Source organism: Atractosteus spatula, chromosome 25, assembly GCF_055471065.1.
Source record: "Atractosteus spatula isolate fAtrSpa1 chromosome 25, fAtrSpa1.hap1, whole genome shotgun sequence".
NCBI classification, from domain to species: Eukaryota; Metazoa; Chordata; class Actinopteri; order Semionotiformes; family Lepisosteidae; genus Atractosteus; species Atractosteus spatula.
This window is the reverse complement of record NC_142730.1, coordinates 3,658,871-3,730,959: the sequence shown is the minus strand read 5'-3', so window position 1 is coordinate 3,730,959 and position 72,089 is coordinate 3,658,871. Positions and strand designations below refer to the sequence as shown.

Genomic DNA, 72,089 nt, shown 5'->3' with positions numbered 1-72,089 from the left:
GGCATCATACCCTGTCAGTGGCCTATATCCTGCTGGCATTCCTCAGCTTGGTGACTAGATCCTCCACCGTCTCCACCTTGACTCCAGCTTGTCTCTGGGGCGGCTCTTCCACGCTCAGGATCTCCAGGCGGGATGTCAGATCCACACCCAGGTCAGCCGCTGTCACACACTCCATCTTCTTCTTCTTAGCTTTCTGAAGGGAGAGGGGAGAAGGATGTTTTGGGGCTTGTGAATTACACATGACACCTGCTCATCAGAAACAGGTAGAAAACGGCTGCTCAACTTGGCTGTGGAATGTCTGACCAAGGATGAACAAATGTATTCAAAATGTAGCTGTAATTCTCGGAGCAATACTGCCCGCCCTTGCTCGGGACCACTCAAAATCTTAAAGGGGAACTGCTGCCCCAATTTCTCAGACCAGTTCTTAAATCTTGGCAACAAAATAAATTCATTGATGTTATAGAAACATTTAAGTCGTGAACCTTGTGAAAGTCGCCATGTCGTCTCAAACTCGCATTCGATTTCCCACGAATTGTGACACAGTGCAGCCCTTTCCGCTCACTAGTCACTGTAATGACGAATGTAATGCGATGTAGGAGCGAATACGTACGTAGGTTGCACAGCAGACATTTCACTGCAGAAATGGTCCAATGTGATCTGCACGCAGAGTTAACAAGTAAGCAGTATTTATCGGCAAAACTGTCTTGAAATCAAAAGCATCGGATTAAAGAGGTGTATTTATAAACTTGCTTGTTTACAAAAAGGACCCTGGCGTCCTGGCCAAAATATCCCCCTGGCCATTACCAATCATGACCTTCTAATAATCCCCGTCTCTGAACTGGCTTCATCCCTCTGCTTTCCTCCCCACTGAGAGCTGGTGTGTGGTGTGATGTACTGGCACACTCTGGCTACCGTTGCATCATCCAGTTGGGGCTACATATTGGTGATAGTGGAGGGGATCCCCATTACCTGTAAAGCGTTTTGTGTGGAGTGTCCAGAAAAGTGCTATATAAGTGTAAGGAATTATTACTACCTTCATTATCTATGGTATGAATCAAATGATTTATGTGCTTAGCAACGCCCGTACTCTACACTGCAGATGCATACTGACCATGATATTTGGCAGGGTGGCATAGCGGGGCGTGTTGAGGCGCAGGTCAGCAGTCACAACAGCGGGCATCTTGATCTTAATGGTCTCCAAGCCCCCATCGATCTCGCGGACGACCTTCAGCATGTCCCCTTCCAACACCACTTCGGAGGCAAATGTTCCCTGGAGGAGCAACAAAAAGGTGTCTTTATTTTCTGAATTCAAACTGCTCATCTAAAATAGAAAGATCTAACAGTCAAGACAGCAGCAGATATAAGATGCCTGTCTGAGGACTTCATCCAAACAAAATTAAAAGATGAGAATTAGAACAAAGCACATTGCACCCAACTGTAAAGAGCATTATGGGATTCAGTTTGGCTTGTTCTAGGTCACCACCAGACATCAGCAGAACAAAAAAGTACATTCCCCCCCAAGGTAACAGGACTAACAAATGTGGATGATATTAAAATAAAACAGTGGGATTTTGTGCCATTCAGTGACATTCATTTGTAAACCTTAAGGAATCCATTGATAATTAATAATAAAGTAATGACTAGCCAGAGTGGTTTAATTAAGAAAAATGCCCTTATGTACTAAGGTTTTGGTACTTGGGGTCCCGGCTGAGGGGGTCAAGGTCTGTTTTGTTCAAATCAAAACTGTTTTCAAGTTGAAAAATAATGTTTCAGCCTAATACAAACTATCCTGGAAATGTCCTCAGTCACTGGTTCAGTTGCACTGCATGTACCAAACTTGATCTTAAACGTTAGACACCTACAAGTGAAAGGGGCATTCTCTCGTGTGCATTTTCAGAATTACTGAAACCTCTGGGATACCAGAACATCGTCAAGTTCAGAGAGGTTAATTCGGCCTTTTCAACACAATTACAATTACAAACAAGAAGAGGCCATTCTAGGCTATTTGGTAGTTAACTTATCCAAGGATGTTGTCCAGCTGTTTCTGGGTGCCACGAGGTTGATATCAATTAGAAATACCGTTGGTCTTTTCTTTTAAAGCTGAAAGCAAAATATGCCCCAAAAAGAACCCTGAAATAATTTAGCTAGTGGTTATCAACTCAGCTAGAGCTGAAACCAAAGATCACAGTAAAATCCCCCAGGAACAGTGGGGGCTGCTGATGTATAATATCATAACCGGAAGTCAATCTACCTGAGACCAGTCCAGCAGGGCAGCGGTCATCTGTCCAGTCTGATTGCAGTCATCGTCAATTGCCTGAAGAGGACAAAATCAGTGGTCAGCCAAGATTAAGAGCTCAAGGCTTCCCAAACACACAGCAGCAGTAAATGAAGGATCAGAAATGTGATGCTATTCTGCAATGAAAAGTATTTTCGACAGCGGAGCTCCTACAAACTTTACACTACACAGTTCCACTATTGCGTAAAGTGACCATGACTACATGAAATCTACAAAACAAAGAACTAACATAACATTAAAGGGAAAAAAGTCCTTTATCCACCTATGAATGGTTTGCACCAGATAACATTTCAGACTAATCTCTTTAATAAAAACACAGCCTTATTTAAGGCTGATGAAAGACACACAAGAAGCCCATTCTTGAGTTAAGTGGTTCACCAGGATTGAGCTTATCCTCTTATCTTTAATGTTAGACTCAAAATGAATGAGTACTCCAACGATAAGACACTAGTCCATTTCTAGGTATTCCTAGCAATAATGGAACCCATTTCACAGAAAATGGGCCCTTGCACACTGCTGTTATCCAGTCCAAAGTGGGGACTCTGGTCAGTAACCTGGAGCCTTACTCGCTGTGTGCTGAGAGACGCCACATAAGTGTACGTTGCAGTAATTATTTTGTATAACTGATCTTACCTGCTTGCCAAGTACTACTAGAGAAGCGTTTTCTTTCTTCGCTAGAGCTGCCAGAATCTTAGAGACCTGCAGAGGCCCCAGGTTGTCATAATCCTTCCCAGAAACCTCCACATGGATCCCTCTGTCAGCGCCCATTGCCAGCGCTGTGCGGATGGTTTCCTGGGGAGGACAAGGAACCTTCACAGAAGGAACCTCTGTCTTGTTCTCAGTTCCATGGCATATCCTGTGCGTACAGTCCACACCTGAGCTAGAGTGGCTCAGAAGACCATTTTACATTAACTCCCCTCCACCCTAATGGTACCTTCAGTTCTGAGTGAGCCTGGTTTAGTAGAGCAACAGAGACTTATGAAGAAGAGATCACTTCTATTTTACCTTTTATACTGCTCTGCCTGCAGGTTGGTAAACGTACACTATTTCCCCATCTTCAAGCACTCATCATGATGTTAATCAGGTTTTTACCTTGACATGCAGCTCTACACGCCAGCTGATACCAGATCAACGGACAAGCAGTGAACAAACCCGCAACCCTTATATAAGATACAAGATGCTGATTACTAACCCTATCTTAAACTTTGTAAAAATTAAACAATTCAACATGTGAAAATACAGATGCATTTACAAAGCCCAGTCCTGTGAGGCTGTTTTTGGCAGCTTCTAGTGGTGGCCCCATTGCTACTCCAGTTTGTTTGGTATGTAACCACCTAATCCTAGAAGAAAAATAATTATCACTATAATTTTATTTTGCGGATGCCTTAATCCCAGGATTTAAAATGATGAAATAAGAGTAATTTCCTCCATTTTTTCTCTCAAATACTCTGTGCAAAGTTCTCTCAGAAAGATGCTGAATTTCAAGCCACAGCTCACAAGAGAAACCAGGACATCAGATTCAAGAACATAGCTGGGTAGCTTGTTACAAACTCCCAAATACCTTTGTGTAAAGACATACCTCTCCTGTTCTCAGTTTTAAATGTTTTTCCTTATAAAGGAGGCTGAACACGACTCTCTCACACACAATCAAGATCTCAAAAGTCGCTCTCCTTAAAAAAAAAAAGTCTGGCAAACATCTGGTTGGTTACAACTTTGCTGGACTCACCCTGACCCCCGCATGGTCCCACAATAAGAAGACGGGACATGAATGAGGGGGTCAAAGGTCATGAAGCGGTGGCATACCTGAACCTGCTGGGGCCCACAGCTCACGGCAATGACCTCGTTCACCAGCTTCTTCTCCTTCAGCCTCACCGCCTCCTCCACAGCGATTTCACAGAACGGGTTCATGGAGTGCTTCACCCCATCCGTGACAACCCCCGTCCGGTCCGGCTTCACCCGGATCTGCAAAACCAAACCGCCGGTGAAAGGTCAGAGGTCAGAGTCAAGCAAAGAGCCTGGAACACCAGTCTTCTGGGATTAAAAAAAAAAACATTCTTTTTCTCAGTATCACTTCCGAGTCTGAGTATGGGCTATCAAATAAATAAGGAAACAAATCTCAAGTAAACATAAGGTAAGAAAAGTCTAGGACAGTAAACAGAAAAAAGAAGGAAAGATGGAAGAAAAAGACGAAAGAAAAAAAATATACTTATGCAAGTGGTAAATTTCACTTTGCACATTTTCTTTGCAGGCTTTGCTGATATTCGTACTTCATCAAATGCAACAGTCTTCAATTTGTTCATCACGGTTTTTAATTAAAATGTTATTCAAAAACAGGACAGGTTAAATTAAAAGAGTATACATTTAACATCTGCCAATTCCACACAAGAGCTAAGGAAGTTACGTTAAACAACAAGGGACAAGAGGTAGAGAAACAGGAATTAAGGAATAGTGTCACACAAAACAGGAGATGGATTTAATATGTAATTAAACATCACCAGGACATAGGGGCTGTAAGGGAATAACCAAATAAAATGAGAAGGAGCAGAAGCAGAAAAATCAGACGCCTAAAGATATAGTGTTTTAAAAGCATTAAGAGACTTCAGGAGAGGTTAGAATGAGGTACCTGATGTTAGAAATCTTACAGAAAAAATTGTAGAGAAGTGTTGCATATACTGTACTGTATATGCTGACAAAGGTTAATATTCATTACTTCTAGTTCAAGATACACTTGCTTTTTTTGAGTGGATAAATTTTTTTCTCTTGAAATGATCAATCTCAATGTTTTAGTAAATACAGGTTATTTCATTTTTATTCTTAAAATGCACACGCGTGTAAGTGGAGACATGAATGATAATTGTCTTAAGGCGGAACTTAAGCAACACAGCGCACTGTAGAATTTACTTATTAATCACGAGCTGAATTTTGGGTTGCTTGTACAGAGCAATACTAGGTTACATATACTGTAGGATGATAATTTCAGAATTGGCAATGCATTTGCTTTGCATAGTTAACGACTGTGCACTAAAATGACACTATTTTAGTGCACAGTCTAATTTAGACTAAGGTGTTCCTTACCTACTTTTTATCAGAAATGACAAAAAAAAGTAGTTAACACAGACTACTGAAGTTGCTTAAAATTGCAAACCTTCACCAGCATAACCATACAGTATATATATATAGTAGTTCAAGTGGGGAGCTGCGTCAGCATGCGTAGGCTGCAAAGGAACAAGTAATAGGTTTATTCCATGTTGAAAAGAGAGTTTCGGCTGTGAAGCCTTCTTTGGGTGTAAGGGATATGGTATATATTCTATACAGTATATATTCTGTTCTGTGTCTGAGTTACTTAACTCATTCCCCGAAAACTTCCATTAACCGTCTGCAACGTGCAATATAAAGTATAGCGTTAGAAAACTGAACTCAACTGATAACCGATTTTCATGTCACATTCGTGTGAGATCTGATTACAACTTGCAAGCAAGACCTGACCTTGTCCCTTTAACGAAAAGCCTGAAGGCTAACTGAAGACCAATCGAAAAATAAAAAATCTCTCCATAGTCTGAGAGAACTGAATATAATTGTACCTTGACTGCGTAGTCAATAACCCGCTTGACACCAACCAAAACCCGAGATGACATTTTGAACCTGACAAAAACAACTCCTGCACTCTTCTTCGGACAGGAGAAGGGAGACGGACGGATTTCACAGGGACACCGGGAAAGAAAAGTAGGGGAGTGGGGAGGGCTTAGGAACTCCCCCACGGTAAACCAATTATAAAGCAGACTTTCGATTTATAGCCAATGGGAAAGCGTGACCAATAAGGAGAAAGCGCAGGTCCTTTTACTGCGGTGCAGAAACTAAAAACAGATCATTTGAGTTCCTATGTGGCGATTGCAAGAAACTGGGGCAAAGGTTCACAGACTGTTACAACAGTGTGCTGTGCCAGGCTGGACGGTATCTAGCGGGATATTTTCTGCATGTTCTGTCGCAGCAATGTGAGGAAATAAAAATGGTCACAAAGGTGAATTCTGTTCAGTGTACTGTTGCTAAGGATCTGCGACTGTGGCTGGAAGGTTGCCGGTTCAAATCCCCTGGCTGGCAGAGAAATCCCACTCTGTCAGGCCCTTGAGCTGTATAAATGTCTGACCCTGTGCTCTGACCCCAAGCTTCTCTCCCTGTCTGTGTGTCTCATGGAGAGCAAGCTGGGGTATGTGAAAAGACAAATTCCTAATGCAAGAAATTGTATATAGCTAATTAAGTGATCTTATTTTTGTAATAAGACAATAAACTGATGAGTGAAATACTTACAACTTCTTAACAAGCGTATTAAATCCATCCTACTGCATTAGACAAACTGAATTCATGGAACTTTTTTTAATCGAACAATATCTGAAAATTGTATACATAAAACTATCATAAACAAGTACATTTAGTAATTACATTTAAACTAAGTCACCATTAATACTGTTTGCTACCTCAACTATTAAACTAATCACCGAGCTAATAGTTCTTTTATTTAAAAGTACTAACCAATAGGTAACTTCATATTTTTTTCCGTAGTGAACCAAGAACAAGAGAGCATAAATGCAAATTGCTTGACACTGCGTGTTGTAGTAATGAAAACAGAATTTCTGCAAAGGTTGATGGTCGTTGGAACATAATTGTTGTTGGAACATAAATGCTGATGTTGGTTCTCCGGCTTCTTTAAAATATATTTTATAGGATTTATGTCTGCACTTATAATTTCTTGTTAGGCAGATACTATTTAAAATTGGGACTCTAAATTCCAGATCATAATGTGATGTTCAGAAACATGAAAAATATACACCATGACTTGATTATTTATAAACATATTTAAAAAGAAACTATGTGACATCATCATTGAGGTGTGACATCACAAAGTACAGTTAGAAAGCATAGCAACAACAAAAACACTTTCTAAAATAAATGGAAAGTTCTTGCAGTTTTTAAAATCTAGACACACCTCTAAGAAAAAAAAAGATCCTTAAAGTTGTGCAGAAGCTTCAGAAGGTAAGAACATTCAATAACTATCATTAATGAATTATCATTAATGAATACTTGTGTAGAATCTGAGTAAAAGAGTGTCAATGTCATCACACTAGAGCAGAAAATGATGTAGTGCTGCTGCAATTAAGATTAATGAAGATTATCTTTTAAAAATAGTAGTTTAGTAACTACAATTCTACATATAACACTCCATTGAAATCCAGCACTTTATGGCTCTTGTCTTTTCTAAAGTGAGATAGCTGAATTCTTAATATAAGTAATTGATAATGGCTTCAAGAACAGCATAGTATAGACTGTGGTAAACTTGAAAGTTTCGGTTTTATGACCATTAATTCTTACATTTCCATTGTAAGGATGGAATGACCTCTGGATGATGTCAGGATATACTAACATTCGAAGAATTATGATTGCTGCTCCCAACATACACCTTACCACATTCTCTAGGAAGAATGATCTTAGGAACAACTTTGTGTGGCATTAGATAATATTTCAGATTCATATTCAGAAACAATATTTCAGATTCATTTGTGTTGGTCTTTTATAATCAATTAATCTATATTGAGGAAGTATTGAGGTGTTCATCTGTGCATTGTATAATGCACTAGTAAGGCCTCATTTAGAATATTTTCTACAAATTTGGTTACCATGGTATAAATAAGATATTGCTGTTATGGAATCAGTCCAGGGAAGAGCATCATACTAGGGATTAAACACTTGGCAGGATAAAGAAACAGAATTTTTTTAGTTTTGGGAAGAGTAAAGAGGGGACCCGAGTATTCAAAATCCTTTAAAGCATCGACTCAGAGCACTCTGTGAAAGATTCTTTAAACGACATGAGTAGTAACTACACAGAGGTGCATTTAAAGTGCAGGTGTGCCTCATCTATGAAAAAGGAGGCACTTATTTACTTAAGGGTTGTGGTAGTATGGAACACTTTACACAGCCATGTTGTTGAAGCTGATACCCTGTTCTCTGGCAGATGAGATCCTGGGCTCAATTAGCTACTAAGTAGTCTTCCATCCAGGTACTGACCAGGCTCACACCTGCTTAATGTCAAGATCTGTTAAGATTCTTGGGTCAGTAATGTATTAGCAAACACATCAGAAATCTGGGGAAAATATCACCTGTTGTTTGCAAAATTACTGATAATGTAGAAGGTGTGAATATGAAGAAGACCAAATCAGTTGCCCAAAATAAGCTGGGAAAATCTACAACGGAAGATGCGTCTTTCTTTGTTCTTGGCCCTCTGAGCTTTATTTACTCTTTGTAGTCTTGTAAATGAATAAAATATTTACCTTCCTTTCAGTCAATTTTGTAGCCACAAGATCATACAGTGTTTTTGTAATGTTGTAGGATGAAAATCTACCAGCTATGGGGGCCCTTAACAGCCTTTGAAAAGTCTCTGCTGGGAATCTGGGGGAACACGATCCCAGAGGAGTTCTTCAGGGAAAGGAATCGCAGCATTCGGCCTCCTGCGTACTTCGCCGAAGAGTTCCAGCCCCAGCATCCAGTCCCGGAAAAGAACTTTGACCCGACTGTCAGAAGACCCCAGTCAGCCCGGCCCAAACATCAAAAAGTCCCTCGGCACATTCATTCTCTCAACCTGGGTTGCTTTGTGAAATGGGCCTCCAGCTACCCTGACCTCCACTGCAATGATATCTGCGCTATGCTGGGTGAAGACAAGTGGTTTTACAGCTAACCATTCTAAAGCAGTTGGTCATAAATGTATGTTACTATACATAATGTCTCAGGGGATTTACATCATACCCAATTCAGAATAATCATTTCATTCTCTTTTTTATTGTCAAAAGAATAAGTTATGAAAATCAACTTGTGTCCATTTTGCATTTTACTGTTTACGTTATGCATTTAAATAGCTTTACTATGGTTTTCTATGTGCATTTAGTGTGCTTTTAAAACACAAAGAAACATTATAACTGTTTTTCACCCTGGTAACACAGGTAATGTGATGGTTAGTAGTCCTGCTTCACAACTGTTGGGTCTTGGATTAAATTCCAGATCACACCTTACATCGTACCGTATACATGCAGTACTCAACCAAAACAATATATATTATAACTATAACTCAATGACCAACAATTTCTCAAACAATTCAAATAAACGTTCCTGAAAAGGTAAAATTCTAAGCTTTGTGTGATAATGTAAAAATACCATAAATAAGAGAACTGTGGATTATCAAATGCTAATAAACATATTTTAATTCACCCCAAAATAGTAAGCACAAATGTTGATTTTTTTTGTATATTTGTAGAGATATATTATCCTGGCAGGTAAATACAAATACGAAAAAATTCCATTTTAACAGGTTAAAGTGTTTGCATTTTTTAAAACAAAGAATTCAACCGAAACTGAATTCACTCATCAACACAATCTCTAAATACTCGAAAAACGAATTTTAATTATTCTTGTTCAAGGCGGAAGTTATATTACATCTTACAGGAACTTCAGGCATTATTACCATGAACTTGAGTATCTTCACTTAATAATAGAATTGCTTTACTGTACTATAAGGAAATTAACAGCACAGGTGGTGACATTCTTGTGTCGTTTATTCTTTAGAATTAATGCACTGCTTTTGTGCAAATACAACATAATTTCCAAAACTATTTAACATCAGTATTCACAGTTTTAGTCCTCGACTTTCATAAATTATTTGCAAAGAGTATAAAGACAATAATGAATCTGACCGTACCTTGTTTTATATGGAATTTTACCTTCGTTCAAAACTACATTTCCCATAGTGCACTTACAAACGAACAATTGAACGGTTATGCAACATTAGTTCTCCTCGAAAAATTTTGAATGTTTTGGTGTAGACCAGCTCACATATTTTTACTATCGCCGCATGGGGTTAAAAAAAAACACCTGTAAACTTTCTGATACATTGTTTTTAAAAAATCTAGTCCCGGGTGTTACTAACCGAAGCACGGCGCTTCCGCGGTAAAGAAAAACAGCTTGTTTTCAGGTGAAAGATGAAACAAATACAATATTTCATAAACTGAATAACAGTTATCGCTCTTGGGGTGGAGTGTGTAGGTTTTAGCAGGCTTAATCCTCCATATATAAAGAGTTTCTACCGAGTCATGCACATATCGGTGTAAGCAGAGAATCTGTTTTTAACTTGTCCTTCCTGCTCCTTCTCCTTTCTCCTCTTCCGGCGAGACTCTCGACTGTCAGGTGGCTCTTGCGAAAACCCGGATTGGATCCTGCTGTCAGCTGAGTGACAACGTGATCGCTTGATGAAAGTCATTTTTTTTTAACAGAATCAATGCAGTCCAGTGGGAAAACGACCAAAAGAAAGCCCAATTATAAAACAGAAAGTTCATCACAGTTATTGTTTTCTGTGTAGTGCTCGCCAGGTTATTAAACGTTAAAAATGCATCAACAATTTTAGCAAAGAGATAAAGTATTAGATCACCCACATATGATGAGACTTGGGGAGAAAATGAAAACACCTCGCTTCTGAGTTATCGTGTGATTCAGATTTTATGCCAACTCGGGCCGAAACGTTGTGTTTTCTTTCTTCATTTTTCATCATGGAATAAACCTATTACTTGTTCCTTTGCAGCCTTCGCATGCTGACGCAGCTACCCACCTGAACTAACTTTTAGCAAACTAGATAGGTTACTAAAAGCTTCAGCAACCACGAACTATAAAGTTTAGCAACTAAATGTGTCTTCTTCTGCATTGTAACTTATCTGACGTTCAATGAATGACACTCTTGTTTTTATGATAGCGTTTTCACGTTCGATCACACCAGTTCTGCAGTGTGAAGCAGTGCTGTCTGTATTGTACAGGACAAATCCATGCTATTTTCTAAAGGGTTGGAGGCAGGGTTATATATTCTGTCAGTCTTGGACATGAACCCAGTTCACAAACAGACAAATGAAAAATCTTGGATGTGCCTCCAAATCCCATGACAGCTCAACTGGAAAATAAGGGTTGGATTCCTGTGACCATGATACGAAAAGAGAACCCTGAGCCAGTGAGAAACAAGCACACGGAAAACAAGAACTATATCAGGACAGAAAAGTAGATCGTACAGGCATGTCTCTAAAGAATTTAGTCACAGAGCAATAGGAGTCCTTTAGTACATTTCTTTTAAATAAAAATTTGGTGCTGATCAATGTGCGGGCGAAATATAGCTGCATTACAAATAAAATGTTTCAATAAACATCGAAAACACCAGTCCAGAAAAACACACTCTAGCTCGTGGCATGCACAGCACTTAGATTGTGTCAGTAGGAGTCAGATCTGCCCATTACCTCAAACCTAATTAGCCAGGTATAAAGTGCTGTCATGGGAAAAGTGCAGAACTAGAGGACACAGATTAGGGGGCATTTAGAGAGAACATAACTGTCAGGTGGCTCACTAGACATTATGTCGCTGAGAATAACAGGGCATTTAAGAGAACTCTCAAAGAATTCCTCAGTCAGTTTACTACCAGGTACGACACGTTCAAATGAATTGTCTCCACTCCGCACGTAAACTTTTAACTAATCAGACCTCCCAACATTTTGCCCAGAAGGCACCATTTGACGCTTCACCGCAAAGCGATTTTTAACAGTCCGACTTACCTTATAAATGGAGGTTTAGCTATTTTAAAAGAGAACAAACCGTCACCGGTCTGAAATGGACTTCACACACGCTCACGATCAGCTCATGACATCTAAACGTTGAGAAAGTGCCTGACGCGAAATAAAAGTATCTATTTCATTCACTAAACCCTCAGCACCCCGTGTGCAACACGTAGCGAAGCGTTCAAATTCAGATCAAGTGTGCAAACGATCTTCTGCATTAAGGTCGTAGGCTTGGAGAAATAGTTGGCTGTAATTAAGACATTCAAAGGCATTTCCAGTTAAAGAATATCGATGATACTTACACGACCGTACTGCCCGCTATCACCCAGCTCCGCTTTTGATACAGCAAAGACAGTGCCAACTAAAAAGCTGTGATAAAAGATATCGACAATGCAATTACAGACCACCCCACAGTAACGCAGTGCCCGGGATACATACAGGTAAGAAGTATCTGCAGATCTGCAGTTCCACCCCGCTTCTGTCTAAAGCCAGGGCATTAAAATTGAATCAGGTAGCGATCCTCTCATCAGAGACACCCGGCATCGCGCTGCACCGGGTCTCCAACACGGGCGATTTTTTTTTTTAAGATGCGGGGGGAAAAACCACGACATAAACTGTGCACCTCTTCGGTGGCTGTACGTGCAATACGCCGTTCCAGTCCATATTTTGTCAGCGGCGACGCTGTGCCTACCGCAGCGGATTGATACGCAAAACAAGGCGCCCGGGTTTACCGAGGAGGAGCGGAGCGGAGCGGAGTGGAAGGTGGGGGGGGGGACGCGGAGAGACAGAGAAAAAGGGCCGGCAGGGACTGGAGAGGGAGAAGACAGAGACCAGAGTCTGAGAAAGGCAGCGGCTCTGCAACTCGCACTAAGCGGGCAGCCTGTGATAGTAGCCAGCCAGCCAGCGCAGCGCACAGCCCACTCGGGCGCCAGTCACGGGAGGGAGGGACGGAAAGAGAGACACGCAGAGGCAGAGAGAGAGAGAGAGAAAGGGAGGGAGAGAGAGAGAGACACAGCGCTCTCCATTTTTCTCCAAGCCTGATCTCTCCTCACGTGTCCTGGAAAGGGGATCTCACATGACCCGTGTGTTTGTCCCCGTGATCAAAACTTCCATCTCCATCTCTCTGAAATTCACATTTTAAATACAAACCCCAGGTCCCCACATGGACATGCTAGAACAGACGCTGGATACCGCGGCCAGGTAAGGACGCTCTCCCAGCTAAAGCGCCTTAATGGCTTCCGCCAGCCTCCATTTTCGAGCCGCGGAGCCTCTGCTTTTTTTCCTCTTCTTTTGGTGGTTAAAAAATCAAACTGTGCAGCAATCGAGTCGGTTTTCTTACGTTTTAGTTCCATCTAAGATCTTAGTCTATGTGGGTAAAAAAAAAAAGACAGAAATGTGTAAAGAGAATTGGTTTTGTTTGTTTGAAATGTTTGTATTTTTTTTAGTTTTGGGGGGGTTTGCTGTGGCCTACGTTACGAAGTGTTTAGTACTCGGGCTTTTTTTAGAAACCGAAAAATAACGGCGCTACCGGGCTGTTCAAAAATGGACTTAACTTGCAAAGCAGCGAAAAGGAGTTGCCGGTTTTTTTTTTTCGGACTCTCTCTATATTAAAAAAAATTTTAAATCACGCAGGACATTTGAATTTTTGCACTGCTGTAAAGAAGGGTTGTGCTTCTTAACCCCAATTAAAAAGCGCGGAGACATTGCCTGCATCTGTCAACTTTCGCTTAAAAGGAGCTGACAGAGTTTTAGAAAATATCGGTGTACATTATTTTCCAAATGAGCATTTCTCTCTTGCAATACGCATTGATGTTCTTAAAGTGTGTATTTAGGACTAAGGCGCCCTTGACAGCACGGATACTGGCCATACCTAATCCGTTCAGTGCCTCTTTGGGCAGAATATTTTTAATTATATTTAAGCTGTAATTATATTCAAGTGTAATCATTTCCTGATACTCATTTTTAATCACGTATAAACTGTTGTGGCGGTGTTGGAGGACATCCCGTTAAGCTTTTCGCGGACCGGCTCCATGACGCGATGTGCAGGTTAGCTGGTTTCGTGGTGAAAGCGCCTTTTTTTTTTCGTGCGTTTGCAAACTCGTACGGATTTGGCCTTCTCTCTCTCTCTCTCTCCTGTTGTGTGGCATGGTTTTGTTCTGACATCCTATCAATAATTGACCAGCGAGGGATATAGCGGGACCCAACTAAGTCCTGGGCAGATTTAAAATCTTGAAAGCGATTTAATGTCGGTGCACAGAGAGTATGACAAGGTTGTCTTTGTCGAAGACGTTTGGGGGCTTTTGAATAAAAAGTTTGGAACTTCTACCCTTTTTTTTTGCGGTAGCTAACTTTAAAAAAAAATACATACCCTTAATTAAGGGTACCCTTGATTAGTTTTATACATCCATTGAGTTCATATGATGCATGTGTACCTTAAAGGTAAGTATCATTGTGCTCTGCTTTCTTTTTTATTACTGTAAAATAAGCTTTTCAAGGATGGCTTTCAGGATTACCATCATTTTCAATATTGCAAAACATAACCGATGTGCCCTGGCTTTATAAGGGCCTTATCTTCTTCAAAATAACGAACGCAAAAAAATAAAAGCAAATTGGGCATTTTAAGCTTTTTTTTATTTTAAAATGCACTTGAATGTTTTAAAGTCGGTATCTGGAAAAGAAGGCAAAAGTTAAATGCATTGGGTGTGTAAAATCCTCGATTGTTTATTCTTGAACAATCTGGAATAGTAGCAACATACCAGGAGGGCAGTGTTCCTGATTCTACTGTATGTCGTGGACAAGAGGAACAGCATCTCTTGGCAGTTATTTGTGGCACTCTCTATATAGGTGACTGGAGTACAGGGTAGAAAGTCACAAAAACGGTTTTGGGAGTGGGGGTGGCATGGTGGTGCAGTGGTTAGGTCAGGGGCCGAATGGAATGGAATTCTGGACTTGGGGTGCTGTCTGTGTGGAGTTTGTATGCTCTCCCCATAACTCTCCGGTTTTCTCCCACAGTCCAAAGACATACTGGTAGTTGATTTGGCGTCTGGGAAAACTCACTCAGGTGTGAGTGTGTGCCCTGCAGTGGACCAGCATCTTAAATTGCCTACCCTGGGAACATTAAAGCATTTTGACTTGAAACTGTCCAGGCTGTACCCTGCCTTGAGCCCGTTGCTTGCTGGGATAGACTCCAGTTCCCCCTGATGGCCCTGAGTTGCGTGAAGCCGTAAGGAAACCGATGGCTGGTTTCGGAAGGATTCAGTGAAGGGCAACTCTTCTGCCTGTCCATGTTTTTGGTATGTTCCCTGTGTAGAGTGGTTCAGATTTTGTTTTTAGAAAACCTTTAGCCTCTTTGTATATCATGGATATGGGCTTAACTGAGCTTACATGGATAGGAGTCTCTCTGGAAGGGTTTGATGTGTGGGGCAATTTGTTTTTCTTTTCGTCCAGTGTCTCTGTGTGGATCTGTTTAAATCTTGCAGTCAGCTCAGCTCTGGTGCTTTCTTTCCCAGATTCTGTGCAACAGTTCTTGTACAAACTTGACACTGCACTACATAAGATAAAGGGAAACATCAGAGTGCATTATCAATTATTTTCCCAGTGCTTCTTAGGGTTCCAGATCAATAGCCAATCTGTCCTAATGTAGGTGACCCTTTGACCCTGTTCATCAATCTGTCTTTGCATAAATATGTAGGTGTAACATGAAATACTGAAACCCTATGGCCAAAACAGTTTGAAATGCATTAATTACGTACACAAGAAATAAAGCAAGCAAAATGCAACGCATTAATAGTACTGAAAGTCAGATAGCATTTATTATGGGGAAAACCCACACTACACTTTTTCTGTAGTGGATTTATTAGGGATGTTCTAGTGCTAAATTTCTTTACTGTTTGTTACTGAACAGCAAAAATATCTTGGAAGCATCGCCTGAAGTTCTCCTTGTGTTTCAACATATCAAAATTAGCACCTTCCCAACAGTCGCTCAGTTTCCCAGTTTTCAGATTGTATGCTTGTGGCCTTGCTAAGCAATAATGAAAGCAGACTGTTAATTTTCTGCATGTGTAATAATCGAATACTTTTTTTCCAGTTGCTCGTACAAAGAGCTTGGACATTTATCACAAGAATCTTTCTCAAGGATTTCATCAAAAAGCTCATTTGAACTATTCAAACACAACCTTAATTAGAATCGCAACTATTTGTATAACTGTAAATGAGACCAGGCACATTTAACTCCTTTGGCTGATTGCACAGACAAGTTGTTTTCCCTTGTGTTCATTGTCATATATGATTCCGACTGTCTGAATGTTTATTTTCACAAACAAAGCTTGTATCACAGAGGAGCGTGCCTCTGTCTGCAATATTTTGTGCATGGTCTTAAGGGCTTCTTACGTCTAAGATGTGAAGTTTAGATGTTGTGCCTGAGGTGTTTTCAGAGTAAGATGTAATATTTGATTCTCTTGTGGTGCATAGCTAAAACTTCACAGCACTGAAACACCCTTTAACTTCTGTGCTCTGTTTGGATTATTTATACCACATTGAAGGCTCTACCATGCTTAGAAAAATGCTATTTGTAACCCAAACAGGACTGGATTTTAATAGCTAGAAATGGGTGTTTGTGTATCCTACATGGTGATGGGTGAATATTACATTTTGACACGCTTTTGAATAGTAACCAGTCAGTGGATGTTTCTGATAACAGCCAGTAGGGATTTTCCTGTGGTGGACATTACAATTTGTCATCTAGACAGCAGCAAGTATTGCTTTTGGAGATGTAAAGCATTTGGCTGAGATGAGTGTTCCTGTAGGGAAGAGGTCAGAGGTCAGAAAATGGTCCCAGGCAGTGCTGTCTCTGCAAGTGTGCAGAAAAGGTGTATGTAGTAATTTATTTTAGTAAGAATTGGTGATAAATTCTTTGTTGCATGTGGAAAATGGGAATCAGGCCTTGAAGCCAAGTAATGCATTTCTTATTTGTAAGGAAGTTAAAAACTCACTTTTACCTTTCTAGATAAAAATAAAATACTTCTTTCCGGATTGTCGAATGTCCAAAATCTTGTTGGAAACTATAAGGAGATGTAAACTACAGTGAGACTTAGTGAGTTCTTACAGTATGAGGAGGTACATGCTGTCTGTATCTGACTGCAGCAAATTAAATCGTTTTATGTAATGTATGCATTTCAGACAATGGGTCCAGTTTCATCTATTGATTTCCAAGTGTTCAAGACTGCCCAGAAATCTCTGATACAGTGTATGCTTGAGCAAACAAATTCTTCTTTTATTTTTTATGTGTTGTCTCTTGACTTTCATACAATGCTGAAGTGTGCATAATGTAGGCCTAGCTCACATATTCAAAAGCAAAAAAAGGACAGGAGATGGAAATTGAGGAAAGAAAGATGTCACTGAGGATTATATTGTTTGAAAACAGATCAGTGTTGGTATACACTTTACTTGGATTTTTTTTTGTGGGAGTTGAAGTGCATTTGATAAAACTGCCCGAGGCTCTTTAGTGTTCTTTTAAAGATGCTTATTTTAGCTGTAGGATCAGTCTCATGCACAATAAATTGCTTGCTTGGCCAGGTCTTATCATCAGACAGCTTTCATTGTAATGGCACAGCAGTTACCTTGTCACTGGACTTGTCTTTGAGGGCGCCTCACTCCTCCAGTTGATGTTAACTTGCCTGTATGGGTTCTGTGGGCCTCATTGTGTCGTTCTAAAATGAATGCCTTTTGGTATATTTTGGATAAGTTCATGCACCAAGCAGGTATGTGGAACAATTGCTAACTTCAGAAAATAAGGCCACAACTTACTTGAACTGTTCTGAAAAATGTGTGGGTGTAGTTTGTCCAGTTTCATGGTGAATATGCATCATAAACATGTCTGTTAATAGTAGGGTAGTATTTTTTCATTGCATTTCTGGCTAGTATTCAACTTGCCTGAATATCAGTATTGGCAGATTTAAGTGCAGGTTTTTAAAATACCTATCCTCTTAGATTACCTGAAAGTACCTGCAGTAACCATATTCTTGTGTTATTTCAGCAAAAATGCTTGTTATATCATTTTGTGTTTCCATGCTGGACAGGCATCTTGTTTTATAATAAATTAGCTCTTGGTGATCTTTAGCTTGTCCTTCTCTCTATTGTTTTTCTGTGCATCACCATTACTGAAAGGTCAGTGGGGCAAATACAATTGGACCCGGGCTTATTCAGTATTTTTATCAAGAAATTGAAAGTCAGGTAGATGGTTCGGAGAAAGGTATTAGTCGGTACCTGGCTTAGGAAATGACATTGCAGCCTTCATATGGATCGGTATTCTTGTTTTATGTTCCAGTGGATTTTAAAACTCACAGCTTGGGTTGCGAAGATATGTATCTATATCTTCTGTTTTGGCTACCGCTCTTCAAAATTGCATGGGAGTGTAAGTTATTGTATCTTCCACCAGGATGGCTTGAGGGATTCTTAACGTATAATGATTTTGTTTTTATGCATTGTACAGGCATAAAAAAAATTGCGTGCCAATCAGTCCCAATTATATCACTGGCACTAGTCTCCCCTAGGACTCCGGATTTTGTTGCTGTTGATACTGGATGTCACGCTTGGAAAAACTACTGCACTGGCAAGCTTAATATTCCATATATTGTGTCTGTGTCTGTGTCAGTGTAAGGAATGCTTGTATTGAGATATTGTTTATCTCATACTTTCTCATATCTCAAGTGATAAATGTTTGTATTCAGTTAATTGTACATTTCCACTAATTGTCCGAGTCACAGTGATCAAATTCAGAGAACGGATTGTCTCCTCTTCCCTTAAGCTGTGTTCTTGCCTGGGTTTACTAGAGGCTTTTTTGCATTTCTTGTTTATATAAAAAGATACTGTTTTGCCAGTTTATTCCATAACTTCATCCTTCCAGTCAACGGTAGTTCTAATAGTAGTAGAATGCTATTTGTGTGGGCAAAATAAATCCCAAGCGCACAAAAAGGAAGAGAAAAGGCTGTTTTTCCACAGTGAATTTATCCTGCAGCCAAAAGAAACATTTATAAGTGCAGCAAAATCTTGCAATTATCTGGAAAATCATGATCATTAAAATGCCAATTTACCTGCTATGAAAAAGAACTGACATTATAAATGTAATTATGCTGTATGTTTCACTGTTCAGGCACTAAGTGCTGGAACGTTTGTAGGTATTGGGTATGTTCCCTGCATAAACTTGCTTTGTATCTCTTTAGTGTACTGAACTAGTTTTGTAAAAAAGGTAAAAACCATCAAATAATAGAATGTTTTCTTTTTTCCAGTCACGAGAAAGGACAAGAAACAGAGGAAGTTGTTCAGCTGCAGGAAGGTAAGTGGGTTATGGTCTTGATATTGAAGTTTAAGGTTTAGAGGTGCTGTTGTGCCACTGTCACGCATAGCATATGTATAATATATGTATAAGCATATTGAGGTTAAAGTCCAAGTGCATGGTTCAGCAGGTTTGTACTATGCTCAGCATCAAAGGAAACTGCATCAAAGTAACAAAGGTTATTGACATGAAGGTGTTGATTTTTTTGTAGCCCATGCACTGAAATTGTGTTGAACAGCCTTGACATAAGTAAATTTTTTGTGCTAATTTGCAGTTATCAGGGTTGATAAACAGGGGTCTCCAAAAAGTAATAGTGTTTAGAAGTATAGAAGTAATAGTGTTTACTTCCAATGCATGCTTAGCATCTGATTGCAGACGGTTCTTTCATGGGACTTGGTCCAATTTCTCTTATGGAGCCTGGAAAAGTGTGTGCTTGTTCATTGGTCTCTAAGCCCTAGATGCCACGTGATCCCAGCTCATTCCACAAATGTTCAGTGGTGTTCAAATGTGCTGAGTCCACAGCACATTCTCCGTCTTGCATATACATGAGGATGATAGAATGAGTCTTGCGGGGAGATTTTTTTTCTGACGGCATCCTGCGGTGCACGAAGGAAAAAAGGGAAAAAAGTTCATTTGGGAAAGAGCAAAATAGCAACAGTCGATGGGAATTACTCACAATTGGCACCAGCACATTTCAAAGTCCTAAGTTGCAATAAACAACTTTTGTACACCCTCCGGCTGAAACGTTCGGTTCCTCCAGTCTATATTTTCCTTTGGATATCCTGATTGTTTTTTATTCCTGTTCATTACGTGTGGGACTTCAAGGACTCTCTCTCCCCTCAACATCAAAGAGGATAGTCCAGAACAGGAGTCGTCAGGGTGGTAGGGAACTGAGTGCACTCAGGGGGACTTTACTTTCATTTGGGTTGAAAACATTGAATTCATAATTGGTTGCTTCATTTTATTTTATTTTTTTGTTGTTCATTTCCTTATCGAGATCTTGACCCTAAATTTGAATTGTATTCTGTTTTTATTGTATTCTTTTTTTTGTTGAATGTGTCTGTTGGAATTGCTTGTATCTGTCTATGTAAATGGAACTTTGATTGTAAACTGTTGAAACACCTCAATGTGATTTAATGCCCTTTGAAGTGAACTGTGTTTTGATGTACACGGCCAAAGCTGCCTGTATGTAACTGGTGTTTATCCGACCTACACAGGTGAACCACAATGTAACCAGAATTTAATCATGGGCCTGCAGTTGAAACACAAAAAGATGAATCCACCTTCCTTTCCAGGAAAATACTTGTCTAACAGACCATTTAACGAAATTTGCAGTCACGATACCAACAAAGGATCAGAAGGCAAAAACCATTGCCAAAGCACTGTGGGGAAAACTTGATTGTCCCTTGTGGGTTCCGTAGCCGTTTGCTTAGCGACCAAGGGAAAGACTTTGAATCACATACCATCAAAGAATTGTGTTCTCTCATTTGAGCTGAGAACGTGAGAACACCACCGTATCATCCACATGGAAACCCTGTAAAGTGGTTCAACAGCACACTTTTAAGCATGCTTGTGACACTAGATGAGAAGGACAAGTATCTTTGGAAAGACTTTAAGCCTTAAGCCTTAGAGGGAAACTCAAGTTGGCTGATGGATGAGAACGCACCATACAAAGAGTTGCAGATGGCAACTCCAAGCAACTTCCATAGCCGGTTGCTTAGTGACCAAGGGAAAGACTTTGAATCACATACCATCAAAGAATTGTGTTCTCTCATTTGAGCTGAGAACGTGAGAACACCACCGTATCATCCACATGGAAACCCTGTAAAGTGGTTCAACAGCACACTTTTAAGCATGCTTGTGACACTAGATGAGAAGGACAAGTATCTTTGGAAAGACTTTAAGCCTTAGAGGGAAACTCAAGTTGGCTGATGGATGAGAACGCACCATACAAAGAGTTGCAGATGGCAACTCCAAGCAACTTCCATAGCCAGTTGCTTAGTGACCAAGGGAAAGACTTTGAATCACATACCATCAAAGAATTGTGTTCTCTCATTTGAGCTGAGAACGTGAGAACACCACCGTATCATCCACATGGAAACCCTGTAAAGTGGTTCAACAGCACACTTTTAAGCATGCTTGTGACACTAGATGAGAAGGACAAGTATCTTTGGAAAGACTTTAAGCCTTAAGCCTTAGAGGGAAACTCAAGTTGGCTGATGGATGAGAACGCACCATACAAAGAGTTGCAGATGGCAACTCCAAGCAACTTCCATAGCCGGTTGCTTAGTGACCAAGGGAAAGACTTTGAATCACATACCATCAAAGAATTGTGTTCTCTCATTAGAGCTGAGAACGTGAGAACACCACCGTATCATCCACATGGAAACCCTGTAAAGTGGTTCAACAGCACACTTTTAAGCATGCTTGTGACACTAGATGAGAAGGACAAGTATCTTTGGAAAGACTTTAAGCCTTAAGCCTTAGAGGGAAACTCAAGTTGGCTGATGGATGAGAACGCACCATACAAAGAGTTGCAGATGGCAACTCCAAACAACTTCCATAGCTGGTTGCTTAGTGACCAAGGGAAAGACTTTGAATCACATACCATCAAAGAATTGTGTTCTCTCATTAGAGCTGAGAACGTGAGAACACCACCGTATCATCCACATGGAAACCCTGTAAAGTGGTTCAACAGCACACTTTTAAGCATGCTTGTGACACTAGATGAGAGGGACAAGTATCTTTGGAAAGACTTTTAAGCCTTTAGTACAAGCATATAACTACACAAGAAATGACGCAACAGGTTACTCTTCTTACGAATCGATGTTACTCATTGACCTGGTCTTTGGAATTGGTCCTTGCGATGAATTGCACATATCACATTCTGATTATGTGATGAACCTTCACAGTCGCCTCCAGGAGAGCTATGCGTTGGCAGTGGATTGTTCGAAGAAGATGGCAGGAAAGAAAAAAATCAGATTTGATGGATAGGTCAGAGCAGCTGAACTGGTTGAAGGAGACCGAGTTCTCGTGAGAAATGTGAACCTTAGAGGAAAACACAAGTTGGCTGATAGATGAGAACGCACCATACAAAGAGTTGTAAGGCGGGTAGCAGATAGCCCTGTCTATGTGATAGAGCCTGAGAGATTGATGGACCTCAGTGTACTCTCTATCGAGATCTATTGCTTCCATGTGGATTCCTTCCTGAAGAGGAGGTTGAGCAACAACCTGAGACAAAGGAGAGTAAAGACACAAAGCAGCACAAGCCAACAAATGGAAGTGCAAACACTTAGTGATGAAGATGATGCGTACTACCTAGATAATTAGAGAAATAGAGCAAAATGGCAACAGTCGATAGAAATTAAGTGCTCAGAAAGTGCCCAGGAAATTAAGTCCTAAGTTTGGGGGAAAAAAAAACGTTTGTATAGCCTCCAACTGAAACGTTCGGTTCCTCCAGTCTATATTTTCCTTTGGATATCCTGATTGTTTTTTATTCCTGTTCATTCCGTGTGGGACTTCAAGGACTCTCTCTCCCCTCGACATCGAAGAGGATCGTCCAGGACAGAGTCGTCAGGGTGGTAGGGAACTGAGTGCACTCAGGGGGGCTTTACTTTCATTTGGGTTGAAAACATTGAATTCATAATTGGTTGCCTCATTTATTTTATTTGTTTTTGTTGATCATTTCCTTATCGAGATCTTGACCCTAAATTTGAATTGTTTTCCGTTTTTATTGTATTCTTTTTATTATTGAAATGTGTCTGTTGAAGTTGCTTGTATCTATGTGTATATGTATAGAACTTTGATTGTAAACTATTGAAACATCTCAATGTGATTTAATGCCCTTTGAATTCACCTGTGGACTTTAATTTGGGTTGAACACAATGAATTCATAATTGGTTACATCATTATTATTTTTTTGTTGCTTGTTTTCTTATCGAGATTTTGACCCCGTATTTGAGTTGTATTCTGTTTTTATTTTATTCTTTTTATTATTGAAATGTGTCTGTTGAAGTTGCTTGTATCTATGTGTATATGTATAGAACTTTGATTGTAAACTATTGAAACATCTCAATGTGATTTAATGCCCTTTAAATTCACCTGTGGAACCAGAGAACAAAAGTTGATATTGAGGTTTTTTTTCCTAAAATATAGTATATAATGCTTTTTGTAAAACTGGATATTTCCCTGATCAGGGCAGGCTATCTGGACCAGCTCAGAAAAATGAAGAGTGGAGAGCAAGATGTGACATTTTTAAATAAAACAGTTGCATGGTTTTGATGACATAAGAGCCAGACATCATGGTGCCTATCCTTTAAAAGCAAGTTGACAGGTTGTGTACAAAAAAAGCCTTATACACTCGATATCATGTGGTAAACATTTCAAATAAGTAGCATTTTGTAAGTGTTCTTTTCGTCATTTGCATCCTGATGGGAGTTTTAGTCTTAGATGTTTTCATTCTCAAGTTGTGATCTATGTTGGTCTTTAAGGCTGCTCTCTAAGTTCAAAGATTCCAGCTGCAGGTACTTCTGTTCCACTAAGGTCTGGAAAGTAGTGTTTCTCCACTGGCTTTGAAAGACATTAGTAAGGCAGCCTCCTCTGTATAGTGAACCTACTGTGCCCAGTGCAAGCCAAACTTTTACGTTATGAAAGGGGTATTTGGTAGTTACATAGACGGTTGTAGCAACATGTGTAATGCATAAATGCTATATTCTCTCTCTGGAGGTTGTAGTCCCTCAGGATGTGTCGTTTTTTTAAATTACCATCAATTCAAGACCTGGGAAATGCTCTTAAATTGATTCAGTTAAGATGTAATTTGTGGAACTGGGCAGCTGAGGACTGTGCGGGACAGAGAATGTGGAGATGTCTTTCTCGGAACAGAAATGAAACGTAGCATTGTATGTCGCCGCGTATTAGCTATAGTATATGTCACAGATGTTGAAGCACCAGTGCCTAATGTTTCTTTTCATGAGTTTCAAAATGTCAGCTAGCGCAAGAATGGATATCTTGGCTGGGTTTTAGCCCTTGAGGAAAAGTTGAGTATTTTACCCATGTTACGCCTCTTTTCTCAGGGGACGGCACTGGAGGGGAGGAGCAGGCAGCAGTGGCCATAGCCAGTGTCCAGCAGGCTACAGCGTTCGCAGATCACAACATCCAGTACCAGTTCCGAACAGAGAACAGCGGAGGACAGGTAAGGCTCTGTGGCTAAGGATCTGCGCCTGTGACTGGAAGGTTGCCGGTTCAAATCCCGCAGCCGGCAGAGGAATCCTACTCTGTTGGGCCTCCGAGTTAAGGCCCTTAACCCCAACTGCTCCAGGGGCGCCGTACAATGGCAAACTGCGCTCTCTCCGTCTGTGTGTCTCATGGAGAGCAAGCTGGGGTATGCGAAAAGATAATTCCTAATGCAAGAAATTGTAAAGAGTTAATAAAGTGATGTTGTTGTTATTATTAACCGTCTCTTCTGGTGGATGCTGTCTACCACTGTAATGAAGAGTAAACCCTTGAATGTCATGCAGGCATTCAGGAAACTTTAAATACCTTTACTAATATAGCAAATCACAGGATTTTATGAATTTTTATGTTTAATTGTATCACATGTTGAAACGTGAAATGTAGTGATTAATTAGTATGCTTTGAAATTTCTGTATATACAAAATGATTTTTAAGGTACAGACTCCCTCAATGGCTATAATGCTGCCACTTTTATGAATACATCTTGCCATCGACTACAAATGCGGTAACAATTAGTTTCAGAACAACACAATGGGGTTGCATATGCACATATGATTACAGAAAAACAAAAAAGCATAACAAAAGGGTGTCACAAACTGCATCCCAGCGGTTCTTACAAGAATCATCAGAGATCGTTAATAAAAACTTCACTTCCAATTCAAAGCACACAGAGCAAGCCTCGTTTTTGTGAAGTAGTTTTCGTTAAGTATCATCAAATACACTCAACTTACAACTTCCATCCTCTCATCTTATGTGGTCAGCGCTGGAAAATAAGACCGATTGGAAAAATAATTTTATTTCTGAAAAATTTGACAAGAACGCCCACGAGAGCTAGTTAGTGAGCCTATATAGTAATCTTAATTGTTTTATTTACTGTTTTATACTATATTCAAAATCTTGAATTACCTTAAGACGTTGGCAAGATTTTTTAGAAGGGTTTTTTACTTATTTACTTTTTGCGAATTTTGCATTACTCAAAATCACTAGCACCTGTTAAGCTGCGAGTTGACTGTAACATTTGTGTGTATTAGTTCCGAAGAGCTGTCCCTGTCCCCAACCCAGATCTGAATGATGTATAACCAAACGTGTGGTACAAATAATTCAATAATTTCCTTTTGGGTTTTTCCCAAATGTCATTGTTCCATGGTGCATGTTTCATGAGAGTTTTTTAAATAGACCATCTAAACCTTATTCACCCTCTATAATGTGAGAACCAGAAAAAGGTACTTGTACTGCCTTCATTTGTCAATTGAACTATCACAAACCTATCTGTTTTTATATTTTATTTATCATGTGCTTATGTGGTTTAGTTTGTATAGCATACTTCAAGAACAAGATTCAGCTTTAAAAAAATAGTGTATCATTCAGCTCTTTTTTGCAGACATAAGCCAGAGCACAGGATGTTCTTCAGTATAGGCCAGTGTCTTTTCCTAGAAGTTGTCTTCTTGGTAGTCCTGCTCTGAACGTCTTTTATTATGTTTGTTGAAGTTAGAGTGGAGCTGTTTTGCTTTTTAGTTGGTGTGGGGGAGGAACTTGAGTGCAACAGCTCATCCACATGTTTCTAGTAAACACATCTGGCTCTGGGTCATGTGATAAAGTCCTGGTTTGTGATTGGCTGCAATGGGGTGTCACATGCTAGTCAGGAGGGAGTCACATGGATGTCTTTTTTTAGGAACTGTTGGATGGAGGTTATTGCCAAGTTAAGCAATGCAGCTTAGAACTAACTGTTAAGGAAAAGTGCTTTTTGGATTTTTGCCTTCCCAAAGCTGTCATATTCTTTCAAGCCCTGTCAAGTCCTTCGAGCATATGGCTTGGACTGGTTTAGTATCATTTTAGTCATCTGCACAGATGGTAATTAGATTCTTCTGTTAAAATCAGGTGTTTCTTTGTAGTAGGATTGCATCATATTGAGTATATGATTGTAATTATTTAATAATACAGTTCTGATTCTGGTCTTTACCTCAGAATAGTACTGTACCTTTTCCTGTCAAACTAATATTATAGGCTGTTTGTTGCTGTAAACTACTTTCCTGCAGGTTGTAGAAATATGCTGTTTTGATTCTGTTCCTTTATCTTAAACAGGATTGCCTAGATTTGACATTATTATTTTGATGCACACAAAATGGTGTCATAAAACTGCACCCTTTTAATGTTACTGGGTTTCTGTAACGTAAAGGTTTGCGTTTTTACGCCTGTTAATTTACCAAAATGTAAGATTTTTAATATGAGTTGTTCACTTTTTAAAACTAATGTGAAGCTGTAAGAATGTAAGACTTGGAAATAAATGGAAATATGCAAAAAAGAATTAGATTTAACAACCTATTTTTATTACAGATGTCACAAAACATATTGAAAGCCTACAAAGGCTCATTTTTCATTATGACCGTTATTCAGTGCAGGTTTTGGTTTTTAACCATTTATTAGAAAGTAATATATATATTATAGTGTATTATATTGCTGTTGTATGTTAATGGTTCCAAACTGGTTTGCTACGTGATAAAAATAAAAGATGATTTCAAATTATGAAACAAAGACAAAATAATATACAGTATTATCTGCTGAGAGGGTGTGTAAGAGGTGATGTGTCCTGATGATGATTTGTGATCAGAGCTTATTTGTGTGTCTGCCTTGCTGTAGGTGACATACAGGGTTGTCCAGGTGACAGATGAACAGCTGGATGGACAGACAGATGCCACGGGGGCAGTCAGTGTGGTCTCCACTGCAGCTTTCACGGGAGGTCAGCAGGCAGTCGCACAAGTGAGTTGTCTTGGTTTTCATGTTACATAAGCACCCAAGACCATCGTTCTGTGATCTGCCAAGGGACTGTCATGCTTATAGAGTGTGCTAGTCTTCGTACAGAGCCATTGCAGTCTCCATCGGATTCTAAAAGTGTAGTTACTTTATCGTTCTTTTTCTCTTTATAATGGGAAATATGCAGTGGGGCATCCTTAGCAGTATTAAATAAGATTGATGTACCAAACAAGTAAATTACTGTGATGGTAATAAAATAAGAGTGAAGGAGGCCTCTCAATTAGGCCAGCATTGTTTTGTATGTGCACATTTTTCGTAGCAAGATAGTACAAGGACAAGAAGAGAGGCACCTCTACAAAAATAAAGAATTCAAGACCAATGAAGAGTCATAAATAAACTTCTCAAGGAGAAGGAAATGGGGTAGTTAAAAAGTCCTGTTAGTGTTATTAATGTTGTTTCTTTTGGTTTTAATGATGGCAGTGCATCGTATTTGAGTCCAAATAAAACACTGGGTTTGTAAAAAATTCTTGGTTGTTTATCTGATGCATGCGTTCCTGCGTTATGACTTGAAGAATTTTTTGAATGATGTTGAGTCACCAGCGAGCTTGGAAATGACACCTTGCCTCTCTCCACCCAGGCGGTGATCCAGAACCCCTTTAGTAATGGCGGCAGTCCGGCTACAGACACGGTCAGCGGAGAGACGCGCTTCGCCTACTTTCCCGCCTCCACGGTGGGCGACGGCACAGCCACCGCGGTTTCGGTGCAGGCCACAGACCCCACGCTGGCACAGGCTGGAGGCAAGAGTTTGACATGAACAGCTCCTTCTCCCTCTGCGTGCTGCAGTTCATGCCTTTCATGTTTTTGGTCAAAAGGAGATTAAACTCTAAATTTACTCTTTCAATATAGAAATCAGAAATGGCAGTCATTAAGTCAATTACGCCATCAGCCAGTTCACTGTTCGGGCTTGTATCATCCAAATGGTTTTTCCGTAAGGCAAAGAGGCTACAAATTTATCTCTATTTTTTTTGTTCTAAGCTATTGCGCAAAGAGAACTGCATCAAACGTTTCTGCCAAAATCTTATGGCTAGATTAATATTAAGTAATATGTTATGTTATTGCCCTCCCTTGCTGCCATTGGGCTTATGAAGACAGATGAGGTTATGATGGAGTTCTATCCCTGTTCGCTTAGCTGGAGATGTTGCCAGTTTTAGCCTAGATAATGACTGTGCTGCTTTAGCCCCTTCTAAGCAATATGCAATTAAAAACAAAACTATCTTTCTGGATTCATTGCTGTAGAATTCAGTGTTCTGGAAGTTCTGTTTTTCTTCCTCTAGGAGTTGTAGAACCTCAAGGGTTTCTTCTCTTTCCATCTGTTCTCAGGTCAGTTCTATGTCATGATGACTCCTCCAGATGTCCTTCAGTCGGGCACTCCCAGAACCATCGCCCCCAGGACGCATCCGTACTCAACGTAAGTCCGTTTTCAAGGCCTCTTTAAAGGCCTAAGTAGGGTTTCCCTATAAATCCCTGTAAGTGTGTTGCTGCAACTGCTTAAGTAGGAAGACTTTCATGTTTTTTCCTCACTGCTCACTTCCTGAGAAGCTGTTTGATGGGCTTTACAAATCGCCTGAGATCCCTCGCAAGCTACCATCTTGTATATTTTGCCTGTTGACTGCCTGTCTAACATCATATGTAGCTGCACACGTAGATGGTTACAGCTCTGTCTTGAGCCACAACAACCACAAGTGCTGCCAACACATCAGGGTCTGAAGAAAGGATTTTCTTTAGCAGCTGTGCCTGCCATCTGACAGTCTGCAAGTCTGTGCAAGTTAACGTCTGGAAATTTGAAAAAGCTTTTTTAGAAATGTATAAAGTTTTGAGCAAGGATATGAACGTTTAAGCAGTTGTAGCAACACCTGGAGATGCAGAATGCTGTAGATTTAGGAACCCCTCTGCTCACTCTTCCAAATGTCATCTGGGTGCTTCAAAATGTGAAGGTTTGTTTTCCAGAAATACACATTTTAAAGTATTGAAAATGTTTTTGGGAAAGGGCTCTGAAGTAGCACAACCTCACACATATTAAACTGAAGGAATTGGTATACAGGAATTGAGTACTGTTTCCAGCTTGCACTATCCTCTGAAGATGAATACACATTACTGTAGCATGAAGGAGTAGTGTAACCCTATGCTAGCTCTCTAGAGCAGGAGGATTGTTTCTTTCATCATTCTTATCATTATATTGATCCCTTAGAGTATTCTCAGCCTCATTCTTACATGTTAAATGTTCCAGTTTCAATTAAAAATACATTGTAGACGTGATTCTCAGTTTATGTGCTATGTAGACATAGCGGAGCTTTATCAAAAAGTAAGTTTTTAAAAAGTAAAATGTGTATCTTTGCCTCCCATTCCTTTTTGAAGCAGCCAAACTGAAATGCTATAAATCTGTAAAGTTGGTACTCAAGTGAAATTTCTTCAAATTGTAACACTGTGCTTTGGTTTCAGAAGTCTCAAAAGTTCTTTACTAAACACAAGATCCTGTATTGTTCTATAAATTGTAACACTAATTCTTTACTCTATTTTCAATGTCTTGTTTCCAAAAGGAAGTATATACTATGTATGCATAGAAATGCAGATGCTATTTCATTTTATCCTTGCATATATTTCACAGGTTTTGATCCAAGGGAAGATACTGTGGTCATTTGGTTGAAATCCAGAATCTTTTGGTAACAAGGCAGTAATTTAGAGAACTGGGCAGTTTGTCAAGAGCGCTCTTCCAATCACATACTAATGTGAACAGTCAAAGAAGGACATCCCAAATACCTGAATTTCTCCCTACCTTTAGTAGCATGGAATGATTTAAGCATCTTAAAATGTTTGGTTATTACATCTGAGTGAAGTCAGTTTGATTTTCTTCAAGCATATGATGGGCTGCAAGCATTTAAATTAAAGTTTCTCCTGGAGCAGTGAGCAACAAGCTCACAGCCCTTGATAACAAACATGGATGACTTCAAAAGTTTAAAATCTTTCAAGGATTTGAACTGTGGGGAAAAAAAATCTGAAGCTTTGTGGCAACACTGTCAGAACCTCTGTATTCGCTGTTTAAGTCACCTGCTATATGATGTCTATAGCTTAACTCGCCAATAATAATTTTGAAGTTGTCTAGAATGATATTGAAGGAGGCTTCTCCTTTGTTGACTTCACTTGCAAGTAAAGAAGGATCTTCTCGATGCAGAGGCAAAGGCTTTGCGAATGGTAGCCCTTCAGGTATTTGGCACTGTTCTGGCACACAGGGATTTCTGATTGTCTAGGCCTCAACAGTGATAATATTTCCTGTTTAACAATTGCTTTGGAATCTGTAATGTTTACCTGCCATCCCCAGAGACACTGCTGAAAACGAGATGCTGCATCATGACAATTTATCCTGGTGAGAAAAACTTTCAAATCCATACAAAAACCCAACTATATGTTTCTAGAAATGAGTGGAGAATTCAGTGTCCCCGGTCACTTGAAGTAATGTTGTAGTAGCCCAGTTTCACCCTTTGATTAAACTGCATTGGGCTGGATATATCAAGGACTTTGTGAACAACTGCAGTTTTTTTTTCTGGACAAAAGATAATGTACGCTGTAAAGGATACACAAACTTGAAGGTTTTTGTGACCTGTTTTTTCTTTAAATGCGACAAGTCTTCTTATAAAGACCTTGATATATCTTGCCTATTGCTGAAAAGCCAGGTGGAGGCCCTCAAATGTTTAAATATTCTAATGCAAATGTTCTCTTGTAACTGCTGTAGATTGGGGCGTTTTTGCTGTATTGTTGTACATACCTAAAAATGTATTTTTCTTTTTTACATTTTTGGACCTTGCGTTTTTTTTGTTAGCCATATTTTTTATACAAGCGATCCAAGTGCAGTGTTCTTCTCTAGAAGCTGGCTTTTAAGTGTGAAATTTAGAAGCCCCGGTGTTCTTATTTCCTCCTTCTGTCCTGTAACTGCACTGTGTGTCCTGCAATGTAGTGCATAAACAGTTTATAGGTCTGTCAAATATATCAGTATAATATAAATACCACAGACTGGTCTTGTTGAATCTGCAGATTTTAAACTTAGTTTTCATTATCTAGTTTCATTGATATCACTTGCTTTTGTGAGAAAATAATACATCAAATCAAAATACTTGTATGTCTTTTATAAGCCTCCCACTCAAGTGAAGCTCACGCTTCACTTACACACTTTAGCGCATAATGATGTCGGCTTTTTAAAACTAAAATCATGCCAAATGAAGCTTTATTGTATTGCTGTCCAAGTAATATTAATTATAAGGGTACATTAAAAGTAAAGGGTAAACTGTTTTGAAATGCATTTCAGAAAATTTCAGCATTGTTCATGGCTGTATTTCATAGCTGAGTAGGAGTTTTGCTGGGACCCACCATTGGAAATCACTGCTATATAGAACTCTAAATACTTGGCTTGAATTTGATTGTTCTGTTTCATTTGGAAAATGAGGAAAACTGCCAACATGGTTAAATGTAGGATCTGTGTCCAACCATGGAGCTTGTATGGTGGATATTGTCTGTTAACTGTTCTAAGGGAAGGGGGTGTTATAAAATTCTGCCTATGGCAAACGTTCATAAACTTGGAAATTCTATGAAGTTTTCCAGAAGATTTTGTTTTAGTTTAGATCTCGTGGGGACCATTGACGTTTTCTCTTATTTTGAGAAGCCAAGTATCTGAGGAGACAGTCTTTTTCAGCTTGCAGCATCTGGTTTTCAATGAGTCCTGCTGGTTTTGAGCTAGCGTTCAGAAGGAAACACCATAATCCTTCATAAAGTGAATAACAAAATATACAAGTGCATAGAGATATACCATTATGTCCAAAAGTATTGGGTCTGCTTAATGAAATTTTTGATTTACATAATTCCATTAATTCATTTTATCATAAAAGAACGTACTTGGTATTCAACCCAGTAATTTCATGTGCCCATAACTATTAAACTCAAAATCCTGAAGCCATAAGTTTGACTAGTTTTTCTACGTGTAAATGTGGATTTTGCTATTTTGCTTTGTACTTGGTACCTGCACATTATTTTTTGCCAAGTTGTTTTGGAATGTCATTGATGATCACCCGCTTAAAGGCAGAGCCATGTCGGACTGCTTACCCTCATTCTTTACAAAACGGAGTGCTTTTTTATATAACCTGTGGTTTTCTTGTCTTTTTGATAAGATAGCAAGGTGTTTTCAGTGTGCACTGCCAGTGACAGCTCGTGCTGAGACACTTATGCTGCGTTAAACTTCCAAATTTTCCTCCCTTCAAACACGTATTAAAACCCTCAGATATCACTTGACATGGAAAATAACCTGTTAAAAACTTCAGCTTTAGTTTCAGTCTGGCTTACACATTTATGTGAAAAAAGAAGTTAAACTGGATAACATCTTCTCAAATGCTCATAAACTACAACCCTGATCAGCCTTTTCCTTACCCTCACATGAATACAGATGAACTGTTTCTCGTGTTCACAGATTTTTATAATTCCCTTTTTGGTTAAAGAAACGGGTGGAGCACACTTGCTTTGATCCAAACATCACTCTTTCTAGATTGAGTTATTTCACTCTGTGATTGTAGAACCAGGGTTCTCCAACTGGAGGCACTCTGCAGGTACTACAACTGGAGGTGCTGTATCCTCAATGATGGCATGTTAAGGATTAGGGATTAGTTAGTCGAGGCAGTCTTAGCTTCCAGTGAAAATACGCTCCCACCATTTTTTCATGCTTACAGCAATCTCCTCGAGAAACTCTTTCCTCCTACAATCTGAACTTGTTATACAGTGCTGCAGAGCCCGCCATATGGTGAAAGATTGAATAGGTGTGTTGTAGGATCTTCTCGGCACTTCCTCTTTCTCCCAGTGTGGGTCCAGGGGTCATCGGGATGTGAGGGTATATAATAAAAATAAGAACCGGTGATTTAAAATTTTAATAACAAAATATATTTGTTTTCTAGTTATCAGTAAGTGGTAGGGAGATAAAAGGGCAGGAGATAAAACATGTTATTAACCATCTACAGTAGGTGCTCTTCTTAAGATGAGACATAAAACAGAGGTCCCGACTCTTCATAGTCATTAAAAACCAAGGATGTTTCTTTAAAAGGGAAGTAGTATTAAACCTAGTGTCCTGGCCAAATTTCCCTCTGGTCTTTACTAATTATGCCCTCCTAATAATCCCCATCTATGAATTGGCTTCATCACTTTGTTCTCCTCCCCACTGATAGCTGGTGTGTGGTGAGCGTTCTGGCGCACTATGGCTGCCATTGCATCATCCAGATGGGGCTGCACATTGTTGGTGGTGGAGGGAAGTATGTCAGGCTCTTTAAGTGGAGTGTCCAGGAAAGTGCTATATAAGTGTAAGGAATAATTACATTATTATTAAATATACAAAATGATGGTGTGATGGTTTTGTTGCTGGTTTCTTTCATGTCAATTGACTTTTGTCACTTATATAAAAGTTCAAAGGGTGGATTACTTGAAGGTCCATTTAAAGTAGCATTCGTGTCCATTCGTGAGTTGTTTCAGATCACTGTGCTTTGTTCACATGATGATTGTGAAACAGCCCTTAAAAAAAGGTCATTTGTAACTGTACACGTATCCAAGTGAGTCTCCAGCTCAAGATTGGTTTTCTCAATGCAGGAAGATGGATGGGCCGAGAACGCCGAGAGACGAGAGGAGGCGAGCGCAGCACAATGAAGGTAAGGCATGCCTTCACTGTGGCGGAGGTGACTGGCTCCTGCCCTGAAGCTCTTGCAGTTTTATTTTTTCATGGAAACTGTATACTAACGCAGCGCTGTGGATGTAGTGGATAGAATTTTGTGCCTCGCAGCGCTGGGGTCCTGCATGGAACTCTCTGGTCGTGTTGATTTCCTCTTACAGTCCAAAGACATCCTGTTAGGTTATTTGGCTTCTGGGTGCAAGTGAGTGCATGTTTGTGTCTGTTTTCCTTGCGATGGACTGGCGTCCCATCCAGGGTGTATCCTGCCTTGCGCCCGTTGCTTGCCGAGACTGGTTCTGGCTCCCCCAAGACCTTGTATTGAGGTTAGGAGATGGATGGATGGAAGAGATTTGTCGCTTGAGTATTGGGGAGGGATGTGTGAACCAGCTGTAATGATGGTTTTGGCTTTTGGTGTTTTTCTAGTATAGTAGAGTCTTTGAATCACTGTCAAAGGACAGAGTTATAAAGGCCACTATATAGGAAAGAAAGAGCTGGTCAGAGATTGTGGTTATTAAGTGTCCCTTCAGTACTCATATTAAACAGTCTTTCATTCCCTTTGTCAAAGAACTACAGCAACATGCTAATTGTTCTAATTTGTACACACTTGACGTTTTTCTGCTGGAAAATTGTTAACAGATTGTCTTTTCCCACTGTGCTCAACACTGTATCTTTGTTACTGTCACTGTATCTCAACTGTATGTTTGTTGGATTAGGGACCTTCAGCAGTCTCTCATATTAACTTCACAATTTGGGTTTTATTCGAGATCAAGTTTCAAGGATGTACAGTTCAGAGGAACTTATCAGTCACTTGATACTTGAGTAGTGTGTGAACGATATCAACATATTCAGTTGGTGCCACAGATAAGGAGAATTTGTCCTTTGGACAAACTTCTCTTTGGATTTGTGAAAAAAGCACATAAGCAAGTTCCAAATAGTGGACTTCTTCAGTTGGTCCACGCCAAGTTCACCATTACCTTCAGAACTTTCTCCATCTTCATTTTCAGTGGTGACATTTAGCAGAATCTTAATGATTTGGCTATAGTTTTACAAAGGCTTCCGTCGTGTCCAGTGAGGGAACGCTGCGCTCAAAGCTACGTGCTGGTTGTTGACGGGAGATGGGTTGGATTAGACCCTCGTGCTGATTCTGGCTTGGTCCTGTTTCTCCCTACAGTGGAGAGGCGGCGAAGAGACAAGATTAACAACTGGATCGTGACATTGTCCAAGATCATTCCAGACTGCAACACGGACAACAGCAAGACAGGAGCTGTAAGACTTTCCAATTATAATCTATTCTCACAAGCACAGACTTTTCCCTTATTTTCTCTCTTATTACGTCTGTTATTAATAAGTGTAGAGAGACAAGTACACAAAAAATGAAGAGTGTAACAATGTAGTAAGGCATGGTACAATTAATTGAAATGGTAAACTGACACCCTACTAAACAAATTGAAAATTCTAATAAAACGGCATCTTACAACTTAAAATGTATTACCTCACCTCTTGAGATTAACGTGCTATAGTCATGACAGTCAATTTCAGGTCATGGAAATGAAAAGATGTCTTTCTGACAGACCAGATGATGGTTGTTTCTAATTGGGTTTTTTTTCTTTAAGTGAGCTCCTGTTTCATCAAACTGACATTCCCTTACGCCTACTGCTTCACTGCATGAGGTGCTGTTATTAATTAAATGGACAGAGATGGAATTCCTGAGTTTTGTCAGGATGTGAACCTCATTGTAGTTACTTATCTAGCGTTGTTGTTTCCAGCACTTACATTTTATGTTTGTGAAAGGTTGGGGTAATCTGTAAACGGAGACATGGGAAAACACGTTTTCAGAGACAGGCAGTTGACACCAGAGGATGCTAATATCACCAGTGTCCACCAGAGGGCGTGTGCATTTTTAGCATTTGAAATTTAATGGAAGCAGTAATGTTAGTGCATTCTGTTGTCCCATTGTTTTGATGTTTCCCATTATACCATTACTAAGGGGACCAAAATATTGGATCCACTATTGGATCACTGCTTCACAGGTTCCATTATATGGTTGTTTAAATAGGGTAGGTAACATGCAGACATGTTCTTAAGTACCCTATATCAAGAGCAAGGCTATTCTCTCAAATAGTGACGAGTAGTTCTATACCAGATTTAGCATTAACAGGCCTTCTTACCTTCCGGAACACTCATTCATTGTAGTGTAAATAAGCATAATGAGTGGACATGTCTAAAGTATTCAAATTCCTGACAATATGACAGCTTCAGGGTAAAAAATAGATGAAGTTCTGGGAATCCGTAATCTGTTACTGAGCTAACATGTAGGACTGGGCCAAATGGCTTTGTTTTTCACCATATTCTTTTTGCTTCAGAGTAAAGGTGGGATCCTGTCAAAGGCCTGTGACTACATTCGTGAACTGCGGCAGAACAACCAGCGTCTGCAGGAGAGCTTCAAGGAGGTGGAGCGGGTGCAGGTGGACAACGAGCTACTACGACAGCAGGTGAGGTGTGGCTTTCTGTGTGGGAAATGTGCGGCTTAACCAGCTCTTTCTGGTTTTCACCCAGCTAAGGTTCTCGCTCTTAGCCATTGTTAAGCCACTGTCTCACTGAAACAAAGAGTGTTGCACCACCACAGCTACTAAGTCTCAGCAGAAGTCAGCCCTGGTCCTGGAATAAGTCAGTCGTCCTATTTTATTTCCATTTAAGCTCTGAATTTCTTAGAACCATGAAAGTACTTGTTTGATTAATCTTTTCTCTCCCTTCTATCAGAACTCCCCTGGTTTAGGTATCTTGAAAGTAATTAATTTGGGGTCCTGTAGAGCACGGAATCCTTTTTCTGGGAGTGTTTGATGTTGTTCTCTCCCGCGTCTGTACATCAATAATTTCTTGCCTTTTAAGTGATGCTCTGTGATCTGTAGGGCAAAAATAGTTAAATGGGTTGACAAGCTAAACAGATTTGTTTGCCAAATTACTTGGCAGCAGTACAACTACAGCAAGGTGTTTTTTGAGACTTTGAATGCAGAAAATAGTAAGCAAATGCTTAAACATGCAGTTCAATTGAGGGGATTAATAAGCCTCAGTAAATGAGAGGTCATCTAGATTGGCTAGGACTGAGGACAAGTGACCTAGGTGTCCAGTCTTAACAGATCCTTCCCCTAAACCTCCCTTCTGCTCTGTTGACAAAGCAGCCCCTGTCAGTGGAGCTAACCCTGTGGAACTCGCATGATTTTCAGATCGAAGAGCTGAAGAACGAGAACGCGCTGCTTCGCGCCCAGCTGCAGCAACACGGTATCGAGGTGGTGGGGGAGGCGTCGGGGCAGTAACCAGGAGTGCCCAACAATAACAGCAGAGGAAGAGCCATGACTGCACATATGGCCCCACGTGACCTTTTCTTTCCAGGAAGAGAGCCAGCAGCCAGTTGCATCTCCCTGCACCGGGAACCTCATCATTTTATTAAAAAAAAGAACCTAGAGGAAATGCAAACAAGCAAGATGAAGTACTGTAGTAACCTTTTTTGTACATTGGGTGGTGCTGTTGGCCAAGAAATAGTCCATTTAGGTTTATTTTTATTTATTTCATTATCTTCTTCCCCCTCACAATCTGCATTTGCCAATGCTGTGTCTATATTTTTGCCTGGCCTCCTGTTTTCTTTTAGTATTGTTACTGTTAGAACTTGTTTTTAACGTTGTTTGATTTTAATTTTTATCTTAAATTATTTGTTTCAGGGGAAAAACATATGACAGCAGTACCCCATGGGTTGTATATGTTCTCTGCTAAAATGTCTACAAAAAAACTGGTTCACTGTGCCCAATCACTCAAGCATTGGGGTTTTCGGGGAGAGATTTGTCTGTAATATTGACAAAAGTTGATAAGCGCGGAACAAAAGAGAAAGTGGGGAATTTTGTTACAGCAGCCCATTTTTTGGTCTAAGTTATATTCCTTTATTTGTTGTTGTGTCTTGTTGTAAAGGCCAGAAACCCTTTGTGTTAACATACAGCACAGATCTGTGTTACACAAGGTGCCCCTTTTTACATTTCTCGATCATTTAGAGCCCATGTACGTCATTCCTACCCTACCCATTTTTTTGTGATTTTCAGGAAACATTAGGGATTTCTTTGTGGGGTGTACATGCCCCATATTCAGCAAAGAGCTCGTGTCTGAGATATCTGAGAATCTGTGGGTAGTAAGGAAGTCCAGTTCAGGAGATGATCATGAATGTGTTCACCAGAAAACATGGGCCCTCAGGTCTTCAGGTAGCTGAAAGGGTCTTACGCTTTGAGTTTCTCCTGCTGCATTTTCACAAGTATAAAAAAGAAGCTGGGTGTGGAGAAAGCACAAACCTATATACAAGATTTATACAGGATTTGAGATTTGTATTGCTTATTATTAAACTCCATTGCCTTAGAAAAAGCACTGGTCGAATTTAAAATGTACTGGAAGCATTCTTAGATTTTTTTCAAATCTGATGTTTCATCATAAGGAAGATGATGTAGCAGTAGCATAATCTTCCATTTTTATACAGTACTATCAAGGACAGTTCATTGTTATGTATACGTGTATTGACTGTTTCTGTTGAAACTTGAATTGCAAACATTTAAAAGCTTGGATCTTATTGTATGAAACCTGGTGTTGTATTCTTCCACAGTAGACACAAAAATTTTCAAAATTAAGCCGATTTGTGATGAAAATCAAGAACTGGTGGTTAAATCTAATAAGTCTGATGCAGCTTTTGCTTGATTTGAGGGGCAGCTGCAGGAACCAGGTAATGTTAAGGTTTTTTATAATGAGCCTTTTCAAAGGACAGTCTTCAACTGTCTTCCAATTCCATGAGGAAATATGTTTAATAAATTGACACCAAGTGAAGATAAAGCAGACATAAGGTGTCATACCTTCACTATTGAGTCCTGATTCCTAATCTGAATATCTCTTTTGAATGATGTAAATCACTAACTGAATCAGGTTTTTAGTTTGTTTTTACTATTGCATTCAACACAGTATGAATGTCCTTGTAGTTGGAAAGTGGTTAGTCAGGTCAGCTTTAAAATGACTCTGTTTTGGAGTGTAAGATCTTTTCTATTTTTTCAGGGTAAAGTATAATTTGTTACATTGTCTTCAGAACCATTTGCATTTCCACTCTAATGTGGTAGAATTCTGTGCAGCTAAACTTTTATACAATGACCTTAAAATGTCAAAGAATTCTATTTTGGCTGCTGCGTTTACTTTGTAGAAAGATTTCAAGCTAGCAGTGTTTTTTTCTGAAGCCTAGTGAGTTAATTCCATTTCAGTAAGTTCTAGGATAGATTTGCTTTTTGCCATTTGTGCTGCTTCATATCTGCTAGAATAAATTCTTGCAGGTGGCCAAGGTGGTTAATGTGACTTTGACCTTATGCAAGTGTTCTGTCATGTCACAGCTTGTGCCAGGAAATCTGCAAGGCACTTTTAATCCAGCAGTGTTTTATTAAAGACCTTCATATTGGCAGGAGCCCAGGTGAAAATTATGCAGAACCTAAGCGCAGCCTAATTTGAACTTTACTCATGTGTAGTTAAAGTAACTAAGACCTGTGGAGGTTTTAGGTGGCTGTTCTACTGAACATCAAATTCCTAAGTCAACCTAGAATGTAATAAAAACTTTTGCATTTCAGTTAAAAAAAAATGTAAGCACATGTTTACTGTGATTATTATAAGCACTTATGGTTCTATGTAGTAATAGCTTGCAGTTATTATGGTTATACTAGCTGTGATCTAATATTTATATTAAACTTTTTCGTAATGATTAATTTGTATATGGTGGGATAGATAAGAAAAAAGAATAGAACATGCTTATAAGATTAATGTATGTTATTTTAGAGTCCCGCCCATATAATTCTTTAAACTTATTTTATAGTATTGTTTTTTGGTTATTACTGAAAGTGACTTATTTGACAGTGATGAGACCTTTGCCTGCCATTTAGATTTCCACGTTTGTGTAACTTAGTTGGGTAATAAGCTGAAGTTGCTAAAACTTTTTCCTGAAGTGAGTGTATTGCTGGATTTGTTGTGAATATCATGTTCGCTCTGATAACTGTGTTAAAGTGGGGGAAAAAAGATGTATTATTACATTTGAAAAAGCCACTGTTAACGTAACTTCCTTAAGTTGAACAGCCCATATCTTCTACCTTTTTAAGATCTTGAGAAAAAGTACCACAGTAACTGAGGCCATTAGGACCCTGTTTCTCATGCAGTTGGTTGTAGCTTAATGATCTAAGAATCCCTATTAAGCTATTTCATTTCAGGATCTTGGAATATTGCTTTACGGATATATGAATAAAAATTGTCCACAGGATAGAATGCTGGAAAGATTAGGATTTTTGCACAGTCCCTTTGTTTAAATTGCTTACTCCACTAATATTTCAAACGTAATCCAGATTTAGGAAACAAATCTAGGAATCGCCACACTATTCGTATTTAGTTTGTAGTTTGTATTGCTGTTCATTGAACATACAGCATGGATCGTCTTCATATTTTAAAAGAACTGCAGCCGTTTCTGGTACATATTGTATAATGTGCTTTGGTATTTTTCTTATTGTAATGGAGATGTAGATGGTAAAAATAATGATCACTTGATTGCTTGAGCTAAAAAAAAAAACATTTGAAGTGGCTCTTCAATGGGATTGGGAAAAAAAGTTTTATACAATTTAACCTTGGATGGTAAAAATGCCTGTGCCCCCACCCCATGCAAAAGCAAACTGTGGTATATCGCTTGCTCCTCAGAAAGAGCAGACCTGATGGTGAAGTTTCCCTGAACTCTGGTGAATGGATTCCCAACAGTGATTAACTGTCCAAATGCAATGTACAGCAAATAATGGCCTTGACATTTTTTTTGTTAAAATGGTTTATTTTTTACCCAGGGGTACCGTTGTTAGGGTCAAGAAAGAATAACATTAATAAGTAGATTGTGTTCGGAGACTAAACTTGTAAATCCGTCAAACTCTTTAGATAAAACTGGGACAGTCAAAATAAGACATGCTCACTCTGTGTTCTTTCCAATATACTCCCTGCTTAATTGTTGAGTTGGTATTTAATGTAAGGATTAGTATAACGGAGTGGATTGGAAGGGCCACCATGCCATGCTGAATACCCCTTATCTAACTCATAATTGATGGTATGAATGGCACACCCAGTGGACACTGTGTTAAGTTATTGGTTCAGGAACTGTTTGAAGCACTTAGGTGGGTCGTGCTTTTGATGGCGAGAGAAATGTGGATGAGAAACCCCACCTATCTGGATTTCAAGGCAACAGCACTACTCCTGGTCACAGATTGCAGTGTGTTGGCTGCTGCATTCACCTCTCGGTGGCAGGGGGTGATTCACTAACTGCTCTTGTAAATATACAGCAACTGTAGCAACTCCACAGAAGGAAAGGACTGATCACATTGAGACAGGACATAATAAAGCCAAGCAAGGCCCCGGACGCGGAGACGGACCTCGCGCTGTTTCGTTTGTGTGAAAGTAAGGAGGACGGCCTATAGCCTTTCACCCTTCTTTTCTCCTGAGCCCATGGCTGGAACTGTTCTTACTGTGTAGGATGACCAAGAAGAAAAATGGTGGAAAGACGTTGGTTGTTGGTTATTAATTATTTTGTACATTGTTTTTTTCTTTATCCTGGGTGGGAATGGGGTGGGTGAGAGGGAAGGGAAAGATGGGGAGATAAGATACAGCCTAAGACTTTTTTGTTTTCTTCAGTAGTGTAAGCATGGAATTAATTCATAGCAAAGGCTAAGAGTCTTGCTCAACACGAAATAGCCAATGGGTCACACCTTTCTTTTTTTTTTCCCCTTAAGTAGCAAAACAGAAGTAACTACCAATGGTAGGGCCCCAGACCCATGGGCAACACCCAGTGGCTGTGTGTCTCTAGGTAGCTAGGAGCCAATCACATTGTTGTCTTTTATAACATTGCAAAATAAATAACTGCGAAATTTCTTTGTCAGATCTTATTTGTGCCTTTTGTTTCCTGGAACTAATTAAGTTTGTGGTGATTTTAGAATGCCATTGGATTGTTTCTTACATTTATTCTTTTTGTATCTTGTGTGTCCTAGACCTGGCTAACTGTAAGTTAAATTTTGTTTGAGAGTGGTGCTTGTTATTTTTCTTTAAAAATGGCTTATAGGATATATTGGTTAAAAGACCATCCCTTTCTTTTTTTGCTCTTCCCATTTCAAACAAGCATTGTTAGAAGGAAGTAAAATAGTGTCACACAATGATCTGAGTCCTATTGGAAAACTGTTGCATTCTTTTTCCAGATTTGCTTTGAGGTAGTACCCTGTGTTACAACAAGATGTTTCACAAGAAAGACATTAAACCACAAAGGTAGATTTTATTAATCCTAATTGGGTTTTTTTCTAGTTCTGTTTCTAGAAGGTGAGTGGCACAGCCTTCATTACTTTATTGGGTGGGAGAATTTTAGACTATATTCCTTGCAATTAAAACTTAAGTGGTTGAAAGTCATATTGTATGTTATTACCCCAAGAAGCCAGTACTTTGTGGTCTCAGACATGCATGTTTTTTACTTCACAGGTTATATATAATCTACCGATTGTTCTGTTTATGCTTTATAACAAGATACTTATTTCATTGCTGGTGTCAGTTTAGGTGCCCGAGTGCTGCAGGTCACTTTCCATCACCCATTAATTAGAATGTTACCATGTTTAGATTTTGATCAATTTAAAAAATAGTCTGCTTATGTCAGGAGGATCATTTTCATAGGTAACGAATAGTGGTACAATATTAAAAATAATGAAGGATGTTCACTTTTAAGGTTAAATTTAGTTAATTAAAAATCAGGGTAAGGTTAAATTTAGTGTTGAAACAAAGTATTGATTTGTTTCTAAAGTAAGCCAGCCATCTGATAACTCCTGAAAATTCCCAGCTGAGAGTTGTATTTATTTTCCATTTCACAGAACTGCTGTTTTTCTGGTAAGTTATTGAATATTAATCACACAGCAATACAGTACAGTTGTGTCCCTGTGTGGGGACTATTTTAGCTTCGTAATGTTCTACTGAATGTGATGCAATAAAACATTCAACTGTCTTTTCCATTAGTGGTGTAATTTGGACTTGCGTTTGACAGTAATAATGGCAATAAAGGTTTTTTATGTGCTCAGAGTGAAGCAGCAGGTGACCAGGAATGTCATTTAGGGGTTTGGCTTACATTAACAGACCAATCTAAAGGGTCGGGAACTTTGTTTCTAACAAGATAAGACTGTCTCCGTCTTTGGGGTAGGGTCCGTAAAGCTGGTGTCCACACAATTCTGATCGGGTTTACCAAGTATTTCGCAATTGTCCAGGCCCAGGGTTTTTAAGTCTAAAAACAGGCATGGTATGTAATTATTAAATGCCACCCTAAGATTTGAAACTTGAGATCTCGGAGTCTTAGCCTTTCATTTTATATGAAATGATGTCAGCGGACCAGTAGATGCTAACCCTTGCTCTTCGCTGGGAATTCCAAGACAAAATACTTGAGAACATGGGGACATAAGGACATGGCTTTAGGATCACTTCAGTTTCACACCAACATGCTTCACCCCAGATACAAAGTATTTTTATAAGCATTTGGGGACTAAATAAAAACCCCATCTGGTTAATTACTATTATAATTTGCAACTGTCATGAGAAAAACCTAACACTAACCTTTGGGTACTTTTATGTTACTTTTTTAGAATTTATGAACAGTGCCTAATGTTGACAGGAACCTTAGAAACCATTTCACCAATGAAAATGAAATTTACCTGTGTGTGATTTCAAAGAAAGTAATTTGACAATTCCAAAATTAAAGAAAAAGGAAAACATAACCAAAGATTTCCGGTTTAAAGTATTTTTTTTTTCAACTGAGCTTTAATGTTTTAGTAGCTGCTTGGAACTGGAGCTTAAAGGTTTTCTTCTCACTTTTTTGCTGCAGTTTATGGGTAGTTTAACAAATCAGTGGTATTTCTAAAACTAATGTACTGGTTAAGTCTCTTGTAGCCATATTTTAAAAATGTTAAAAAATTATCCTGACTTAAGCCCCTCTCATAAGTAAAACATAGTTATTGTAAAATGTTACACTTTACTGGGTTTGTATTGTAGTAAAACATGGTGGTTTGTTTTATTGTTCAATTCCCAGTCATGTTTTTAACTGCATTCAGTTTGAAGATGTCGATATGCAGCTCTACATCACAGTTATAGCAATGCTGACACATTTATTACTACGTTGTACCTTCAATGCGTTTCTTCACTAGAACATCTTACTAGCAGAGACATCATAGTCAAGCAAGTATAATTTACCAAACAGCATTTGTTCAGTGAAGTAAGATATTCAACTGAATCTAAAATTATTCAATGCTCTTGCCCAAGTTCATTTGATTGATTTTTTTTTTACTTCTGGTTGTGGTAGAGATTGTTTGCTAAACCCCAAAATGAGCCAATGTAATGTTTTTGGAATAGCTTTTGGAACTATGGGTTTCAGTACATTTTCAGTCTTTTTACTCCAGATTTCTAAGCATTGACAAAGTCCAACCTATTTCAATCTTCATTCGTTCTCAGCTCTCTTCTTCGTCCTCCAGCCCACCCATCCTACCTTGAACTCCTTCTCCCTCAGCTGTCGCCTCCCGGTCTGCTGTGCTTTTTCCCCTCCCCACTCTTGGCCAGTCAGTGTGCCGCCTCTGCCACAGCCAGGCGTCTCTGTTCTCCCTCCTGTGTTTGAAGTGAGTGATCTTTGATCCCCTTCCTACCACCACTATGACATCATTACGTGTCTCTATCAGATTCCAGCTTACACTGCATGAGCAGAGTCCCCCTGGAACTGATAAGTCACTTGTGCCCGGGCAGCTGTGGGTGGTCTGCATTTTTTGCTTTAAAGATGCAGAACGTCGTGATCAAAGAAGAATATCCTGCTATGGATCTTAAAAAATTAAACCTGTGTACGGTACATTGGAAATGCCAAAACCCATTTGATCCAACTGTTCGACTACACTGTCAGAAGGAGAAAATCCTGTGGTTCTCAAAAACATTGAGTTAAACCAGGGATGTAAAATGTCCATTGACAACATACAGGACCCTGCTGTAGGACTTGTACCCATCTTGAGCATCTTTTGAAAGAAGAGCAGCCAAAGACTTTTGTATTTGAGGCAAATAATTTCTCAGAGTAGAAAATTCTGAAGGATAGGTGTCCCCTTAGCAAGAAATAGTTATGGCCCACTGAGGTAAACTCAGACCAAGCTTCTGCATCTGTGGTCTTTGAGTGACACAGTCTCTTTGGTGTTTTGTCCATGTGAGCTTTTGCTTACTTAAGCTGCCCATTTGCTGGACTTGACCCTTGACTTGATCAAAGTGTCCTCTGACTTCATAATGAGATGGTCAATAAAATGCAAATAGTGTCTGTGATGGAGGAAGGCTTTTGGGGAGAAGCTAGAATACAATGAGTAACAAGATTTCAATTAAGGATGTCACTGTTCACCTAGTAGGGACTCAGTATGTTCAGTTTAATTATGGGATTAAAAACAGTTTTAATTCTACTTTCCTTTATAAATCAGTTTGCCAAACTGAGCCATGATTCTTGAAAACTATAACTAACTCTTCTATGTCGTTAAAGCATTCTGCACTGCTGAACATCTTCTGTTCTGTTCTGTTCTTCTGCTGAACATTGCTCCTGCTGAGCTGAAGGACTCAAGGATGATATCAACATATATTGAACCTGCGCTCTGGGAGTTAGATTTATTTATCCAAGGCTTTTTGACTGCTATGGGCATTATTGTAACTTATGACAATAAAAACTTTGTTTGATACAGCTTTCTGTGAGTGTGTTACATGCTTTGTTGAAAACATTGTGCTTGGCTGGGAAAAAAAAAAGAACTGCCAGAGTTTCAAATACTTAATCCAGTACATGGATATTGAGAGCTGGGGCTCATATTTTTCTCAACTAAAATAACTAGAGTGACACTCCATCTTGCTTTGGGAAGCTATGGACAAATGACTATAGCCATAAAACACATTTTAAGTCACAAGTGTTTGGATTACATACTGGTAAGTGTAGAAAATGGTTTGGAAATGTGTAGGCTACAGCATGTGTGGAAAGCAAAAAGGTTCTATTATAATTCCCACATCGGTAATTGACTTGACATTAAAGGAATCCATAAAAAGTTCAAAAGGTTTCCCTTGTGAAAAAAATGATTTTGGTGTGAAACAATTTCTAGTTATTTAACTGAACAGTTTGGAGTTGCCTGACCAGTGCAGTGGTGCTCTCTGGGTAGGTGCCAAGGCATCATACTCAACGAGGGTCATTGCCCTGTTCTGCAGCCAAGCGCTCTGGCGCCCAAGTGGCGCCCGGGGCCAGGCAAGACTGACTGGAGCCCACGTTGTTTGAGGAGACGATTCCCACTGATAGCGAGGACCAATATGACAGTGTCAACAAATGCAGTCAGGACTCTGGCCAGCCCACAGCAATGGGACATTTTGAGGTGTAGTACAAGGCAATCCAAGTTTGTTAACCCGTTTATAAACCTGGAGAATCCCCAATGAATTCCTGGAAACCTGGTCTTCCTTCTTTCCAGTTAACTAAGGTGAAAAAGTGAATTTGGCACATATTAAAGAAAAGGGCTTCGGCTGCTAAGTGCTTTTCTTGCGTTTGTGTTTGAAGCCTGGTGGAGCCTAAGTCCAGAGGTTTCACGGACACAGAAGAAGTGCTTTTACTTGCATTTGGCCCTCCTAGAGAAGTCAAGCTGTGTAATTTTGGGTCAGATCTCCTTGAGGGCTGATAAGTAGTTTTACTTTTAGGCTGAAGCAAATTATTCATACATCTATTTTCTATCCACTTTGTACAATACAGGGTTTTGCGGTATCCAGACAAGCAGTGGCAGGACACACGCTGGACATTGATGCCTGTCCATCACAGGGCACGTGCCCAGACCTAAATAAGCACACGCTCACATCAGGGTTAATTTTCCCAGAAGCAGAAGTGAATTATTTACAACTTAATATCTCCATATTTTCATTCAATGCTGTTTAAATGTGATTTGTCTCACACCAGGCACCAAATCTGCTATACCTTGGCATGAAAATCTGTTTTTCAAATTCATCATCTTTTGGTTCACAGTTTGAATACTGCCTAAAAGTGAATAAGAACTAGATTGTTTTTTTGTTCTACACACAGCTTGTGCTTCTGTTCACAGGTCCTTTGAAAAAAGCATTAGCTGTGACTTCTTAGTAAAAATCTAGACTGACCACTGCTAAAAAAAATCTAGTATCCTTGCACAAAAGCTTCCTTAAATTTCTTATAGGGGCCATAAGCAACAAAGGACTGTTTATAAACGGGAGGCCATTGTAAATGCGATTAAAGGTAGATCACTCATTTCCACGTGGAAGAAGGGATGAACCAGAAAAGAAGAAGTTTGTGTGTTCTGTAGTACTTCAGCGAAGTCAAATTGCAAAATCCTGGATTTTTTACAGTAGGTCAGAAGTCCTCACACCCCATAGCTTGGAAATATTTTAAAGAAAAATATTTATTTTTGGAACACCCACAACTAGCAAGATTTATTTTTTAGCTGAACCTAAAAACCTTACATTTATTTCTTATGGGGAAAAAAATACTCTTTGATGTGATAAAAGGAATAATGGGAATAATATATATAAAGGATCTCTCAGGAATTGATGGACAATTGAAAATAACATCCTCATAATTATTTTGTTGTAAAGGCCCCAGAAATATTTATTGTTTGTATTTATGATTGTTTACTTAATCACTAATTTATCATCATGAGCAATAAGCATTTTTTGGACTGGATTAATACTTATTAAATCTTCATTAGATTTGTTCTTGATTTAAATTGAGTTTTTTCAAGCATATCAAACTCAACTGTTAGAGGATTTCGTGAGTTCTGTGTTTTGCACCATCTTAAGCAGATAAAGAACCTAACTGCTTTCTTAGATATATATAGTGTATGTCTTAAGGTCTTTTACAGTCCATTACTCAAAGCATTAACTTCATTAAAGGCATGGTTATCTATGAAATATCTGAAAGTCAAGGTATGAGTAATACGATCATGCGGTTAAATAATCTGGCCAACTATGTAACTGCGTTGTCGGGAACATAGTTTGACGCACTAATTTAAAGCGTTGCCAAACAATTATGACGTAATAACAGGATTTAAGTCAAATGAGATATCTGAAGAGTTGAGTTCACCTGCATTGTGCTCTCTTGCTGCTTTTGTTCATTTTAACACAGCGCTTAAATCGACAATATCAAAGTAGTGGAAACTATAACCCAGGCATTGCAGTACTTCGATCACGCGTCTGCCGGTGTTCAGACCAGCTGAGTTTATTTGCTTTGCATAAACCCTTATCAGTCGCTGCTATTTAACTGATGCTTTAATTCATCAATTCAAATATTCCTTCATCCGAAACGTCTTACATACGAAAAAAGCATCACTGAATTATCTATGTGTGATGTAGGCTACTGCACCAAAAAATGCGCAACTGTTATTTTATTAATAGAGTGACTATTCTTAATTATTGGTTGTTATGATCCATTTTCAAGCACTCATAGTATCGCACATTAAGAGAATATAGTAAACTCTGCCCACAATAGTGTTTAATGTACGTAGTCGATCTTTTAAATAATTCTGATATTCATTCATCTTGTGAACCTGGAAGACAAGGTGAATGAATGGAATTGAGTGATATTGAAAGACTCCGTTCTGTAAACTCTCCGGGGAATCTGTAACACAGAAGAAACGGTGGGCACAGACGGAGGGAGAACATACTGTACGGTTCTACTGCAGGGACAAGCGAAAGTCTTTTTCTGTGGTTTCGCCAGCGTTTGCGAAAAAAAAAAACATGTCAATAGCTGCTCGATTTGTTGACAAATGAGTTTTTTTTATCCACCCAAAACTTAAAAGGGCAGACTAGGTTATCGCAAAGATGGAGTGACTCAGCAAAACATGCGACAAGCGACAGGGATTCTCGGCATCAAGAGAATTCAGTCACTACTAAAATAAAAGTAACAGATTGAAAGGCAAATGGGAACTTGATTATTTTATCCTCGATCTCCACTGGAGAATCAGAATGTGAGAAATATCCTGAATGCACACAGTAGATCTAAAGTTCAGTGAAAACCGTCATCGGACATATTAAAATGCAGCGTTTTGAAATGTTTTACTTTATCCTGCACTATAGCCACACTGCGACATACTCTGGGATTCGCAATCCCGCTGAAACACGACAAAACTCGAATGACTCAGCACAACGCCAAGCAACAGTTCGACTGAGAGGATGATTCAGCAAAATAATGCCGACTTTAATAGAGGATGAAAAAGTAAATACCGAATTAAAAAAAACATATTCCAAAAAATGCATTAATGAGTATGCTTTCCCGGCATTTCACTGCAATATTTTTTCAAAAATATTCTCCTTTTTAGCAATCACGCCAGTGTATGATTTATTTTTTGTCTGATCAGTCCTTATCTGTTAGAAAACATCCACGTAAGAATGGAGCACAGTCCTGTTCCTTGAACTTCCTCTGACTCCAAGCATGGGTTGTGTTGTATAGAAATGTAATAGAGCAACTAGGGTGACTTCAAAAGTGTATTCCAGGCAAAACAATATCTAACATACAGACAGACATCTTAGTCCATATTTGCTTGCACGGTTACAGAGAAGGTTAAGCTCTATCCTTGTGTTTCATTTGATTCTCTGATCATAGGCAATCTCCTGTTCCTGTATTCATTACAATCTAATTCCAAAATAAAATTAAAGCTACCTAGCTATGTTGTTGAAGCAGTGTCTTTCGACCAATGAATGTCTACCCTATAGTTTGTACATTTTATGCTTTTATGAGATTACTAGTCAAATGTAGAGCATTTTTGTACATGTTGAAATTCGTAATAGTGGTGGATTATGATTATGAAAATATATTTTCACTGAATTGGTATTCTACGTTGTCTATCTAAATATAAAATATACATGAGATAAATTGCTTCCTAATATACTCCAGTAGTTGATTGTGTTAGTGGATAGTTTATTGTGGTCCTGTAAGAAATCTCTGCTGTAATTAAACTAGTGTAATGCGAGTAGCAGGCCAGTGTGCAGATTGACTCAGTGAGACAAGGATGTCCCGGTTCTGTATGTGACTGCCATTTCGCTATAGTCGTTGTATCGTTATCACATTGTCAAGCTTTCAATGCCTGACGCTCAACATTGAGAAATCATTGACGAGCTAATCATCATAGATAATGATGATTCCTGCATCACATTACCGTTGCCTATACAGTATTTACTGTATATCGCACATAGGATGCTAGAACACTGTTCTAGAGTGCTGAACGGTTTAAATTGTTAGTCTATGAATATAATCACCCGTTGTGTCCCGACAATAAACTTCAAAAAGTCAACCGTTTTTGCCAGATACTGCATACTCTCGTAAGCAATAATATATATAAACCACGTGTTTCGTATGCGTAAACTACACTTTAAATGTTCTGTAACACAATGTTTCCTCTGTATGTTTTGTATATACTGTATGTTTACTGTATTAGTTGCTAAATGTATCTACTTAAATTTCAATCGCGCAATGATCCTCACTAGCACACCAACAGACTGTCGGACTACCTTCATGAAATGACCACCGAGAGTCAGGACCTCGGTTTAGCATCTCATCCGAAAGACGGCTCAGCAGTAGTATTTTTACATTAAGTGCATTATGTTCGGAAATAGTAATCATAGTTTAACAATACGGGAGAAGGTATTTAAGAAAATGCTAATTATGGCTATACAGATATTGCCAAATGTTGTTCAGAAAATTGACCATTTAACGGGTCTCTGATGAGTAAAGTCACGAAACGGCGGTGCACGGCTTACTACCAACTTGAAAAGTATAGCCCTAGGTGGGAAAGTCCCACATGCTTCTCTGCATGATAGACAGAAGGAACCCGCTGGTGCAATTCAAAATTTCCCGTTTCCAGGCATGGAATTCCCGCATAATCCGCCAACAGCTGTCAACGGTAATCCTGCAGAACACGGCCTCCATAGGGAATTCGCTTCAATTATTAATGCCCAGAATAACCTTGCCCTCAAGTTGCGCAGTAAAGAAAGCCTAATCAAATAAATTCAGCGTGGACTATTTTTTTCATAATTCCTAGATCCAAAAGCATTTGATGACTCATAATGTATATAAAATAATTTAGAAAATAATGCAGACTAAACAACTCCGAATAACAATGATATACAGTGCGCCACATTACTGTTCATCTGCTGAGAGTCTCAATGGACAGAAATTGAAATGATATGTAGTGAAGTCATGTATTATGGCTTATTATTATGCAGTCGAAATTCAGTGAAATCAAATGCCTAAAATGACTAAACTTCGCAAACAGAAGATATTTACCTTATTTAAGGAATAGGCTGTTGAATTATTCTAAAAATGCTGTATTAGGTCTAGAATTCCTACTTCTTTTACCACAGGATAGTCACACGGTATTGTAATCTTTTTGTCCTGATAGTTTATTTGCCTTTTGTAATGATTCCTATATGTGCCACTAGAAGTTGTTCATTGAACACCCGTCCTTTCTGCTTGTAATTTAGACTGATTTTGGCTTGCATTACTCATCAAAAGATTCAATAACATGTTATTAAAAATGTGCGGCTGTTTGGAAAACACGTCATCAGTGAAAGTCTACAAGATTAAGAAAAAGTGAATGTAGTTGGGGGGGTGGCATCTAGCATTGAGTAACAAGGATTTAAGTTTAGAGTTAACAGCGAGGGTGGAGTTTTGACAGTGAGGCAATACCGGCGGAATTTGGGTATAAATATTGGCAGAGTAACCAACTGACCAGCATTCACTTCCCTGCAAGAAGACGGTCTGAAAAAGAGAGAAAATCTGCTGAAACAAGATATCTGTATATTAGCTGTAATAGCCTAATATTACCTTTTTTTTTTGTCCAAGCGACGCTGTTGAAAATCGATCGCAATGAAGGCTCTTTCTGTTGCGGTGTTGGTCGTGCTGCTGTCAGTCTGTATTCAAAGCAGCGACGCTGTCCCATTCGCAGAGGTAAGCTGATACTTCAGTTTCTACCAATCGGTTTTCCAATCAGAAATTTAAACTGATCTGCAAGTGCCGGTATATGATTTTTCCTCTTTCCTCTTAGAAGCAAAACAGAATTAGCAGGACTTTTAACTGTTCTTATATCATTTATTGGATTTTTATTTTTTTCTGATTAAAAGAGAATACTGTATTTGTTGTCTCATTGCAAAATTATCTCTAAATATCAAAGTGTCTTATTTCCTCACACATTGAACTCACTGGACATATACTGTATAAACTCTCCTCCACACATTCCCACAAAACATTAGATAACTCATCCTCCAGGATTACCATTTACAGATTCCATGCCAGTTCATGACTGGTACATACCCAGACTTTATTACCTTGCATAAAACAAAGGCTAACCCCTACTTGTGTTTTGCAGTACAGAAAATGGCTCTTAAATAAAGACACATGCTTTTTAAATGTTATGCCAGTTTAATGCTAACATTAAATCTACATTCATTTCTTTCAGCTGAGATAAAATTTAACATTATTCACTGTGCTGTTGAATAGTTCTTTTAAAACTTTTAATTCTTCTTTTTTAAACAGGCAGAAATACAGGAGACGGAGGCTGAACATAGTAGTCCAGCAGAGGTACAGATGACTTTTGCTGATGAGGATGTGCAATCACTGGTGAGTTTTTCCACTTTTTGATTAGTTAAGCTTTGATTATAAACAGACTTTCATTCATTCTACAGATGTCTGTAGAGTTGAACATTTCAAAATTAAATATTTGTCTTTATTTCACTAGAACGTCTAAGGTCCCACATTACAATGTGTGGGTATTCAATTAACTTTCAGTATGTGCATATGGATTATCATCACAGATAATATAACTGGTATGGATCTAATAGTGAACAGAAAATTTAGAAAAGATTATTAGAAAATGGAAGCACAGAAACTATTACATAGAAGTATGCTTAAAAAAAATATTTGTACTGATTGTATAATAGTCTTAAGTAGCATTGAAAACCATTGATCTTAAAAATAACTTTCCTGCGGTGTGGTTACTCTGCTGCTCAAATTCATACCTGCTTGTCTATTGTGGAAAAACTGTATATGGGCAGTGCAGTGGCTCTGTGGATAAGGATCTGTGCCTGTGGCTGGAAGGTTGCTGGTTCATATCCCATGGCTGGCAGAGGAATGCCCTTAACCCCAACTGCTCCAGGGTGCCGTATAAATGGCTGACCCTGCGCTCTGACCCCAAGCTTCTCTCCCTGTCCGTGTGCCTCATGGAGAGCAAGTTGGGGTATGCGAAAAGACAAAGTCATAATGCAAGAAAATTGTATATGGCCAATAAAGTGATTTTATATCCACATGTGCTCATTGTGTTGTAGAAGGCTGGGCTACAGGCTTCAAGAATTTGTCGTATGTTAAGTAATCATATATTTTGATTTTCTTGGCAGACTGAAGGCAAGTTGCGGACAAAGAGGCAAAGTCACCTTTCTCTCTGCAGATACTGCTGCAATTGCTGTCATAACAAAGGCTGTGGATTCTGCTGTAGATTTTAGGAGCACAGAAGTGATGGGTTATTGTTCAAATCAGTCGCAAAAGTTCTTCAGTCAAGCAAAAGTGGACTCTTTTGTAGAATGTATTCTGAGATATTCTTGTCATGAAGGGCTCCAAGGATGCAGCACATAACCATATCAACTGATTCTGAGCTTTAGAGAAATCTACTCCTGTCTGCTGATGGCTACTGAAACATTGTAAATATTGTTGGGGATGTTAGTAGTGTCTTCTGGTTTTTAAGCTGTGCATTGATTTTTTAAATTGCAAATAGAAATCATCGTTGCTAGAGCTATATATGTACATATCGTGGCTTCACTGAGCAAGCCAAAAAGTGTGCCTTTCAATAAGTTAATAATCTGAAGATATCGTTTTCTTACCTTTTATAAGCAAGCACTCTTTCTACCCATTAACATGTCAATTAAAGAAATGCAAAATGAGTATGCTCATAAGTAGAAAATATAGAATATAAACAACCTGCAAGTCAGAAATAGCATGTTCAGTACTTTGTTGCAGGTCCTAACTGTCCAGAAGCAAGATGGGTCTGTGACCCATTGTGAAATACTTTGTTTCCCTTTAGTTTATCCATAAGTGTCCCTTGAGTTAAATTGTGGTACACAAAGCCTTAAACACATTGAAGCCTATGTCCTACATAACACATAATGTCTCCATATTTAATATTTGATGTGGTTTATGGGCTCAGATGTTGGGAATCAAAGATCCGAATTAAATAGTTTTGTCTTTTCTAGTGTTACAGCCATTCCAAATGACTGGCTTCATGCTGGGGCTCACTGATCATGAGTATATTGTATATAATGTAAAAAGTGATATTTTGTGCTGCTTCTCTTGTTTTCTGTGAGACTCATACATGTGACAATTTGGTTATGCGCGAAACTAATGTAGTTAATGAAAATGTGCACATCTTTGATATTTCTGAAAATGTAAATCTTCTTTGCTTTTGTATTTAAATAAGATGTTTTTACAGGGATTAACATTTCTAAAGTAACACTTAAGAATATTAATATTTTTCTAACAGTTTTGTATAACTGTATTAAAATGACCAAGACTACAGTATTATCTATAAGAGCTGTAATATACATTATATAATTTGCCAAAAAATAAAAATTTGGATATAAGAATGTATGCAAATAAGTATACTGTATTTTCTTCGGTCAGGAGAAATTAAGTAATGTGGAAGGAGGAGGCAAATACACCTGAGTTCCCCTTGAAAGAAGGTTTCAAAAACATTTACATTTATTTTATCACAAATGTCCCATCAACCCTTTGATCTGGTATCACAAGACAATAGCTCTTTGTGAATTGAAATAAGGCAGTAATTTTTGCCTTTTTCCAGAACAAAGGATGAAATGTTTAAAAATTTAATAAGAAACTAAATGTCAAGAAGAATGCTGTCATCAAAGCTTTCATTAGTTCCAATTATTCTTGGAAGCAAGGCATGTCAAAAAAGATTTCTCCCTCTTTATTTGTAAGACTCAGATGGCAGTAATGAATCCATTTATTGGCCATGAATCTGCTATATCAATTGCTCTTCAACTGCTGAGCTTCAAATCACTTGTCTTATATAATCAGTGAGCTACTGCATTTCATATCACTAACATAGTACCACAGGGTCTGGCACTGAAATGGCTGCTCTTTCTAAAAACAAAAGCAGATTACTGTCCAAATAATGAATGTGAAAGATCTGCAAATTATTTAGTTTTGGGTGAAGTGTTGCTTTTGGTATAGAGTTGTCCATCAATAGAAAAGTACCTTGTGCTGTAGGGAGGCCACCTTACAAACAACCATCGGAAACAAAACTAGTGTCTTATTAAAATGCTAATTGTTAGAAGCTTAATTGCCTTCTGGGAAAAACTGGCCCTACGTACGAGTGTGTTTGTGTATCTGCCCTGTGATGGACTGTCCTGTTCAGGGTGTGTCCTGCCTTGTGGCTGTTGCTTGTTGGGGGCAGACACCAGCTCCCCTGCAATGCTGTATTGGCTAAAGTGGTTAGAAAATGGATGGATGAATATAGTATATATAAGCAATACATTTTACTAACTAACTGCTACAAAAAAATCACTTTACAAAATGCATATGCGTCATTTTTAATTCAACAAAATGGGATGTCCTTGGAAGGCATTACTGAAGAAGGAAACTTGTCTCTTAAACTGCTGGATCCTTCCATTAAAAAAAGATGAGGCAGGACATAGGACAGGTTTCATATAATGGGATCTACAAATTGCATTGCATTGTTCTGGAAACTGGTCCTAGGACAGTTTTGCCTCTGTAATATTCAAAATCTCTATTCCAAATAATGTATTCAAGGTGGTAAAAGTGAGATGCATATACACTGGAGAAAAGAAATAACATTCAAGTGCAGTTCACCTAATGGTAGTGTGGCAAATTAACTGGATTTATGGAGATTGTGAACAAATAAAATGAAGCAGAACATCCTGCTAGTCTGTATCAGAGACTGCAGATAGATTTGTCACAGTTTCTTTCAACACTTCCAGGAAAGAGGAGACCGCATGAAGAGAAAATATCAAGTATTGGCATATTGAGAAAGTTCTCGAATAAAAAAAAAATTAAAAGCAAAGTAGGAAAGCTTATTACCCAAACATGTAGATTACAGCTATTGTTCTTGAGTTCAGGAAACCTGTGCAGTTAATGTTCGATTCTCACTGGCTTGCTGGCTCAGGCTCACAAAATCACCTTATCTGACTCTTCCAAAACCTCTTCGCTGACAGCTGCAGATAACTGAGATGAATGGGATTAAAAAAAAAAACTAAATCTGTCTTTAAAAGAAATGACTTTATACATTGCAAAAATACTTAACACGTACATTGTATATACAGACCAGACTGGACAATCACTTGCAGTTAAGCATGACTTTATTATTTCCATAATTTATGCCATCTCTAGTGATTTCAAGACCTTTCTGCAAGCTTACACTGATTTCCATGGACATGGAAAGAAACTACTTGATACCATCATTTGAAAATGTGAGTGCCAGTGTTTCCTAATTCATTCATACTACATGGTAATTATACTTCAATGTTTATCTCTCTGAAGAAATGCAGAATTACTATAGAAAAAATGAAACCAATCATCAAGTGGTACAATGAATAGACCAAATGACTTTTTGATATCAAGCAGAATAATACAGGGAAAGGATAGTTTTCCAAATGATAAGCAAATATGCTGATAGCCTTTAGTAAAAAACATATTTCTGGTACATTTTAGTTTACTGTATTTTGTGCCCTTTTTAGGGGGATGTGTTAAGCTAGCAGTAAAACCCACTGCAATTGTCTTTACTCTTCTTTGCAACAAATAATTGCAATTATTACCCTTCAGTAGTCGCTCTGAACAGATGGCATTGCCTTTATTCATAATACAGAGGCTGTTTTACTTGGGGCTCTGGGATTCTGTTCATTCTGCAAATGGTCTTACTGCCTCTCAGCAGAGCACTGGGTTCAGTGTTTAAAGGACAGTGGCTCTGTTCCTGTTTTCAGGTGAGTGGAAGGTCCTTCTCAGACTGACACAGCACACTCAAACACTGAAGACACACCAGCAGCAGACAAGCATGTTACTGGTCATACCTCAGGAAGCATGAGGTGATGCAAAGTGCAGCATCTACCTAATCAAACCATGAAAGAGTGCAGATGAGTTTATAGAGCACCCACAGAGGAATCCAGATCATAGAGGAAAAGGTGAAGAGCCAGCCCAAGGTGTATGCCCAGTCTCGGCACACATACTGTAGGTGTCGTTGAGCTTCAGTGGAGTGTAACTGACCAGGGACAGGATCAATGTGCCTTTGAGGAAGAATGGGACAGGCAGGAGAATCAGCTCCACCAAGGAAGCAAAAGTTCACAGTGCCACTCAAATGAATATGCAGCTGCTAAAAGCCAAACTCCAAATGCACAGATGAACTAACCCACTGATACCAATGATACAGTGTTTAGTGTTGATAAATGCACATCAGTTAGAGACCACAGCGGGTTTCTGAGTGCTTACAGAAATAAAATAAGTGCTCGCTGGGAGGGCAGGTTCAGTTCTATTACCCAGGTGACCCAATTTCCAAACTGGGTCATGTCACTACTGGAATGCAACTGGCATTTCCTCAGAGAGGCGGTGCACAGTGTGTCATCAGAGTAAAACCAGGTTAATGATCTAGTTCTCTACCAGGGTTTTAACAACAGCTACTCCAGAAGATTATTCTGGGAGCCTCAATTTCGTTGGAAGTTTTTGACAATATGTAAAGCTTCAAATATAACACTTATAAATACAACAAGAGAGATAAAATAAATCATTCAAACCAGGACACAGTCCTTTTTTGACTAAATCCCTTCAATAAGTCTGACTATGAAGGAGATTTAAAATTAATTAACTGATAAAACAGAAAACATGTACTGGAGTTTAACACATACAAGAAGTACATACCAAATAAGTGTCCATGAAAAGGTCCCTTTGACTTCTGTGTTTCATTCCTGTCCCATAGATGGTTGGGAGCCAACGATGAAGAGACACAAATTTAAAAGGATTGTGGGAAAAACACCTACCAAGCAAGACAGCTGTGGTTATGTAGAGCCAGCAGTACTGAACGGACGATAGCCCATCATATCCGCAATGCTGCAGCAGAAAAGGTCAGCGTCTTTAAAAACAGGAAGCATCCAATTGCCAGGTGAGGCAATTCAGCGTAGAGACAAATAAAGATTTAAGCTGATGCAGGTAGCACTGTAACTAGAATGGCAGTAGTTTTTTTTCCATATGGCTTAGACAGGTCAGTTGGTTAAAGACTGTAACTGCAGCAACCTGCCACTGGAGGCTGCTACAAGGCTTCTAAATTGCTTGTAAATAGTCACAGTGGGGATTAATTATGTTAATTGGATAGGAATGGCACTTACATCAATGTAATTAAGTCTTGACCTGGCATCTACGGTAATTAGCATGAATGGTGCTAGTGGTGCTGAGTGATGTGCAGTCAGTTTTTTTTGTTCTTATCTTACGGTCCTCCCCCAGGACTTTTTGTGCATGCAGACTCTGCAAACGCCCCATTAGGGTAAGGGTCTGGTCCATTACAGTAGATGCTTAGTCTAAAATGATTGAAAGAGTAGCGTGTTTGATCTCAAAAGCTAAATGTCTTGTTGCAAAAATCTACAAAATCTTTGACAAAATAAGTGTAGACTTTCAGCTTTGTTTGTGATTAGAGATAGTGGTGCCATATCTCTTAAATAAGATACTGTAATCAAGTGGATGACAAAAAGTATCAAATTTGAAAAGATTGAAAAGGATCTTACAGCTCTGGGCAACACATTAGCTAACTTAAGTTCTGTTAAAGCAAAATGTTTGAAATTGTGTTCATTTTTTTTAAAGAAATTGCTTTAGCCTGTTTTATCCTGTTATATTCTAGAAATCTGTATAAACCAATAAAAATGTGATGACATACAGTAGCTATGCAAGAGCTATCCTATACATGAAGATCTGTTGTGGTGTACTTATCACTTGAGAGTTTTTAAAGGTAAGAATTGAGAAGAGCATCATGACTAAAGAAAACAGGTGTCAGTTTTATAGCTAAGATAAAAACTAAAAATAAAATGGAACCTTAGAAACAGCTTTAAAAATGTTTGAACTCACCGTATACCCATCCAATACAAATGGTTTAAAAAATGGTAATGAAAAAAGAACTTGCCCCACTGAAAGCATAGTAGTCAACCAAATAGAAAAAGGTATTGCCCACCCTGGAGGAACATTTTAATCAACTCTTTGTGTTCAAAATTGTCTAGTTCAGGCCATTTTATAAAAATAAGGCTGTGCATTAGAACACCAGTTTACTGGTGTATGGAAGCTTTTGATGGGCTGGGTACGCTTGCACAGGATTCGGGGGATAGGGCAAATCAGTCTGTGCAAGGTCCCCTTTATTTACACAAATTAAAAAAAAAACTTGGAATACCAGAATCCTGTTATATTCAACAAACAGTATATGGTCATATAATAATGGGGTATGCACAAAGGCACAACATAACCAGCTGTGCAAATTATAATATACAGTGAAAGTATTCACTCTCTTGCAATAATACATACACAGTTTAAAGCAGTTATTTTTAATCAAAAGCGAATGCTCAAATGTAAAATAATAATAATCTAAACTGCTGACTAAACAAAAACTCACCCTCCTGAAACACAGTTATTCTGGATCATTTTTTTAGCTTACAAAAGCTTTGCTCCCTGAACCCACCACGAGTGATTAGAATGTCAGTATAACTTGGATTCCTTCTGAGAAGAATTTTTAATGACACCCTAAAATTGAAAAAAAAAAGATATACATCTTTGAGACCATGAGATAACCCATCACACAGTGCTTTGCCAAACTCTATGCATTGCTTTCTCATGTCAGATTTCAGTTTGTCACATGAAAGAGAGCCAAAACCATTGGCAGTACATTTGTTCAAATTGTGAGATGAATGGCACAGTACCATGATACACAATGACTGGAACATATTCAGTTTTTAATTTGGGAGAATGCTTAATCACTTTTGTTTCACCTATCACTCTTTCAATTTCCATTTCAGATGCAGTTTCTGTGATAAAACCAGTAAAACCAGTTCCACCCATATTTCTGCTGAAAGACCAATGATTGTTTTCTGCCCTTGTCCTTCTCCTTGCTTGGGCTCATCTTGGTGATGGTATGATAAAGACAGCTAACAATTGGCTAAAAACACTTTCAAAAACAGCAAGCACATGAGCTCACGTTATCTTCCCACATGCACAATAATGCTTTAACTTATTAAAGACTTTACTTATCAGATACTTGCTTAGCACCCTTGATTATGCTGTGTAATGTAATTCACAACTCACTGTGGGTGTGTACCATGGAGAATTGCATTTACCCTTTTGATATGAAATCATGGGGTTCACCACAGATGTGTCCCATGGACAGGCTCAGGGTGTTTCCTCCAAATTCCCCCTCCTGCAAGAATGGTTCTGTAGATGCTCTCTCATTGCTTTTAGATGTTCAAATCAAGAAACACACAAACTCGCAAGCTTCTTTCCGTGTCTCACTGGAATTATTTTTGAAAAACACTTCAGAAAAATACCAAGTGGGAACACTTAGCTCTTACTTCAGTTCCCAACCAAATCCCAACCCATCGGAAGACATCCACAATAGCCGTTGTCAGGGTCTCGAGACACACAAACACAAACGGTGTTGTGGCTCTGTGGCTAAGGTGTGAGTCAAGAATCACAAATGTAGTGTCTACTCATCAGTATTAGATGTAGAGCCAAAGTGAAAATCTTTTAAGTTTTTTAAACCACAAAATCCTTGACTAATGTTTGGTTTGTAAAGACTTTTTTGGAACAACACAATAAGCTGCTTTTATGCGTTTAAAGCAGAAAACACCATTGCCTTTATCCAATTGTACAAAATCAAACATAGACTTCTTCTTACAAAAATTAATACTTGGTTTACTTTTGAAAAAGAAAATCTCCAAACAGAAATGTAGAATCAATATCTTACCAGTAAAACTAATATACTGAGGTGTCAGTTTCTATTGTGCAATATTTATTCAAAAGGATTTATCTATGAAACCTTTAGATACCATTTTTATTGTGATAAATAAAGGAACAGATATCTGATTCTCTTTCAATGGAGGGGTCATTACATAAACTGGCAGAGAAACCAGAGCAGCGTAAAATAAATAAAACACACTTTATTTTTTATTTAAATACCTCTAGGCAAAAGCAGTTGACATTCAGTGCAAACAGAAAATGGGAAGGAAAAAAATGCAGCGCTTTTCTCTAAGCAATGAATTAATTTTACAAAACCTTCTCCATCAGCTAGGTACAGTTGTTAAACTACTTACCAACACCAAAAAAAAAAAAACTTTCCACGTAGTAGTCAACAAAAAGAGGATTCAATCATGCTAAAAGTTGTCCAGTTCCTTCATTTTTAATAGTAGTTCTGGAAACTGGTACCTCACTTATTTCGCCCATCTCACAGGAGGTGCCCCACAAGACTGCAATAAACAAAAACTGTTCTTAGACCCAGGATTTCCTTTCAATTTCTAGTAACTTCCTTTGGTATGTGAAAACCTTACAGTGCTTCACTGATCGCAAACATCAAATGAGCAGCAATTAGTCTCATTTCCTGTCTTCCTTATCACTTTTTGCAGCATACATTTTACTATTAAGTAAGATTTTTTAACAATACCACTCTTCTGTGGATGATAAACAGAAGTGAAGTTTCCATCCACTTACTCTTCAACAACTGCTTTAAATTTTTCATTATCTTTGACTAATAGTGGTGGGTTGGTCATTACCTTTCAACCATCATCTTTTTTAAGCACAATATGAGCGGATCTGCTGCAAAATACTCTACAAAAGTATAAAACTGTCCCATGTTTGTCATAATTAAAAACTGAGTTTGAAATGTGTATTCAGTAACAGAATCACACTGTGTATTGCTTCCGTTGATTGTTTTGGAAATCTCACTTTGAAAAAGGAAAAGGAAGGAAAAATTATCCTTAGACCTGAAACAGCTGGATGTTCATTTGGGTACCTTCACAGAAACAAGCAGTCACACTGGGTTCCAGATGTTGACTAGCAGGCAACTATTCCAGGAGAATCATTTAAAGTAAAAATGTTTTTGAAAAAGATGAGGCAAACTTTAGAGAGCTGCACAATGATGCATAAAAAAGTCACAAATGGTATGTAATTAATCTATTAGAGTTTCTCAACTAAAATAAAATACAGAAAAATGAAAATAATGGTTTAAATCCATACACCATGGGATGAGAAAAACAAAATACAGCAGGAATATTAAACAAAATGGCATATCAAAAATAATTGCTTTTCTGTACGTGTGGTAAATGATTAGGCCCAAAAATGAAAGACTAACTCAAACTAGACTTAAGGCTAGAAGTATAAAGCACTCACTCTTTAAAAGTCCAGATATTCAAACAAGAAATAAAGAAAACCACTGAGAACAAGACAGCATACAAATACAATTTGATTTGAAGTGTCTTATTTAAGTGTCCAAATAATCTTATTATAAAAGAGGTGTGAAGAGTAGATTAAGACAAGGTAAGAGACTAAGAAAAGGTAAATGAGAGCAGCATGTGTGGTGGCATTACCATTATCAATGGTCTGAGCCTGTAGAAAGGGGTGTCACATGTGAACTAGCTGAACTAGGGCTAACAAAAGGTGCTTATTTGTGATGGAATTGGGCATAGTTTGTTACTGTACAGTGTGCTTTCCTCTCCTAGGCACTGGTGAGGTGAGCTGAATCCTGAATACTCTCAGTCTTGATGTCAGCCAATAAACAAGTGGTTTTAGAGTGGGGTGAGAGAAAACAGACAGTCAGGGACCTAGGTTCTGCTTAAAGAGCGATGTCCCTGGCCAAACAGGATCAGCTAGAAGTTAATGATTTGGGAGAACATTTAGTGGTTGCTAATATTCTAGTGTTTGGTGAAGAGTGAGAACTGGCTATTAGGGATTAAGTGGAATTCAATGCTCCAGTGTCTGGGTTAATGACTTTCGAAGACTTTTGTGAATGGTTGATGTACTGTAGTTAATTGAGTTTAAGTTTCCAGTGCCCACTGATTGAAATGCAAGTGTTGTGCCTTTCAGCCTATGAAACTAGGTTTAACTGTGGGAAAATGGAACTGAGAAAAAGGAGGAGCATGCAGTTCCTAGCTCTCCTGTTGTTCCTAAATTGGCTTAATTAACGACTAACTACCAATTGTGTTAATTAGGGCCAAATGGCCTACTCTTGTAACATTATCTTAAATCATTCAAAACACCAGGTACAAAGTCAGTGCTTCCAAGTATACAGGGAGATAGGACTTTCTCAACCCAAAGAACATTTCGCTCCCAGCCCCTGGGCCCCCAGTGCCTGGTGGTTTTCATTCCATCTGTGATCTCAATCAATAAGGTTTCTGTTGAGACCACGACATGGTTTTCATGGTTTTCATCAGCTAAAAAGTTTCAAAATTCAGGTATTCCACACAATATCTCTTATGGATTAGAGATTAAAAATAAAACCAGTTAGATGAAAAAGTTAAAAAAAGAAATTGACAGCTTGAGTGAGAACGAACAGGCGAGCTGGGGTCACGAAGACCAGGTGTTATGAAGCTCTGTTTTTACAACTGGGACACTCATGCCAGATTGAAGCTTCTGAATAATCCTATTAATCCAAATAATCCCTGCAGAGAAACAGCTAACAAAGAAATGTCTACTGATTCTGGACAGCTGTTCATAGTGACAGAAACCACGTTATCATTCAACGCTCAACATTCCAGTTTTAACAACTTACTATAGCTACTAGCTTTTCTAAGAACTGTGTCTGACACAATGTCCTTTCTCTCTGAGTATTCTTGTCTTTCTTCCAACGGAGTTTAACTGACCTAATTATTTTCTGTATGATGCAATATAAGTCATATTTACGTTTGAAAAAGTTGGGGACTTTAAGTTTATTATTGCCATTATAGTCATTGTTAAAAAAATAACAAGAAACTGAATTCTACCAATAAAAAGCCAGTTACTGGTCAGGTCTCAAAAGAGTGTTTTTCAAGAAACTCGTAACCAGTGCCAAAAGAAGATTAAATGGTGTAAAACAAATATCAAACTCTAGTTCTGTTTCTAGTTACCCCTCACACATTATTAAGACTTATTTTTCAACTAAAATGACTCAAAGTTTCAATCCTTCAATACTGAATCATTTAAAACAGTGATTCTCAGCATATTCCTATGATGAAATCCATTAAAAACTTAAGTTGAAATGAAATGATCATTAATTGCCACCGCAGTGTTACCATCCTCTGACCTGATCTTCTCATATCTTGGAAATGTAGCAAGGCTGGGCCTGGTCAGTACTGAAGCTGGAGAATTACTTGGTGCTGGCCTTCTTCCTGAACGAGAGTTTGCTATCCTGTGTCTCAATATGGTGCTGTAGGAAGAGTATTGACTTGAGATCCTGACTCCTCAGTCTTTTCACATCCCACAGCACATGGTCATAGGAATGGAGTTGTCAACAACAGTGTCCAGGGATCAGTTTCAATTTGGGTTTACATAATTAAGCCCTATCTAAAAGTCCCACCCTAATTCAATTAGGCAATTTCTTCTGTCTCAACCTACCTTTTGTACAGTATAGTGAGGCAGCTGGTGAATGATGACTGTTGCAGATCACTAAGGTTGGTACTGCACTTCTGTGGTGCTTGAAGTAGATCCAGTCCTATTTGCATAGTGCCTTAGGATCCTTTGCAATTAAAAGTGCTATATAAATTTATTTTTATAAATGAATTAACACCGATTTTGTTAATGAGAAAATACTAAAAACAGGGTTGCAAATCAATGGGCCCCCACTGTCCATGCTGTCAGAGCAGGTCCACTACGAATTTGCTACTATGAAAATATTTTGAGATCTAGAGAAAGTTATGGCATTTGTGACAGTGATACTATTACATTAATTGCATCATGCAACATCATCAGAGATTTATTTACTCTTGTGAATTTCAGATAATGAGACCTGTTACCTACTGTGGTGCAATGCAGGGAGAGTCCGGTGTAGGGGGCGGAGCCCCGGATTAAGGGAGACGCGTTGCCGTGGAAACCACACCTGACGTGCATAATTGAATGAACGGCAGGTGTAGAAGTGGTTTAAAACCAGCCTGAATACTTCCTGGAAGAGGGGGAAAGATTCAGCAGGATTTTGGTTTGCTGTCGCTGTAGTGAGAGGGCAAACGCGGAAGCTCTGCTGTGAGAGAGCCTGTCTGAAGTATGACAGTAGCGTATGAGACGCTACTAGTCGGGGCGACGTTAGAAAAGCGTGCTGCAGCTTATGAGTGAACAAAGACTTGATTAGCCGCTGTAGTAACAACCTGTGAGCGGGTGGAGAAGAAGGACAATTCCGGAAGGGATTGTGAGAGGAATAGCTTGCAAGGGGAAGTGAGAATGTCAGTTTGGGAGGAGACTGACAGGAGAAACGGAGCTTTATGAGATCACCGAAAGATTTAAAGGGACAGCATCCTGCTGTCGTGAGTTGTGAGTTGGTGTGTGTGATAGAGGGACCCTCTCCCTGGCAATACATGGGTATTGGGGAAGTGAGTGGGGTCTATCTAGCTACACCCTCTGGGACATAGTGAGGTGTGCTGGCCGCTGTGAGTTCACAGCCTAAGGGCGTAAGAGGCATGAGAGGGGTTGTGAGTGTTGCTAGAGAGGGACAGTGTGTTGGGTCTCGGCACGGTGTGTAGTGCCAAAGAGACTCGGTGATGTAGGTAGTGTGTGTTTGTGAACCCAACCTGGTGGTGTCGAGGAAGAGGACGTCAGGGCTGGAGGTGGACATGGGAGTCCGAGGCACTGGTTGTGTGTGAAACGGTAGCCTGATGAAGTAGGAGCAGGAGGCTCTGTGATGGTGTCTAAGAACAGGAGGTTCCCAACAGTGAGGACAACGGGATAAACTTGGTGAACTTGAGACTCTGAAGGCAAAGGGCCCAGAAGTAATTGAATATGGAGTTATGTATCCGGTTACCCCGATGAGGGGGTCAGTGTGATCACCACTCTTGGAAGAGACTGTGTGTAAGATAAAGAATAGGAACCTGAAAGGGCTTATAGAGGGGTGTGACAGGGGAGAATGGGAGCCTGACCACGCCCCGTGTGTTGTCAACTACCCCCATGGCACCACACTAAGCAAAACCATTCAGGTTTATAATGTCTAACTGATGGATTTACTGAAGGCTTAATGTGATTTGGGCTTCAGTTCACTTGTAAATAAACTGTTTTTAAACATTTTTTCTAGTTATCAGCAGTATCTATTAGAGCCATTTAAAATTAAGGTTACTGTATTATCCACACATTGAAACATCCAAAACTGCAAGAAAATCCTAACCACTGTAATAGAGCTTATTGTCAATAATATAATTACTTACCAATTACTAAAGACATCAAATGTGAAACTGAAGTAAAAATGAATAATAAAGTTCAAACTACACTTTGCTTCAAGTGCATTTTCTTGCCATAGTTCCACTGTAAGGATCCATTCACCACTTATTACAGCCTGCAATCAATAACTGTTTACAGACTGTTGAAAACTGTCTCAGAAAGAGGCAATCAGGTAGATGGAACTGGATCTAAAGATTGGTTACAAATTGACTTCCAACCACTGATTACATTTCTTCAATTACTGGGTGACTGATGTCTATCAGCCTCTACCTTTAAGGTGTTGACAAAGTAACCTTTCCTGAGTGCCTTTAACCCATCAATACTAATAAAAACTCACAATCTGGTGCAGAGCTTAAATGCTGTTGGCTAAAGTAATAGGAAATAGCTCTGGAAATGGAATTTACTTGATTAAACCCAAAGTTTGTGGGCCAAGGTTCATTGATAATTGATAATTTAACTATGGATTCTGCATTGCTGGCAGGAATGTTGTTTGTCAGTTTCCTCCAAAACTGGTTTCTTCTTTTCAGTACTAAAAGGTATTCCCATATTTTACATTATGCTACACGAGACTTTTATAGAGAAGACTGAATTCCTGTGAAATGAAATGTGAAAAGCAGTGGTGTCTCTGTGTTACTGTGTCTGCTCAGCAAAGAGAGGAGTATGGCCCCTTGTGTTGTGTGAGACAAAAGTGAGCCCTTGGCTCTTTGGTTATCAACACAGTGCTGAGTTAAGGATGCATTTACAATAAAGGCTTTGATTTCTGAATTATCAGTGAGGCACACCTCTGCATCCAGTATTCACTGTACTTTATAATTCGGATAGACCAAGAGTTCCATTTATTTGGCATGGGTACATGGAACACAATGTCACACACCCTGCCAATGAAGTTAGCAAGGGTACATACTGTATAAATAATATAGCATCTCTAAGGAAGCCCATAAATTTGACCTCTACAACTAACAGAACATGAATGTTCCTGTTCTGGAGGTAAACACTGAAATATTAGTGTTGTATTTGAATACTGTATTGGAATTGCAGTGCATAACACAGTAATAAAAGCTCTTCGGGGGCATCTCCTAAACAGATTGATCTAAACTACAGCATTCCTGTATGTGATCAAATTGGATTTGCATTGATGATCACTGAATTACTGTAGAATCAAAAACATACTGAGCCAATAATTGATTATGACAGGGGGTTTCCACTCTGAATCCAGATGACCTCTGCATCTGCAGTTTTCATCCAAGCTGCACTCACAGTTTCTTAATTGGAGCCTTAATAAAACAAATAATTTGCTTAATTAGACACATTTTAATTGTTTTCAGTTACTAGAAAGGTGGCAGCTTCATTAATTTCAAAACCTGATAATGCTGCTAAAAGGACTATACAAAATATTACAAATAATGAATGTTGATTAATTTGTTTAATGAAGAATGTGATTAAATAACTTGCAATCATGATGGAAAAATAAATCTCTGTTTACCCGGTTCAAAAGCTAATAACCAATGCCACTCACAATGCAGCGGTGGACGGAGTCTTTATAAGCCAGTCTGGAATCTGGTTCCAAAGGGATATATAGGGTGAACATGTTTTCATGTAGGGGTTGACATCTTTTTTTTTTAAATCTCTAAAAGAAAGGCTTGATATACTTTCTATGAGACATCCAGTATGGTATCTGGTATTCTAAGTTCTAAACTGTGGATTGTATGATCTTAATTTTATTTTCTATGATTTCTTTTATTTTTCACTAATGATCACATTTTGTTATTGGCTTTTTCCCATTTCCTATTTCCTGGAGGCGGAGAATGATGAGTCAATGCTGAGTCATATGCTTTCGCTTGATAACATTATTCGGGATCAACAATATTCTTCCACTTCTGCACTGATGCTCAGATTTAATATTTTCTTTCAGTCATCAGATAGAACAACAGTATCAATATAAAGAGCCTAGCTAAACTGGAGTTTAGTGAAAGTAAAGCACTGGATGGATGGCTAACATTTTTTCAATTAAATGTAATTAAAAAACAGAATTACTCCTGATTCAGATATGTCAATTGCCTGCAATGTCTGCCTGCTATTCTGTTGATGGGCATTCTATCCATCCACCCACTTTCAAACCATTTTATCCAATTCTTGATTGTGGGGGAGGCAGAGCCTACCCTGGCAAGCAACAGGAGCAAAACAGGGTACACTCTGGTCCATCACAGATGGGCGTATTACCTGTGTACAAGATATACTAGGTTCCAGACTCTCCTGAATCTCACATCATTGAGGTAGCCAAGCCATCTTCACAATTTTGCATGCTTCCCATCCTGCATTCCTCAAGACGCCCTGCACAAATGAATTTGTTTTTCAAAATGATCAGAACACCTCTGCTGGATTGATTCTAGAGAGGATCATGCTACTGTGTGCCAACATCTCTATTGTCTGCATTTTCCCCTTCTTTGGATTTTAAACCTCTAACCCTGGTCAATAGATCTCTAATGACATTGGACATAATCTATATTCAGGTATATATATTACTGTTGAAATGTATTGTTTTAGATACTGTTTTGTGCTGTTTTTCATTTTACTGTATGTGCATCGGTGTGTGACTATGGGATGAATTGAATTCTATGAATAAAAATTATGAGGAAAAGGAGGTTATTTGATATGGAACATTTTTCTTAGATATCTATACCTGAGATTTCGATTGTATCCTTTATCTTATTTGCTCAGGTCATGTATTTGATGAATCCTGTTCTCGGGGCAGCTGAAATGTGAATCTTATTTCTTCGCCAAAATTGGAAAAAAAAATGTGGAAGTGCAGTTCCATATGTAGACTGAAGGGGGCACAAAGATACAAGGGATTCTAACTGCAGCACAGCATACTTAATCCAAAACAGCTCCGGAATGCTGCTGCACAGCGCGGTCTCATTCAGATTACTGTGTTTTTTTCTTTACCTGCTACAGTGGTGGAGGAATGGAGGGCATGTTCCAAGTCCAAACGTGATCTAATTAAGACAGAAGTGCACGGGAGTTGTCTCAGCCGCCTCAGGATTGAAGATTGTGAAGATTAACCGAGGAGCAGTTGATGTTTTGTGGATTTCCTGCGAAGGTGTGCTTTGCAAGAGCTGCAGTGAAATTAAGTTCTCACACTGGAAGAAATGTCGGCAGTGCTTCAAAATAATAAATGGAAATAACTGTTCATATACTCTACATGAGTCTGGAGTGCTGCGCAGGATCTTCAAATGAAGATCACATGTTTTTGTTGCTCACACTCAGTGCCATTATAAAACAAATAGCATGCACTAGTGTATAGCGTCTTGTAAAAAAAATTAAATTGCAATATTGATCAAATCCAACACAGGAAAGTATAGATTTGATCAGTTTTGGTGCACAATAAGGGTTTTACAGGCTGTGACGCTGGAACTCAATACTGAGGCAACCTTTCACACAGAGAAGAGTTTGCTTGAGAATATTCATTTTGTGACCAAGTTAATGCGGTATTGCTTTAAACTAAGTTAACTCCAGCACACTCTGGTGAGAAAAAGGAGGTCTGATGATGCTATGGATATGTAATGTATATGCACTGCCTGTATACTTCTGAGGCTGGGACTCAGGTCAAAATATTACCAAAATGGTTCCTATGAAAGAGGCAAATGAAATTGGCAGTTACATATTTCTATTAAAAAGTGTGATCCAGAGAAGCTTGCAGGAGAAAGGGGATTCATCAAAGCACACCAGAAACAGCCGGTGGGCCTCTAGATTTACCCTCTACTTGTCAGGCACAAAAATGGAGATAAATCTGAAGCTGGCCCACTTCACGGTTTGCAGCTAATTAAAACAAATTGCACCCAACAGTACAGGACAAAAAACTGTTGGGTTGAATATTTATTTTTCTGGTAACACTTAATTATAAATGTCATTAATTCTAGTTATCTCATATTGATGGACGTACTGTGAGCTGATATCTATAACATGCAGTACCAGACAGCTTATAATATTTTCATGGGACCAATTAATTAATAATTATTTTCAGAGTGAAGCCTGGGCAAGAATGGACTTAATTTCTTCACTTTTCACAAGTACAGAGAAGGTCTCACCTCTGGAAATTATCTGCAAACAGTACTGAAAATCTGAAGTAAAAATATTAATCTCACAACTGATTAAGTGATTAACGATACAATTTGAAATATCAGTGCCAAATTTGTTTAAAAAATGTACAAATCAATATTACATATGGACAAAAGATTACAAGTCCTTTCTTAATGAAGCAAGGTAATATTAGTCACATTCCTAACAGAAAAAAATCAATGCAAGTTTAAACTCAATTGGTCAAAATAAACAATTATCTGTTCTTGTTGAAGACAAAGAAAATTTGCATGCTCAATTTTAAAAACATATGCTGTTTTTTTTTCCCTAGGGCATGAAAGTAACATTAAACACAATCTTAGCACATGACAGAAATTTGAAATGTCATGCTGCTGCCTCATTAAACAAACAAATAAAGGTCAGTACTTTGCGACTTTTCTTTCTGTGCGTATTGGTTGGTCACAAGCTGCTGTTTGATAAATCTAGCCAGGGCTTACAAAGAGCCACTACTTCTGATCATCAAAATACGTTTTCCACGATCTGGAAAAAGAGTAATTGAACCATAAAAAATCGAAAAACAAAGCTATGAAAGCCGAATTCTAAGTGAGTACAGCAATGGCACCTGTAATAATAATGTACCGCCCTCATCAGGCAGTGATGGGGCACCAAGCAGACAAACGGAGGGACTGGTGATGTCAGCCCCAGGAGAGCATGCTGGGATAGATGGGAGCTTGTCTGGGATAGTTGAGAACTATCAGGTACATGGTTATCTCCTGGGACTCAGGTGGGGGAGATGGGGAAGTGTTTAATGTGAGTGTGAGTGTAAGTGTCACGCCCTCTGCAGCCAGAGGGCGCTCTTTCTCTGTCCTGGCCCTAGTTTCCGGTCTGTTGTCCTTCCGGTCCCTCTCTTTCCCTTGGGCTATATATTTCCGGGTCTTGCACTCTGTCCTGGCTCAGCATTGACGTTCGGATGTCCTGAGACCCGGCTAGCACCAGGGCGCCCCACGTCCGCTCCCTGAGGGCATAGGTTTCTATACGGCATTCCTGAACTCTTTGCACTAAAGAGCCCGGGCCTTTTTCCCGTCTCGCCGCTACGCATATGGGTCTTTTTCCGCTCTCCTGCTCCCCACGGTTAGTCCCTTTGGACGTCCGTGACAGTAAGTGTGTGACTGTTCCATGCTTCCCCATCCGGGTATGTGGTTTCAGGTTCCCACTTGAAATCTAGCATGAATGATCTGGCAGCCGAGAGTTGAAACTAGCCCAGGCATAATGTAAGTAATTATGGATACCACAAAGGAAGGGGTCTCCAGTCTAGGTCCTGCAAGGCTCACTGAACTCATTGTTGCATTAATTAAACATCCTTGCCCAAGTCTTCCAGAATAGCAGTTGATTTAAACAACTCTAGAAAACCTACAGACAGAGCAATATCAGGACCAGAACTGGGCAGCCCCTGCCATACAGAGAGGTGTACCACTTCTAGGTATGAGAGTGTGCGTTTGAGTGGAATTCAT

General features: G+C 38.9%; 3 protein-coding genes across 4 annotated transcripts in view; 2 read left to right on the top strand and 1 right to left on the bottom strand.

Moving 5' to 3' along the window:
- etfb (electron transfer flavoprotein subunit beta) overlaps positions 1–6,007 on the bottom strand; it is a 7,656-nt gene extending 1,649 nt beyond the window's left edge. Inside the window, exons 1-6 of the mRNA XM_088905341.1 lie at positions 5,878–6,007; positions 4,100–4,258; positions 2,930–3,088; positions 2,252–2,314; positions 1,112–1,270; positions 11–193 (exon numbers count right to left, since the gene is read on the bottom strand). Of these exons, the coding sequence (XP_088761467.1) occupies positions 23–193; positions 1,112–1,270; positions 2,252–2,314; positions 2,930–3,088; positions 4,100–4,258; positions 5,878–5,931 (765 nt within the window). The 5' untranslated portion in view covers positions 5,932–6,007 and the 3' untranslated portion in view covers positions 11–22. The remainder of the gene's footprint in view (positions 1–10; positions 194–1,111; positions 1,271–2,251; positions 2,315–2,929; positions 3,089–4,099; positions 4,259–5,877) is intronic.
- Positions 6,008–12,651: 6,644 nt separating this feature from the next.
- On the top strand, positions 12,652–39,630 carry usf2l (upstream transcription factor 2, c-fos interacting-like). Of its 2 annotated transcripts, XM_088905628.1 has the most exons (11): positions 12,652–13,122; positions 19,209–19,255; positions 24,328–24,446; positions 27,125–27,244; positions 27,876–28,035; positions 28,619–28,706; positions 30,615–30,659; positions 33,908–33,966; positions 35,158–35,252; positions 36,350–36,478; positions 37,211–39,630. In XM_088905628.1, exons 1-11 carry the CDS (start codon positions 13,085–13,087, stop codon positions 37,298–37,300), a joined length of 990 nt encoding a protein of 329 aa, XP_088761754.1. In that variant the 5' UTR covers positions 12,652–13,084; the 3' UTR covers positions 37,301–39,630. The 2 variants fall into 2 exon arrangements, with proteins under 2 accessions (XP_088761754.1, XP_088761755.1); XM_088905629.1 differs by lacking the exon at positions 30,615–30,659 and having other exon boundaries at positions 13,005–13,122; positions 37,211–37,423.
- Positions 39,631–51,818: 12,188 nt separating this feature from the next.
- On the top strand, positions 51,819–54,692 carry hamp (hepcidin antimicrobial peptide). The gene is made up of 3 exons (XM_088905581.1): positions 51,819–52,029; positions 52,615–52,698; positions 53,472–54,692. The coding sequence occupies exons 1-3, from the start codon at positions 51,949–51,951 to the stop codon at positions 53,574–53,576; spliced, it is 270 nt and encodes an 89-aa protein (XP_088761707.1). The 5' UTR covers positions 51,819–51,948; the 3' UTR covers positions 53,577–54,692.
- The last annotated feature ends 17,397 nt before the right edge of the window (positions 54,693–72,089 follow it).

Bases quoted from the DNA above. Each gene is read 5' to 3' on its own strand.
- usf2l (XM_088905628.1), top strand. From the start codon at position 13,085: ATGGACATGCTAGAACAGACGCTGGATACCGCGGCCAG. The intron at 28,036-28,618 runs GCAAGAGTTTGA...ATCTGTTCTCAG, and splicing joins CACGCTGGCACAGGCTGGAG to GTCAGTTCTATGTCATGATG. The intron at 35,253-36,349 runs GTAAGACTTTCC...TTTTTGCTTCAG, and splicing joins ACAACAGCAAGACAGGAGCT to AGTAAAGGTGGGATCCTGTC.
- hamp (XM_088905581.1), top strand. From the start codon at position 51,949: ATGAAGGCTCTTTCTGTTGCGGTGTTGGTCGTGCTGCTGTCAGTCTGT. The intron at 52,030-52,614 runs GTAAGCTGATAC...TTTTTTAAACAG, and splicing joins ACGCTGTCCCATTCGCAGAG to GCAGAAATACAGGAGACGGA. The intron at 52,699-53,471 runs GTGAGTTTTTCC...TTTTCTTGGCAG, and splicing joins ATGAGGATGTGCAATCACTG to ACTGAAGGCAAGTTGCGGAC.